General features: G+C 40.9%; 3 protein-coding genes and 2 non-coding genes across 5 annotated transcripts; 2 read left to right on the top strand and 3 right to left on the bottom strand.

Moving 5' to 3' along the window:
* Window positions 1-17,018: 17,018 nt before the first annotated feature.
* LOC125590839 lies at window positions 17,019-17,125 on the bottom strand. The gene has a single exon (XR_007326841.1). It is a non-coding gene; the product is annotated as a small nucleolar RNA R71 (small nucleolar RNA).
* Window positions 17,126-30,252: 13,127 nt separating this feature from the next.
* Window positions 30,253-31,411, bottom strand: LOC125590391. The gene is made up of 3 exons (XM_048763949.1): window positions 31,158-31,411; window positions 30,998-31,082; window positions 30,253-30,909 (listed from the first exon to the last, which is right to left on the bottom strand). Exons 1-3 carry the CDS (start codon window positions 31,409-31,411, stop codon window positions 30,253-30,255), a joined length of 996 nt encoding a protein of 331 aa, XP_048619906.1.
* Window positions 31,412-35,697: 4,286 nt separating this feature from the next.
* LOC106394546 (receptor-like protein 6) lies at window positions 35,698-39,429 on the top strand. The gene is made up of 2 exons (XM_013835116.3): window positions 35,698-39,065; window positions 39,156-39,429. The coding sequence occupies exon 1, from the start codon at window positions 35,815-35,817 to the stop codon at window positions 39,055-39,057; it is 3,243 nt and encodes a 1,080-aa protein (XP_013690570.2). The 5' UTR covers window positions 35,698-35,814; the 3' UTR covers window positions 39,058-39,065; window positions 39,156-39,429.
* Window positions 39,430-63,820: 24,391 nt separating this feature from the next.
* Window positions 63,821-64,319, bottom strand: LOC125590392. Its single transcript, XM_048763950.1, has 2 exons — window positions 63,933-64,319; window positions 63,821-63,832 (listed from the first exon to the last, which is right to left on the bottom strand). The coding sequence occupies exons 1-2, from the start codon at window positions 64,317-64,319 to the stop codon at window positions 63,821-63,823; spliced, it is 399 nt and encodes a 132-aa protein (XP_048619907.1).
* A 1,136-nt stretch (window positions 64,320-65,455) lies between these two features.
* On the top strand, window positions 65,456-65,562 carry LOC125590732. Its single transcript, XR_007326736.1, has one exon. It is a non-coding gene; the product is annotated as a small nucleolar RNA R71 (small nucleolar RNA).
* The last annotated feature ends 3,850 nt before the right edge of the window (window positions 65,563-69,412 follow it).

Here is a 69,412-nt window from a genome sequence, read left to right on the forward strand (position 1 = left end):
CCGGATACCTCCCATTGTTATTATCATCAAATTCTGGTTCTAGTTCTTATTCTCGTTACACCGGATTTGGACATCTATTTCATGATTTATTAATACAAGTTCATTTTACTATGAATTATGAAATTGTTACAAACAATTTTATAAGGAATGATTCTATTTTTAATGATGATTTACATATAGCCATTTTACTCGCCCTACATGAAACCTTGCATTATACTAAGTGCCTGATAAGTTGAAACGTAGGGTTGCGGGAGTGAGTGGTTGCAATTTCTAGTTTTATTAAACGATTTGTACGACTGGTACATTGGTTAGAAATTGGAGCGTTTGCGAAATATTTGTGATTGGTTGATTCTGAGATAATGCAGCGGTTTAAAAATAAATTACCAATATTACCGCATTATAAAATTATTAAAATATCAGAAAACATTCTTGTAAAATATAATAATAATTAATAAAATATAATTATTAATAGTAAAAGCATTTATTTATTTAATCTTTTAATTTAGATGAAAGTTATAATTTCATTAAAATTTATTTTAATTATAATATAATTATTAATAGTAAATTATTTTGCAGTATCTGAACCTGCAAAAATAAGTTATAATTATTTTCAATTTTTTTCAGAAATATTTGAATGTTTTAATCAATTATTTGATTTATTAAATAATTGAAATAAATTGATTAAAATTTATAAAAAAGGTGCACCTAATGTTTTATATGGTTTGGATAGAAGATTAATTATTGTGTTATTTTGAAAATAGATAGTAGTTAATATTGTTTCCATAATTATTTTGTAATAGAGGGGTGTATTTAAATTAAAATCTTACAAAAAAGGATGTATCCAAATGAATGTTTATGTTTTAAAAAGAGAGATATAAGTTTTAATGAAAATATAATTTATTTGATATAAGATTTAAATTAGAATCTTACAAAATAATCTTTTAATTTAATTGATTTATATATGAAAATATTAAGTTGGAATTGCAGAGGTCTTGGAAGTCATTGGACAATAAGTTATCTTCGGGAAACATGGCATAAACATAAACCAGAATTTTTGTTTTTATCAGAAACGAAACAGGATTTTGGATTTGTACAAGGGTTTCAATCACATTTTGGTTACGATAGTCTGGTTACGGTGGATCCAATTGGGAGAAGTGGTGGTTTAGCCCTTTTTTTATAATAATGAGTGCCAAGTTAAAATTTTATATTCTAGCAATAGAATGATAGATGTCGAGGCGGTGGCCAATGGGAAACAAGTATTCCTTACTTGTGTATATGGAGAGCCAGATCAAAGCTTAAGAGACCATGTATGGGAAAGATTAACCCGATATGGTTTAGCTAGATCGGAGCCCTGGTTTGTTATAGGAGATCTAAATGAGATTGCTGGGAACATGAAAAAGATGTGGGATCTCTAAGATGTGCGACTTCCTTTATTCCTTTCAACAATATGATAAGGAATAGTGGACTATTAGAATTTCCGGCTCGTGGTAATAAAATGTCCTGGCAAGGACGTAGAGGTAAAGGGAAAGGAGCTGTAATGGTCAGATGTAGACTGGATAGAGCCTTGGCTAATGAGGAATGACATACACTCTTCCCATTTTCGTATACAGAGTATTTGAGGATGGTGGGATCGGATCATCGACCTGTGATTGCTTTTCTGGAAGATAAATTATTAAGGAGAAAAAGAGGACAGTTCAGGTTTGATAAGCGATGGATAGGTCAGGAGGGGCTTTTGGAATCAATTTTGTCGGGGTGGACAGAAAATCAGGAGGGCCAATCAGGGGATTTTCTTACCAAAATTAATAATTGTCGACATGAAATATCTTCATGGCTGAAAGACAATCAACCTTATGGGAAGGAAAATATACAGAATCTTCAACAAGCTTTGGAAGATGTACAAACAGATAACAATAGAACCCAAGAGGATATTCTTGAGATTTCCAGGAAATTACAGGAGGCCTATAAGGATGAAGAGGAGTATTGGCATCAGAAGAGCCGAAATATGTGGTACTCATCCGGGGATCTGAATACCAAGTTTTATCATGCTCTGACAAAGCAAAGGCGGATTAGAAATAAAATAGTGGGCCTCCATGATGAAGCGGGTAATTGGATCACAGATGAAAACGGTGTTGAGAAGGTGGCGGTGGATTATTTTGATGGTTTGTTTAATTCTACTAATCCTACGGAATTTGATAGTTTCCTGGAGGAGATAGGATCATTAATTTCTCCTCAGATGAATCAAAGGCTATTGAGGGTAGCTACGGAGGAAGAGGTGAGACAAGCATTATTTATGATGCATCCAGAGAAAGCGCCAGGACCGGACGGAATGACAGCTCTCTTTTTTCAGCATTCCTGGCATGTCATTAAAAAGGATGTGGTTGAGCTGGTGAATAATTTTTTGGTAACAGGCGAATTGGATCCAAGGTTGAATATAACTAATATTTGTATGATACCAAAAGTAGAGAGAACGATAAGGATGACGGAACTGAGACCGATAAGTCTTTGTAATGTGGGCTATAAAATAATTTCGAAGGTTTTGTGTCAAAGGCTGAAAGGTTGTCTTCCCAGACTAATTTCAGAGACACAATCGGCTTTTGTGGCAAGAAGGTTAATTTCGGATAATATTCTTATCGCGCAGGAAATGTTTCATGGTTTGATAGCTAATAAGTCTTGTCAAAATAAGTTTATGGCAATAAAAACAGATATGAGTAAGGCATATGATCGGATAGAGTGGAATTTTATCGAGGCTCTCCTTCACAAAATGGGTTTTGATCCTCATTGGATCAAATTAATGCGAGAGTGTGTCTCTTCGGTTCAATATAGAGTACGTCAAGGGGATCATTTGTCCCCTTATTTATTTATCATGTGTACGGAGGCGTTAATTTCAAATATCAAAAAGGCGGAGCGTATGAAACAATTAACTGGTATGAAAGTGGCAAGAGCTTGCCCTGCAATCTCTCATTTGCTATTTGCAGATGATAGCTTGTTTTTCTGTAAGGCAAACAAGGAAGAGTGTCAAACTATACTTAGGATTCTAAAGGAATATGAGACAGTCTCTGGACAACAGATTAATTTCCAAAAATCCTCAATTCAATTTGGACACAAGATCGTTGAAGATAGTCGTCAACAATTGAGGGATCTTTTGGGAATTCAGAATTTAGGTGGAATGAGATCTTATTTAGGCCTCCCAGAAAGCCTAGGAGGTTCTAAGATACAAGTGTTTGGCTTTGTACAAGATCGGTTAAATAATAGGGTTAATGGATGGACTTTTAGATTTTTTACTAAGGGTGGCAAGGAGGTGATTATTAAATCGGTGGTTACGGCTCTGCCAAACCATGTGATGTCTGTGTATCGGTTACCGAAAACGACTGTGAAGAAGCTAACGGGTGCTGTTGCGCAGTTTTGGTGGAGTCCTGGAGGCAGTACAAGAGGTATGCATTGGAAATCATGGGATAAAGTGTGTGTCCATAAGGATAATGGTGGGTTAGGTTTTAAGGATTTGACTGATTTTAATACGGCAATGCTTGGGAAGCAATTGTGGCGGCTGATCGAGAAGCCAAATTCTCTTTTTTCGAGTTTTTAAAGGACGGTATTACAGGAATGCTTCACCCCTGGATCCGATTCGCTCATATTCCCCGTCATATGGCTGGAGGAATATTACTTCTGCTAGATCTCTGGTTTGTAAAGGACTAATTAAAAGGGTTGGAACATGATCATCTATTTCAGTATGGGATGATCTCTGGCTCCCATCCACTCGCCCGAGACCAGCTAACAAAAATCTTCATAATAGTTACCCGGAACTCACAGTGGATTCTCTCATTAATCCGGAATCCCGAACATGGAATTTACAGGCAATTAGGGACTTGGTGGATCCACACGATGCAAAAATAATTGAAAGTATACCATTTAATAGAAATCGGATGGAGGATAGGAATGGATGGCATTTCACCAAGAATGGGAAATACACGGTACAATCAGGGTATCAAGTGGAAAGGATTTATCCTGACAAGGAACAACCACCAGAATTCTATGGGCCCAATGTTAATATACTCAAAGCTTTTTGTTGGAAAGTGAAGTGTCCTCCAAAATTAAAGCATTTTTTATGGCAATTGATATCAGGTTGTATAGCGGTAACGAAAAATCTAAGGGCAAGAGGAATACAAGGAGATACTTGCTGTGCACGGTGTGGCGATACAAATGAATCAATAAACCATGTGTTTTTTGAATGTTCCCCAGCGCGTCAAGTCTGGGCACTATCTAAAATCCCATCAAACCCGAACTTTTTCCCTATTGGCTCTCTTTTTGCTAATATGGACCATCTTTTTGCATGAATATTATGGTACATTTGGAAGGGTCGGAATAAGAAAGTATTCAGTAATCTTGATATTGATCACATGGAAATACTTCGACTAGCAGAAGTAGAATCCACACTTTGGGCTGAGGCACATGTTAGTAACAACAGGTGTGCTCAGGAAGTACAAGTCAGGCCTAACTTAGGAACCACAGGAAGATGGTGCTTCACTGATGGTTCATGGAAAGATAATGATCTATTTTCAGGGCAAGGTTGGCTCAGTACATTACCAGGGTGTGATGGTTTACTAGGGGCAAGGAATGTAAGAGCATGTCTTTCACCGCTCCATTCGGAGATGGAGGCATTGATTTGGGCAATGAAATGCATGAAAAATTTAAGACAGTTTCAGGTTACGTTTGCAACGGATTGTTCTCAATTGGTAAAGATGGTTTCGGAACCAGAGGAATGACCAGCATTTGAAAGCTACCTGGAAGATATTAAGCTTTTGAGAAGAAGTTTCGGCAACTCAGATATTGTTCATGTACCTAGGACGGAGAACACTAGGGCAAATAGTTTGGCACGTAGTGCTCGGCAACAAGCGTCTTTCGTCGTACACATGGATTCAGAGTTACCACCTTGGTTTACAGAGTCTATATGAGTCTATGAATGTTGTTTGCTATCAAAAAAAATAAATTAATTGACTTAATATTGATTGAAATTATTTTGTAGTATCTAAACCTGAAAAATAAGATAATTATTCTCCAGGTTTCATAAATTATTTGAATGTTTTAGTTAATTATTTGATTTATCAAATAATTTGAAAGAAAATTGATAAAAGAATTATTAAAAAGATGAGACCTAATCTTTTTAGAGGAAATTTCAAGTTTACCACTTTGTTGGTAGCATTATTCATGGTTACTTTCATTAAATAGACATTTTCACAAATACTTTTTTCATTAGAAAAACAAAAGACTCTGCTACCCTTGTTTTATGGAGATCTAAATATACATAATTATTTAAATAATTTTTATTTTTATTATTTATATTTTTTTAATTAATCATTTACATTTATATATCTATAATGAAGTGTCTTTTGCCTCTTTAATGAAGAAGACATTTGAGAAAAAAAATTGCCCCCTTTAAAGAAGGTAAACATGAATAATGGTACCAACAATATGGTAAACTTGAAACTTCCCCTTGTTTAATACTGTTTCTATAATTACTTTATAACTAAAGTATTTTATCCGTATATTCATACATAATTTTTTACGAATATTTATTAGTTTATCTCGTATTAATTCATATGTTCTCCGAAAAGTTTAAATCAAACATCAAATTATTATATGTGACAAAGTTCATCAAAATATAAATGCTTACTACTGAGTCAATTTTTTTAAGAGAAAATGTGTATTTAAATACCAAACTATCTCAAATTCTCTAAAAAAGAAACAAACGTTTCATTAACCCAAATAAATCACAAACTTATATTGAATGGGTTATATTAGGTACACCTTTGGTCAACTTAATTTGTCGTTAAATCTCCATCTAATATTCCGTTTGTTGATATGACGTCATTTGAGAATAGACCAAAAAGCTAAAAATTCCAAATTGATACTCTTAATCCATTTTAGAACCATGTCTTCTTTGTCTTCTCTTTCTTTTTGCAAATAATCTTCCATCTAAACTAATTATCTCTTCTTTCTTTTCTCATTGGACATTGCTAGATATGAAATACATTTTTGTTTATAATTTTATTTCCTACAACAGTGTAAGGATTTTATATATGTTCGAGTGGTTTTACTGGTCACAACCCGAAAACCATACTTTGAGGAGACTTTGGACTACATAAGATAAGTGGACACCAAGGAATCTCTAGTAGAAGAGATGGATGAGGAAGCTCAAGAAGTGGTGTTTCCCGGCACGAGCGAAATGACTTTTATTTTCTTTTCAAACTTTTTCTGTCATTTTTGGACATGCGTAAACTGTTTTTGTTAATTTTAGTGTCATTTTTCTCGTAATGACAAACAGACATGCATTAACAGTAGCTTTCTGGTTTGTTTTTGTTCATGTTTAACAATTATGTTCTGAGAATAAGAAGAAGATGCAAAAGAAAATAAGAAACTCAAAAGTTGTTACGCACGCCAACCTTACAACTGATACAAAGAAAGACCATCACAAAGGGCAGTAACAAAAGCACACACGAATAGTTTTCATAAAACATAAGGAATCCAACTTTGACAAGATAAGTAACGATCTCTTGAAAAAAAGAATATCTAAGCAACACATGATAGTTTAAAACAGATAAAAACAACAACAAAAGAAACAACAAATGCATCACATGACCATCAATCTTGTGATCTAATTTGTGATCCACCTTGTGATCCTCCCTAATAGAACACATAAAAAATTGAGATTTTCTAGAATCGATATGATATAAAATCAGACAGACAATAAAAGTGCACCTGATCATTCTTTGGCCGACCCCTTGGACGTTTTGGTTCAGGTTGAACACTTGGTTTTGAGCATCTCGGCTTGGTATGTCCTTTCTTCTCTACAATTAGAGCATGTCATGACACGCTTCTCACGGCTTAACTTGGTTTTACTAGAGGAAGAGGATGATTCATTTGCGCTTTTCCGTCTGGAATAAGTGCTTGGTCTTCCTCTATTACTTAACCTATTTGGTGGAGGCAAGACTGGTAACATGTTCAGCATAGGCCATAAGTTTATCCCTTCTACATGCCTAATACTACACTCATAAGTTTTTCTCCATCTTATGGTAGTGTAATAATCAGAAACATAGTCATCTACTCTCTGTTTCTTTGCTGTTATCACACAAGCAGCATGGTTACAAGGAATTCCATTCAATTGCCACATCCCACAACCACATGTTTTCAGACCCATATCAACGCTATACGAGCAGTTATGATAGTTAATTTCATAGACATCACCCGTAGCCATGTATCTAATACAATCTTGAGACTTAGCTATGGCAGTTTCTATCGCAATGTGTGCCCTCTTTGTGTATCTAGTCTTCAATCTATTAACGATGATAAACCTTTTTGCTGTGCGTACCATTCATTGTCGCCTAATATCTTCTAACATGTCAAGTAATAGTTTTCTCCTAGCCTCGCGAATGGTTTTGTTAAAAGATCCATTCAGGTTGTTCAAATTATCATTGCAACAAGAACCAACCTTAAAGTAAGCTCGAGATCATGTATGTGGATTGGTGGCTTGTAGAGTTTGATGCGCTAGCTGATTGTAGCTCTTCAATGCATTCATATGCTCTGTAAAGTCTCCTAAGGTGTAGCTACGGGCTATTTTCCAGAACAGTCTCTCTAGTTGTGGGCCGTGGCTGTCTCTCTTCCAGTTTCCTAGAATGTGTCTCGCACACATACGATGTTCTGCATTGGGAAGTTCGAGGTGAACAGCTTTTCACCAAACCCTTTCAAACAAAAAGACATGTAAGATACGAGTTTACCAAAACAAACAAAGTATGCCAAGATCTTTACCTTTTGCTTATCGGATATGAATGCGAAGTTATTCCCATCACCGAGTTGTAAATCCACTTTTAGGTGATTCACAAACCATGCCCAATTAATGTCATTTTCAATCTCTACGACTACCAACGCAATCGGCACAATTCTGTTATTTCCATCTCTTCCCACAGCAGCAATCAGTTGGCCTTTCACATCCCATTTCAGAAATGCACCATCTAGTCCTATGATCGGTCTACAAGTCGACTTCCAAGCTGCACGTTGTGCTTCAAAACAAATGTAGATACGATCAAACCTTTGCTTGCTTCTTGGTGTTTGTCCAGGAATGGTCACTATCTCAGTTATGGTTCCCGGATTAGTCTTTCGAAGCTATGCGTCATAATCCCAGATTCGAGAAATGTGTTTTTCATGGCTTGCTCTTCTTTCTCTTGTGACTTTAGTCTTAGATTTTTGACAATGGTCTTCAGTAACAATCAAGTTGTATGTTCTCTTGATCTCTTCACCAATTTCCTTAGCTGTAAGCTTAGGATTCACCCTCAACCTTTCCGCAAACAGCTGCGCAATTGATGAATGCTTCAACATCTTAGAGTAACCAGAACGTATACAAGCGTGTTCATTAACATAAACCTTTATCTGCAGTTTATGGTTCCTCTTCTCATATGAACAATACACTCTCCAAGGACAATCATACTCAGTGTCAGAACAAACAGCGCCAAGCTTCATTTGTGTTGATATGTATAGCTTGATATCATATCTTGTTTTCAGAGAATACCTAAGAAGAGCTTGCTTGAACTCTGATGCAGACGAAAATGTCTTCCTATAAAAGGAAGCCGAACCCACCTGTTAGGCGCTAGTGAAAGCCTTCACTCTGCCAATAGACAGAAAGTGAGTGCTTGATGTAGCATATCCTACATCCTCACAAGCTTCCCTTCGCGCATCTTCTTCCTCATCATCAGATGATACAGGATCAGGCGTTTTATCCTCATTCCAGCAATCATCATCTCCACTCTCATCGTTTTCGTCTCCATCATTACTTGCAACATCTCCAAAGTGGGATGAGAAAACTTCACAAGCTTCTTCTTCAGTGTGTATGCCACATCCTTCTTCTTCTGAAACCTCATTCTCATATTCTTCGATCTCATCACCAGGATCATCAACAATAGCCTCGCAATAATCACCGGGTACAGGTTCACACTCATCTCTGTCATAGCCTATAAATACAGCCGGCCTTATTTCATCACCTGCAGCAACAGGTTGAGGTTCGGGTTCTCTGCATCCGCCTCGACGTACTGGAAGCTTTTTCCTTATCACCATGTTAGTGAAAAACGATTTACAGTTTTAAACAAAGGAGAAGAAAAAGAAGAGATGATAACGATTTGGAGAAGAGATGATATGGAGTTTTAGTATGATTGAAAAGAGAAAGACGAGATGAGTTAGGGTTCTACAATGAGCAGAGAAAGAAGAGAAGAGTACGTGTAGATTAGAAGTATAGTTTTTTATTCTTTAGGTTTTTGTTCTATTCTTAAACGACACCACATCATTAACCGTTAATATAAAACGGAGGTTAGATGATAAATTAAATTGAGAAAACTTGTACTCAGTATGGCTCAATAATTATAAGTTTGTGATTTATTTGGGTTAATGAAAAGTTTGTATTTGTTTTGGAGAATTTGAGATAGTTTGGTATTTAATTACACATTTTTTCTCATTTTTTAAAAACATTTAAATATTAAAATTATTTTCAAAAATATCTTTATACAAATATTTTTTCTTAATTAATATTTAATAATAAATATGTTATCTTAATTAATATTTAATAATAAATATGTTATCTTAATTTTTAGCTTTTATAATAAAAAATATTATTTCCAAATAAGAACACAATATATATAAGAATTATTTTATTTTTAAAATAATTTTTACATTAAAGAAATAAATCTACCAAAATTTTAAAAATGTTTAGGAAATAAGCAAACTAACTAATATTATTAAAAAGATTTATTTATTAAAATCATTGACTCACCTAAGAATTTTTTTTATAATAATAAATAACATAATATCAAATCTTTGTATAGATGAAATATTGTAACTATCATGTTTAAATGTTAAAATATATAAATAAAATATTTATGAAAACTATTGATTATGCCTAAAATTATGGAGAAAACGACAAATAAGCAATATCATTTCTTAAATAATAGTATAGAACCTAAAATTATGAAAATATGACAAATAAGGAAATTCCCTAATATTATTAAAATTATTTATGTATTAAAATCATTGACTCACCTAAGAATTTTTTCCTTATATAATAATAAATAACATAATACGAGATCTTTGTATAGATAAAATATTGTAATTATTATGTTTAAATATTAAAATATATAAAAAAATATTTATAAAAACTATTGACTAAGCCTAAAATTATGGAAAAAGTAACAAATAAGCAATATCACTTCTAAAATTTTAGTATATAGATAGATGAATATATTTAATTAAAAACTAATAAAAAAGGTTGGGTACAAAGAATGTTTCTTTTAACAAGATCGTAAAATAAAAGATGATAAACCCGTTTCGTTGGGATTTACCAATGTAAAAACATCAATTAATCTTTAAACAATCGAAGAGGTTTCCACCAAGTCGCTTGTGACAGAGGGTCACTTCAATTTTTTAATTGGCTAAGTGGGTCGCTGGAAGTTTTAATTGTCGAAACGGGCCGCTAGGGTGGAGAGAAATAAACCGGTGACGAATTTGGCCTTATGACCCGTAATGTTCTAGGCCGTGACCCATGAAACTCTTGAAAGTGACCCAGACGAAATGACCCTAAGACTTAGCGACCCAAGCGGCCCAGAAGTTTCCGCACGTGTGAGTTCGAGAATTTTTTTTTTTTTTTTTTTTTTGGGTGACCGGTAGCAAAGGTTAAAGGTAATATTAACCATTCATTTTCCCGCCGTTCACTGTTTTCTGATATTTGTGGTAATATTAATTAAACTAATATGTTATAAAACACTAACTGGGTAATGGTGAGAAGCAGCTAAGAACTGGTGTACAACTAAAAGAAGCAACCCTACGATAAGAAGATATTCCCATCCTCTGAGGCCGTCGATGCTTATCCACCGTAACTGAAAAGGATGGAAATAATTAGCGGTAGTCGGAACGTCGGGTCAAGTAGTGGTGGCACAGGTAGTAAGGAAATCAGGACCAACACCGGCGAAGGTACAGAGTTTGAGCTCTAAGTTTCTGTATTTGTTTTTACAATTGTGTGCTTCCTCTATTTGGCAAATGACACTAACGGGTGCTCATGCTTGGACCGTAAGTCTGTGTAATTCTTGCATTGTGGTTATGGCTGGGAGGTGGATAATGTTTGACAATGGAGCTTGGGATTTCAAGATAGACAATGATAGAATGGGTAGAGCCGTCGATACTTCCAGAATTAGAGGTGCTGAGGAGTTAAAAACGTGTATTGTAGCTGCGTATGGGCTTTTGGGAAAGGAAGTGTTAGTCGAGATGTCGTATTGGCTGAATGATGGAGAGAGTGAAATGGTGGGCCTACTGGCTTCTCCCGTCGAGATAGCAACGGACAAAGATTTCAGGATTTTCAAGGCGCTTCACCGGGCAGACAAATCCGTCAATCTCTTCGTAACATTAAGCGAAAGTGTTGGAGGAGAAATGATATTTCTAAGGTCGGAACGAGTAATACGGGTCCAAATGAATGCACCCGTTCGACCTCCTGATGAAGATGTTGCTTTTTTGATGGAAGTTCAGCAAATCGAAGAATGCTATAAACGCAACTCTCAGTCTGGCGGCATGGTTGCGACGTCAAAGGACCAAGACAAAAGCGGAGAAACTCTTGACGACAGGAGTGGGGCTAATTCAGAGAATTGCGAGCAAGAAAAGGGGATTGTTTGTGGAGATGACTTGGCAGTGGATAATAGAGAGAATAAAGGAAGGCAAAGTCGAAGAAGGAGGCGCAGTAAAAACGGCGCCAGATAATCTGCCTCAACAAATCTGTCTCATAGAAGATACGAGAACGCTAAGTGTTGAACAGGTCTCAGTGGAGAATGGAAATAATGGAGGAGCTCACGAAGATGTTGCTGCAGAAGATGAAGGCGATGATATCGATTACGACTACAATGGCTGGCATGATTATTGTAGAAACGATTGCGTGACGGACGACGACGACAATTTTGTAGAAGGTCCAGGCAAAGGAAGAAGTGATGGACAGTCCGGTGGGAAGGGTATTCGGCGTCCTGGTGGCACAGGGGCTGCAAAATCGGCGTGTGGTAAGAAGCAACGATCACGTGGAGGTGGATATATATCCAAAAATAACGATTCTTCTGTGGAAATCACCGATCTAGCAAGAGATCTTAGATCACCCTCCAGATTGGACACAGAAGTAACAGAGACCGAGGTAGGTGTTGATGTTGTTCTTGTGACGCCCCCTCAATCTAAAAACAAACACACCCGGGTGACTGAAGATAATGATGATGATGCTGTTGTTGACACTCCTATTCCCCAGCCGGCCGCATTTCAGGGTGAAGAAGTATTGACGAAAGCCGGAGATAATGTGAGTGGTACTCCTACAGACGTTGGTTGTGCGCCCAATCAAGCAACAGAGGCCGTTGAAAGTGGTGACATATGTCTCGAAACTCCCCCAAAACAATATAACACGCACAACCGTGAGCTCGAAGATGAGGACGATGTTGATCCTCCTGTCACCGCAACTATACAAGTTCAGGGTGGAGAAGCATTCATGAAATGCATACAAGTACCAGATATGTATGGATATAATGATGTAGATGGTGTGTATAATGAAATGGATGGAAGCAGCTGCAACCCTCTTGACATTGACTTCAGCAAGGAGGACTCTGACATATACGTGGGAAGGACGTTCAAGCACAAAGCGGAGTGCAAGTTGACGTTGGCTATCTACGCAATTGCTAAGGTGTGCACGTTTAAGCTCAGGCATTGCAAACGCCGACTGACGGCGAAATGCTACGAAAAAGAATGCAAGTGGAGAGTAGTGGCTGTTCAACTCGGTGATTCTCCAACTTATCTGGTTAAAAAGGCAATTCTGAATCATGTATGCGTAGCCAACGTTAGAGGGAAGTATAAAAAACATGGTACAACCAAAGTGCTTGCAGCTCTATTGCGTTCAAAATACAAGAGGCTCTACTCTGGGCCGCGTGCTATGGAACTTCCGGAAATGTTGCGAACGGAATTCAACTATACATGCTCATACTGGAAAGCTTGGAAAGCGAAAGAACTAGCGATTGCATCTGCGCAAGGAATAGAAGAGGATTCATACAAGATGCTACCACAGTACTTCCATGTACTCAAGCTAGCAAATCATGGAACAATCACCGATATTAAAACAGAAAAAGACAAAGAAGAAAAAACAAGGTTTAAGTATGCGTTCATGTCCCTGAAAGCATGCATCGATGGATGGAAGTACCTGAGGAAGGTGCTAGTGGTGGACGGCACCCACATGTTTGGAAAGTACAAAGGTGTTTTGCTAAGTGCCAGCGGACAAGATGCTAACAGCCGCGTATTCCCGATTGCTTTCGCAGTAGTGGAAAGCGAGAACACAGAATCTTGGACATGGTTTTTCGAGAGGTTATCTACTATTGTAGAGAATGGTTCTGATTTAAGTATAATATCAGATAGATGCGCAGCAATTTTCGCAGCGAAAGATAAATGGTACCCACGTGCACACCATGGTATTTGTCTCGTACACCTCCAGCGTAACGTTAATGATAAGTTTAAGGGGCTGCAACAGAAAGCAATGGTTGGCAGAGCTGGGGATGCGTTCAGAGTTTTGGAGTTTAAGGAGATAATGGAGCTTATTAAACTGACGGATTGGAGATGCTGGGATTATTTGGAGAAGATCGAGAAGAAGCTATGGACACGTTCACATTTCGAAGGGGAGAGATTTAACGTGATGACTTCTAACGCTGCTGAATCCTTGAATAATGCTCTTCTGCCCGCTCGTGATAGTCCTATAATGGCATTGTTCGAGTTTATTTGCCGGAAGCTGTGTACATGGTATGTGAGCAGACGCACCGAGATCAGTAAGATGAAGGGAAATGTTCCAGATAATATTCCAAAGATACTGGTCGAACAGCTGGTGCTGTCAAAGGGCCTTCTAGTTATGCCATGTTCGACTTGGTTATTCGAAGTTACGCACAGGCCAACTAATTTTGGTTTCACGGTTGATCTGGATAAACGAACTTGCACTTGCCTCGAATTCCAAAAGCTTGGTTTGCCATGCCGACATGCAATTGCTGCTGCTTCTTGCCGAAATATGCAGTACACCATGTTTGTTTGCAAACACCATCTCAAAGAGACATGGGCTGAAACAGTTAGGGGTATCATACTTCCGGTTCCGGATCCAAAGGATGTTGAAGTGCCAGCCGGAATACTAACGGTTGATCTTTATCCACCAACGACCAAACGAACGAAGGGAAGACCAGGAATCAAACGTAAACTGTCTGCAGGAGAGATACCGGTAAGACTGTGGTGTTGACTTTGAAAAATAATTTCAGTAATGTATAGTAAATTCTCCAATTATACCAACTTTATTGTTTACATCAGGGGGGGGGGAGCAAAAAATATAAGCCGAACAAGTGCTCAAACTGTTTTAAGGAAGGTCACAAGAAGACCACTTGCAAGGAAGTTAAGCCCTGAATAGAGGATGTAGAAAGTCTGTATTTTGATAAAAACGACCAACCTCATTTTGGAATGTATTTTTATTGTAGATCACCAATGAACCTGTGTTTGTTTGGATACGGTGTACGGAACTAGTGTTGAGGTGTACGGGCTTTTCGTACTAAATATATTATGGTTGTAGCACATATTTGTTGTACACCTATAGTTGATCAATAGATGCATAACATTAATAACAAAAGTAGATATTATATCCGAATAAAGTAACAACACAGAGGGAAAAAAAGTACTAAGTGTACTAGCCGAAAACAGAACTTGGAGTAGCATAGAGTTTGTCAAAAAACTGCAGACAGAAACCGAAGCTATTACATGTAATTATAGTTATCAATCATCGGAATGGATACGACCTCTTCTCCCCCTACGTAGTGAAAGATCCGCCTCGAGTCCGCTAACATTTTGCGGCTGACCAATTAGGGGTTCATGATATCTTGCATATTTGCATTGTTTTATCCATTCATTCATAAACATTTTCATCATAGAGATTAGGATTTAGACATGTTTAGGCTGCATTTTGCATACATGAGTCTCTATTAGGTACTGGAGTGCCACATGGAGTTCTTGGGGACATTTGGATGCATTTGGAGCTCAAAGGAGGTGAAATAGGTGATCATTAAACGAGCCAAGCATGGGAGCGACCTCCCGGAGCGACATCACGAAGTCGCTGTGTCCCACCTCTCAGAGCGACCTTCCTAAAGCGACGCCATGAAGTCGCTCGCGTTCTCGTTACTCCGAACCGTCTTAGATGACCCTGGAGCGACCTCTCAGAGCGACCTACCAAGGTCGCTCCCGATCCAGAGCGACCCGTTGGAGCGACACACCAAAGTCGCTCGCGACCTCTCACCCGGAGACACCAAAAATCGGCCTTGGAGCGACTTCCCGGAGCAACACCTGCAAGTCGCTCCGCGTTACTTTGCTGCCGAAAATCATGATTTCCCGAGGACCTTTTTGCAATTTATTTTGGACGTTTTGCACTTGGAAAAACCTATGTTTTAAACACCTTTTGTAGCCACCAGGCAGATTATCTTTTGATCTATTGAGAAATACACAAAAACTCTCTTGAGAAGTTCATCTCTTGGATTTTGATTGTTATGTTCTTGTGTTATTGTTGATTTCTTATCTATTTCTCTACATGATTAATCTGAAATCCAATATGGGTTTAAGAGGAATCATGGAGATTAGTGAGTAATCACCTTTTGAATTCATGGGTTTGGGAGATTAAGGGTGATTAGGTTAGTTCTAAGATGTTTTAGTGTAGATCATTCTTGTTCCTTGCTAGTAGAGTATTCATAATGCATCTTCTGAGTTGGCCACTCAAAAGTTGATCAATAGACATTTTCCACCCAAAAGGTGTTTGATGAAATGCCTGAGACAACTCTCCTAGGCTTTTAGTATACTTTGCCAAAGACATTTGTTGTTAAAGATGCTAAGATAGCTAATAGACTTGTTAGTAATGATTGCTTTCATATTATTCAACCAGAGACATTTGATGTTTGAGATATGTTAGCAAATGAGCATTCATCTAGACATAGAGTTTGCTTAGAATTGTGTCTAGGGTTAAGGTTGATAGTTTGATTGATCAATTGCCATCCTTAGTTCGATACTTGATCACCCAAGGTCTAATCCATATGCCCATGAGTTCTCTTTTCCCTTAGTCAAGAAAGTATCATTCTGTTATTGCTTTCTAGTTTTAGTCATAGCTTAAAACCCATCTAAATCATTGGTTGCACTTAGATTAAGTGAGTACTTGCATTCTCAGTGCTTTGATATCCCTCAGAACTGGTTCGACAATCACTATACTACAACATTTGTCTTAGGAGCCTTGAAAACTCCTAACATCAAATTGGCGCCGTTGCCAAATTCTGAGTAGATTTGAACATTGAGATTTAGTCACTTTCTTGAGACTAAGTCATTTTTATTTTCTTTTGTTACTGATTCTTCTTCTTCACCTACCTTTAACTTTCAGGTGTATGAACTTGAGGAGCAGGGGTCCAACAAACCTAGTTCCAATAGTAGCAGACATCAGAGCTTTAGAGAGGGAGTGTGTTCGAGCTAGAAGAGAAGAAGAACAACAAGCCCACTTGCAGCGATTGGATATTGATATGGCAGATCCACCGCAAGGGGCAGAACACCAACCGCGGGCAGCTCGACCCATTGGTACTTATGACCGGCCCAACATTCTTGGTCATAGACTAGGAATCCGAGCACCGGCTGTGGCAGCCAACAACTTTGAGGTCAAGTCAGGACTCCTCAACGTGATCGAGAACAACAAGTATCATGGCTTAGCTCTAGAGGACCCATTTGACCACTTGGACAGGTTCGACAGCTACTGTGGGTTGTCAAAAACCAATGGTGTGTCAGAGGATGCCTTAAAGCTGAAGTTATTCCCTTTCTCTTTGGGGGATAAGGCACGTCAGTGGGAGAAGTCTCTACCCAGCGATTCTATCACCACTTGGGATGACTGCAAGAGAGCATTCTTGGAGAAATTCTTCTCATCCTCAAGAACTACTAAGCTGAGAAATGAGATCTCCAGTTTCCAACAGAAGAACTTGGAAGGATTCAGTGAAGCCTGGAAGAAATTCAAGGGCTACCAAGCTCAATGCCCACACCATGGTTTCTCTAAGGAGAGCTTGCTGAGCACATTCTACCGTGGCGCTCTTCCTAAGTACAGGGCCAGACTGGATACAGCTAGCAATGGGTTCTTCTTGGGGAGAACTGAGGAAGATGCAGAGGAGCTGGTTGACAACATGGTAAAGAGTGATGCAGTCTACAGTGGAGACCACGACAGAAGCAGTCGAACAGATGATAAGCAGACGAGGAAGGAGTTGAAAGCTCTACAGGATAAGATAGACATCCTCCTTGCTGATAAAGCCACACAAGAGCAGCTGAAGTTTGTTGGTAACTCCAAGCAGGACGATCCACCTGTTGTCCATGAGGTTGAGGGTTTGGAAGGTCAGGAAGAGCTGTGTTTCATCAACAACAATGGTAGCTGGTACAAAAAAGAGCCCAACTTTCAGTACAACAACTACCAACAGAAATCCTATCCCAACAACCAACAGAGTGGTTATCCGCCTCGACACAACCAGCAAGGCAGCTATCAACCTCCGCAAAACCCCTCATCTGGTTCCTCTGCTCCTCAAGAGAGCAGCACTGACACCCTGCTGAAACAAATCTTGGAGTCTCAGACTAGAAGTGAGAAGCATGTTGGTTATGAGTTGAAGAACCTTCATTCCAAGATTGATGGGAGCTACAATGAGCTCAACAACAAGTTCTCACATCTTGCTTCTACAGTCAAGAATTTAGAGAATCAGTTTGCTTCCATGAACACTCACCAGACTCGCCAGCAAGGATCCCTACCTGGAAAATCTGACCAAAACCCCAAGGAGGCCAAAGCTATCACCCTCAGGAGTGGTAAGCAGTTACCTCCTACAACCCTCACCAAGGATGCTGAGAAAGTAGGTGAGGAGGTGGCCATCAACTTAGATGATGAAGTGGTGATTGTTGATGAGAAAATCAATGATGAAATCTTGGAGAAGATTGTGGAAGCCAAGGGTAAAGGAAAGGTTGGGGAAGAGAAGAAAACAGTGAAAGATGGTGAAGTTCTTGCTCCAGCAAGTGAGAATTCTTTTGTTCCTCCTCCCTATGAACCCAAACTACCATTCCCTGGTAGATTCAAGAGGCAGCTGCTAGAGAAGTACAAGGCTTTGTTTGACAAGCAAATGAGTGAAGCTCAGGTTGCAATGCCCATCATCGATGCTTTCATGTTGATTCCTCAATACAACAAGTTCCTGAAAGATGTTGTAGCTGCAAAGAAAAAGGAAATGGAAAGCATGATGATTCTTACCCATGAGTGCAGTGCCATCATCCAAAGGCTTGATGTTCCAGAGAAGTTAGAGGATCCAGGATGCTTCACACTACCTTGTGCTCTTGGACCTATGATATTTGAGAAATGTCTCTGCGATTTGGGAGCTAGTGTCAGCGTGATGCCTTTGTCTGTTGCAAAGAAGCTTGGATTCACTCAGTACAAGAAGTGTAAACTCTCTTGGTGTTAGCTGATCGTTCAGTGAAGTACCCTGTGGGCATCTTAGAGGACCTACCTGTGAAGATTGGAAAATATGAGATACCTACAGATTTTGTGGTGCTTGAGATGGGTGAGGAGGCTCAAGACCCATTGATTCTTGGAAGGCCATTCTTAGCTACAGCAGGAGAAATTGTTAAGGTGAAAGAGGGCACGATTGATCTCCATTTGGGTAAAGGGCATGTTCTACACTTTGACATCAAGGAGAAAATGAAGAAACCAACTGTGTTCGGGCAAGCCTTCTACATTGAAGAGATGGGCACTCTTACTGATGAGCACCTTGAAGAGTTACCACCTGAGGACGACGAGGAGGGGGCATCTCCCTCTACTCATTCTCCATAGAAGGTAACCCACTACTTTCCCTTGTATATACCATTTCATTTTTGCATATTAGCTTTCTCTTTTGGGTATCTCTCTCTACTTGACAACACAGAGACTGTGTCATTTAAGTTTGGGGGAGGTACCAAGTATTTGATCATGTTTGCTTTGATGTTGTTTCATTGAGTCATGCATTGCATACCTATTTGCATATATAAAAAAAAAAAATTCATTTAGTTAGCATCATTTGCATTTCTAGGAGAGTCTAGAGCATATAGGTTGCATTCACTTGTATTGGGAGCGATGATTTTAAACGCCTTGTAAAGAACACTACGTTGCACCTGAGTAGCTTTTGAACCTCTCAAAAAGACTTGTATGTTTCGATCCTTGAAAACTCTTTCTGAAACTTGTTGATTGCTGAAACTCAGTCTTTGAAGCCAACTACAAACCCTATTTGAACTGAATGAACTTAATGCTTCTTGCTCATGGTCCCTTGTGTACTGAGTCATGGCTATACACACTTGAGTTGTCACATCCTTTATGCCAATCTTATTTTGACAAACTCTAGTGGTAGACCACTCCTGAAACCCTTCCCTCCTTTTAAGCTTTCATTGTTTGATGAGTGAGGACTTCTCCAGAAAGTCTTACATGTGCATAATGTTGAGAGTATCGGGAACGACAATGCTTGATCTTCATTCTTGCTAGATTGGGCATTCTATTGTCTAGCTATAGGTGGGGGGTGAGTGTTGTGATTATGATTTGGGAGCAATGAAAAAGGAAAAGAAATGACTCTTTGTGTTTAAGTGAATTGTCTTATTGGGATAGGTAGAAAAACCTCTAGCTCAAGTTATGAAAAGTCTTGGCCCCAATCTAAAAAAAAAAAAAAAAAAAATTAAAAAAAAAAAATATATATATATATTTAAAAAAAAAAAAAAAAAAAAAAGGGACCTAGCAAAGTTGTTAGGAGCTAAGAAATGTTTTGAGGTTGTGAAAAATCCCTTGTAGATTTCAAAGAGAAAGAGTTGATGTTCTTAGGATCTTTTGGTGAGAGGTGTGAGTTGGTTTTGACATTGGGAAATGATTGTGTGATTTGTATGTTTGGGAAAAGGGTAGAACAATGGAGATTGAGCATTGTATGCATGAGTTGGTCCCTTTCTTAGATATATTATGTGCAATGTCAAGGCTACTTGTTTCGAGAGTAAACCACCTTAAAGATCATATATCTTGAACCTCTTGACTCTCTTAAATAAAAGTCTTCCCCTACCCAACCAAATGATTTAGACCAATTGACCATTTGCAAGAATCCACCTGATGTTTTGTGCTTAATGAATGTGAGAGTTGGTTGATTTGAATGTGTGGATGCTTGATGATGAATGTAAGGGCAAAAAGAGTTGAGATAGGCCTAGAGAAGCTAGAGTGTAATAAGAGAGTGTGCTCATGTTGGATTAGATGTTGAATTGAGTGCTAGTTGTGTTTCTTTTGGCTAAGAGCTCCCATCTTCAAACCTTTCTCCCTGTGAGTTCTAGAAAGTTCACTTGTGGACAAGTAAAAGAACAAGTTTGGGGGAGTTGATATCTTGCATATTTTCATTGTTTTATCCATTCATTCATAAACATTTTCATCATAGAGATTAGGATTTAGACATGTTTAGGTTGCATTTTGCATACATGAGTCTCTATTAGGTACTGGAGTGCCACATGGAGTTCTTGGGGACATTTGGATGCATTTGGAGCTCAAAGGAGGTGAAATAGGTGATCATTAAACGAGCAGAGCATGGGAGCGACCTCCCGGAGTGACATCACGAAGTCGCTGTGTCCCACCTCTCAGAGCGATCTTCCTAAAGCGACGCCATGAAGTCGCTCGCGTTCTCGTTACTCCGAACCGTCTTAGATGACCCTGGAGCGACCTCTCAGAGCGACCTACCAAGGTCGCTCCCGATCCAGAGCGACCCGATGGAGCGACACACTAAAGTCGCTCGCGACCTCTCACCCGGAGACACCAAAAATCGGCCTTGGAGCGACTTTCCGGAGCGACACCTGCAAGTCGCTCCGCGTTACTTTGCTGCCAAAAATCATGATTTCCCAAGGACCTTTTTGCAATTTATTTTGGACGTTTTGCACTTGGAAAAACCTATGTTTTAAACACCTTTTGTAGCCACCAGACAGATTATCTTTTGATCTATTGAGAAATACACAAAAACTCTCTTGAGAAGTTCATCTCTTGGATTTTGATTGTTATGTTCTTGTGTTATTGTTGATTTCTTATCTATTTCTCTACATGATTAGTCTGAAATCCAATATGGGTTTAAGAGGAATCATGGAGATTAGTGAGTAATCACCTTTTGAATTCATGGGTTTGGGAGATTAAGGGTGATTAGGTTAGTTCTAGGATGTTTTAGTGTAGATCATTCTTGTTCCTTGCTAGTAGAGTATTCATAATGCATCTTCTGAGTTGGCCACTCAAAAGTTGATCAATAGACATTTTCCACCCAAAAGGTGTTTGATGAAATGCCTGAGACAACTCTCCTAGGCTTTTAGTATACTTTGCCAAAGACATTTGTTGTTAAAGATGCTAAGATAGCTAATAGACTTGTTAGTAATGATTGCTTTCATATTATTCAACCAGAGACATTTGATGTTTGAGATATGTTAGCAAATGAGCATTCATCTAGACATAGAGTTTGCTTAGAATTGTGTCTAGGCTTAAGGTTGATAGTTTGATTGATCATTTGCCATCCTTAGTTCGATACTTGATCACCCAAGGTCTAATCCCTATGCCCATGAGTTCTCTTTTCCCTTAGTCAAAAGAGTATCATTATGTTATTGTCTTCTAGTATTAGTAGTAGTTTAAAACCCATCTAAATCATTGGTTGCACTTAGATTAAGTGAGTACTTGCATTCTCAGTGCTTTGATATCCCTCAGAACTGGTTCGGCAATCTTTTATGCTACATCATTTGTCTTAGGAGCCTTGAAAACTCTTAATATCAGTTCATCACCTGGAAGAGCCAAAATGTCCCTTTGAAGATTGAGAGTCTGGTAGATCAAGTTGGGGAGAACAATTTTCTTGTCCGCATCAGACTGACGAGACATTTCGATGATCTGGTCATAAGCCAGTCGACCAAAGTCTATCGGCTTTTCTCTAACAAACGCAAAGAGAAAACGAAGACGCTTTTTTAGCATTGCATCTACATGGAATCCAGGTAGCCAGTTTAACTCACACAGTTTGTAGAGGCAAAGATACTGTGGGAGGAGCTGTGTTAGGGAGAAAGGCTCCCAGTGAGTACAGCGACCACCGGTTAGGAACGCAATTGCCTGCGACAGATCACCATCCTCCCATGTGTGAGGTTGTTCCACAATTGGAGTCATAAATAGTTGATTAATCACAACGGGGTCGAAATCGAAACGGCATCCCCTGATATAAACGCCCGCGTCCGAACCGTATAGGTTAGAGATGCATTCTCTATCCACCCTTGGACAGAAAGGCCGCACATGCAAAACAATGTACATCCACCCAACATTTTATACTACTGAGCGAGCCTCAGGAAATCCCGGATCATCTAACACTAACATCCCCTGGACTAAAAACCCTCGTAAGCAAAGTTGTTGATACTTACGGAAGCTTACTTCAGTTAAATGACGATTAGACCATGGGTTTGGCATGGGTGGGCCGGCGATAAAGAACATCCGACTGGCTTGTAGCCGCGCTTCAAATGTCATGAAACGAGGTTCTTCCTCGGCCGGCTCAGGTGAGGAACTTGAGCGGTAATCTGAACTTGTGGTGCTCTATTCACGACGGCTGCGATGGGTGGAGGCAGATAACGAAGTCGACATTTTTAGGGTTTCAATTTTTTTTCTCAAATTGGATCTAGAAGATGAGTAGGAAGGAGAAACAAATACAGTTTCCGAGAGGATATAGTGGATTTCGAGCAGCGCACCCGTCAAGTCGGTCTGTCTTCCTCATTAATGAAAAAGGTGGATGAAGGGACCACCAACGCAACGAAAACATAATCTTTGGGCCATACGTGTTTAACTCCCAAATTAAGTTAGGCCCAAAACTTAATTCAGCAACCGGGGTTGATTAAAGCACCGGTGCACAATGATAAATGGAAAGTAAGATTTTTAGAGTATATAATGATTAAATGTATTTTCATTGGAAAGATTGCGTTGTAACTAAATTGTAAAAGTCAATATACTTGTCAATATAGCCGTTGTTAGTCATTTTAAACGAATATAGCCGTTGTATACGGGTTGGAACAGATTATAATGGTTAGAATTAATTCCTATTTAAGGAGCTGTGCCTCCCTCGCACTCTACTCGCAACTTTCTCAAAATATTTTAAATATCCACAAACTAAATGACCGATTGGTAAAATGACGGATATGGCAGATCCTTACTATGCGGAGATGAAGCAACAGAAACGGGATGCTGACTGGCTCTTTCCTTGCATGTATGCCAACTGCTGCATTCCTAAGAAATGTACGTGCGGTGGTACTATAACGGTCGAAACTGACGAGAGAGGAAGAAACTACTATGTATGCAAAGTTTTTGAGGTTAGAATGGTTGTTACGTTAATCAATAGTTCGAAATTATTAAATGGTAATCAATCACATAAATATTATTTTCTTTCTAGGACGATAGTTTGCACATCCGACGTGCCTGCCATGACGCAATCGAGGAAGAGGTTGATGTGATGAAAAGTAAATTTCGCGAGGAGGTCTCGCTCCACCGTAGGCTGCAATTTGAGGTTGAGGAAACGCGTAAGGATATCCAAGAGCTTAAGAATTTACTGATGAGGGGTCGCTGATCGAATCTTATCTTCAATTTGATGTAATGTTATATAATATCTTTTGTAATGTATGTGGGGTCGTTTACCGGAACAATTGTGTCATTTACGGTGGGTGATTTGTAATGTATGTGGGATCCAATATACAACGGTTGTATAACACGAAACGGTGCCTAACTATGTTTAACTTATTTCCCACAAACATATAAATAGAACGAATGGTTCAGTTGTTTATGAACACACAACCTTAAAATGAAGCAAGGAGATTCTACAGTTAGAGAATACAATACATTGTTCCTAAAATCCGGACTCCTTGAAATACACCAACAGGAGACCTTGGTAATGATGTATCGAGATGGTTTACGCGAGGAGATACGGGCAGAGCTTGGGGTTCACGTGTTCTCAACCATTGACGACATAATGCAGGCAGCTTTAGATGTTGAAGAGGGTGATGAATCTGATGAATCAGGGAACCGGTCGAAAGAGAAATCCCGAAGCGGAGAATGTGAGACGTCGGGTGATACTGATTTCTCTACAACCGAATCTGACGAATCGGGGAACCGGACGAAGAAGAAAGCCCGAACCGGAGAAGATTTCCTTCAGAACTTAGACGGAGAGGAAGAAGATCCCGGCCAGGCGGATGACAATGATGCTTTTAACGACAGTGACGGGTCTGTTCCGCAGGGGGTCGGAGGGAGCGATGAGGAATCCGATAGTAAGGTTGATCTTGAAGACTATAAGGAGTACCTTGAGGAACATCACAGGAGCGAGTCCGAGTCAAGTCGAGAATCCAAGTGATCAGAAATATGGCAATAAATTTATATGTATTAGATTTATATCAACTTAATTTATATATTAGATTTATATGTGTGCTACAATATGTTCTACACTTTAACAACAAAAAAATGTACACCTATGATAATATGAACTAAATTTATGTATTACATATTACCGAGATGGGTATGCCTGCATAGATTTTATAAGAAAACATAATTAACTAAAGATTTTAAAATCAATCATAATTAAGCATATTACCGAGATGGGTATACCTGCATAGATTTCAATCATAAACCCGTACACCTGCCGCCAATATCCGATCATAACGTACCTCTATCAAAATTAACCATATACTGGAATAAATATAATATATAAACAAAAAAACATAGTGTCTGCAATTTAGCTACACAATGAGTTGTACACCCTTTAGAATAAGTTGTACACGTTTAGTTATTTATAGTACGTGGTATACATGGATAGAATTTAATACGAAAGTCAAACGGAACACAGTTTTAGTCCATAATAATGTATCTGTACTTTTCTGTTGTAAGACCGATGCATCATTCGGCCCAATGTAAGTGGTATCGAAGAACGAAAGTTGGTGTAAACAATTGTCATACCCGTTAAACGGTTAACTGTCCTCATACCCGTTAAACGGTTAAGTATTTTTATCTTGCATCATTTCGTTTCGTCCCTATGATACTCCTTCGCTAGTCACATCATTTCATCTCTGTTTGTTATGCAAACCTCGCTTATAAATTGGGTTGACCCTATTCGATTTTTGGAACCGGTGACACATTCTTGTCGTGACGTATAAACTGAAATCTCCTAAAAATGGATCAATTCCCTATACTCAGCCTCCCCCCTGAGGTCCAGGGGTTAGTCGTTAAACTCGTGGCACATAACTCCTTCGAAGATCTTTTCAGACTCCGCGCTACTTGCAAGGCTATGCGTTCGTTGGCAGACGATGAAGACGTTTACGCTTCGTTCGATTTGTTTAAATACCCGTGGAGACTTAACGGGTTTAGGCTCCGTTACCTATTGAGAAGATGCTATGCCCAGGGAAACCCAAGTACACTTTACATCAAGGGCGTTGAGTATTTTTACAGGCGAAATATGTACGTTGAGGGTCTTGATTTGATGAAGAGAGCAGCCGATGCTGGATTCGAGCGAGCCTCGTATACCTACGCCATGACAAGCAAATTATGGGATGATGATGGCGACCACTTCAGGGGATTTTCAAGAGACTACGTCGCTAAGATCGGACTGCTGGTAAGATCCTCGGCTGGATTGTGGAATTGGGACCATAACGACTACTTCCACATAAGGAGGCACGTCTTTATATCAACAGTCGCACCGATATTTTACAGCTGTCCTTGTTCTCCTCTGTTGGAGGGACATTGGGCATTATGGGACATCGACAATAGGAAGGCTGAAGACATGTGTAACCGGTGCTTCTGGATAAAAGAGGTTGGTCTTTTTCTACGCGACTTCAAGGCATCCACCGGTCATCCAAACTTTGAAACGTGGCGTTAAGACTTGTTGGATGGTGGTAATCTTCATGCACACTACTCTATCCTACGTACACCGTTGTTAAATTGTTGCACACCAACAAATATTTCTAATCTTTCGAAGAGAATACTATTTTGTCAATTGAAATGTAGGATACTATTATGTCAATTGAAACGTTGGATACAATTACGTCAATAAAAAACTTGCACACCATATATAAAAGTTGCACACCATATGTCTGCCGGAATAGATACTACAAAATAGATGCAACAATATATTATATTAAAGTTTCTCAATAATTTCCTTGAGTAATGCAATCTCCTCAGTGTTTTTCTTCAAGACTTTCTCCATCTCGTGGAACTGATAACCAAGGTTTGCAATCTCACCGTTGGTTTTTTGGGCATCTTCGTCAATTCGATCGATCCGATATTCAACACGACCTAAGCTACGTATCCTGGATTCGTGGTCGTCAACTGTTTTCTTCAAACGTCGGGTTTCGTCTTCGATAGCGGTGGTCCATTCTTGCTTTCTGTACAACCCGTCATTCTGGGGAATAGGATTACAACTTACCTTTAAATCTTTGGAAGCAAAGCCAACAATTACATAAAAGATTGCAACTCACCTTGAAATCTTTGCATACAAAGTATTTCTTCGGAATGGCTGCCGCTTCTGTAGAGATCTGAATGATAATTGCGCTTCCGCAAGGACAACGATCCGGGATTCCAAAGTTGGAGTCGTTCATAGCGTAAAGCATGTCCACATACGAGGCACCATCGGAGCTGCTGGAAGTCGACATCAAGGGAATTTTGCTGGTAAAGGAGAAAGGGAGATGTTATTAGGTCGAAGTTGGAGAAAGGAGAAAGGGGGATATTATTAGGTCGAACTTGGAGAAAGTGCTTGTTACTGTGCACTTTGTTTCAAAATTTAAATTAAAGTAAATTCAAATTTCGGTCCGGGTTGCCCAAAAGTCCGGCCCAGTCCAAACCCTAAACCCGACCCATTTACATTTTTTCCCAAAATTCTTTTCTCCAATTCGATTTCAGTCCTTTTTTGGTGTTCATTATTGTTCTCCAACTGGGAAGAGATATGGAATTCGGTGGCAGATCGAGCTATAAGGGAAAGGGAAAGGGTAATGAAACCGATGTGCGTTGTTTCTGTGCGTTGTCGGCGAAGAAATGTAAATCTTGGACAGACAAAAATCCTGGTCGGAGGTTCTACGGGTGTGAACGCTGGAAGGTAGAATAGTAGTATTGTGTTGTTATTTATCGAAGGGGTTTTCATTTCGTTTATCTTGTAGAGTCCACTTGATTGTGGGTTCTTCCAATGGATCGATGAGGAAGAACCTTTCGGATGGCAAAAGCAAGCTCTGATTGAAGCTAGAGACGAAATTTCTGAACAAAAGCGGACTATCATGGAATTGAAGAAGACCATCTCGCACCTCCAGAGTGATTTGGGCAAAAATGCAGAAATAGAGGAAGACATCATTAACGGGTTTCTAAATATGTGAAGAGATGTTTAATTTGTCCTGCAAGCTTGTATTTTGGTATCTCAACATCTGCTGTAAACGTGTTATAACCTATGAATTAGTTATGAATTAGTTTTTTAAATTTGCAAAGGTATTGTTCCAACAGAAATTATATGTAGTATTGGGATCGAGGAACTACATTTGGGAGGAAACAGCAGATGTTAAAACATAAATGACATAGGAGAAAACCAGAGAGATTTCCCTGTCAATAATATTTAAAGGATGTTTGCAATGTTGACGCAAATCCAAAATAGCCTGCAGTTTTTGCAATCACCTTCTAAGTTGTCTGCGTAATCATGGCCATACACGCACCTGGGTGTCTTGATAACGCCATCATCCGGGAACTTGAAAGATTCCCCATATTTGTTGCAGTTCAGGTCTTCCGCTCCAAAGGCTTTCAATTGGTTCTCTATGGATTCTCCCATTTCACAAGTATCATCCGATCGAAGGTCATGGTGATATGCTGCGAACAGCTGAAACACTTTGCTCGCTTCCTTGTCGTTGCCAAGACAAACATTGAATATGGCGACAGCTAGGGTTGAGAATCCATGCATTGGGACATTTGGTTCTAATATTTTAATACTCTCCTTAAGTCCTATGCTCGGTGCTGTAAGGAGACCTTCATAGTAGATTGCCTTTCTGTTGCCAGCACTGACACATTTGAGATGAAACTCCCGGAACTGACAATCTTGGCGTATTTGACATGTGACGAACCCGTCCTCCATTTCACTAACATCGCACTTCTTCAAGACTGAGGGCTCGTGTGCGAGGGCGTAACCGCGTTTTCCAGCCCGCAGAAAAGGGCCAAGATTGTAAAATGATTCCTCTCCGACAAGCTCAATGATTTTGCACACAATTTCCTTGGGAAGATTTGGGAGTACGTGAGCTTCCATACTGTTGGGGTCACTTGTTGGAGTGTTTTTCTGGTATGTTTTATGGTTGGTATGAGAGGGATTATAGTAATTTAATAGACAGGTTTGTAGAGAAAACGTGTGAGGTTAATACGAGAATTTATTGTCCCACCTACATTTGAAACCTAACACTGTCAAATCATTTTTAAAGGGTCAATAAAAAATCCATTATTTCGTTTATCTCGGTATAGGTTCAATGCGTCTCCTCGATATAATAACTTAAACGGGCGTGACCATCGTAAATAGACAACCCTTCGCTTGCCGCCGTCCGCTCACTATAATTACTGAATTTTGGACATCATTTGCACACCGCTGAAAACACAATCTGGCTATAATGGTAGAGATGACTTTTCTAGATCTCCCTTCAGAAATCCAACAATTGATTGTCTCCTGCGTTGCAAAAAATTCCTTTCAAGCTCTGTATAGACTCAAGCTCTGTATAGATTCAGATCTACTTGTAAGTCAATGCGTGCGCTGGCAGACACACCTGACGTCTATTCTTCGTTTGATCTGTATAAATACCCTTGGTGGACAGGCTTGCGTGATACGTTGTTGAGAAGATGCTACGATGTCGGAAACCCAAGTACTCTTTACATCAAGGGTGTTGAGTATTTCTACTCCCTACAACACCACGAAGAAGGTCTTGCTTTGATGAAGAGAGCAGCGGATGCTGGATACGAACGAGCGTTGTATACCTATGCAATGACTCGCAAACTCTACTGGGATGATGAGGAATACTTCGCTAGTTTTACTAGAGAAGCAGTTGGTACAATTGGATGGCTTGTTAGAATGGATGATGCCCCGTGGGTGCCGGTCGTTAACGAGGGGTTCTTAGCAAAGAAGTTCATGTTCATGTCAACAGATCGACCTTTGTTTTATAATTGCCCCTGTGCACCTACGTTGGATTTCGATTGGGATCTGTGGCAGATGGAGTTAAGCAAGACTGAAGACATGTGTAACCGATGCTTCTGGATAAAAGAGGTTGGTCTTTTCCTCCGGGATTTTCGTTGCGCCATGAGTTTTCCGCCCTTCGACAGTTGGCAGTAATTATTATTTGTTGTAATGCATTTACCACATTAAGCATTGTTCTAATTCCGTTGTCGAGTATAACATTAGCTGTTATTTTGGAAAGTGACGTATACCATCAAAGCTAGGAGACAAACTCCAACATCGGTTTATCGTTTCTTTACTCATACAATTATCATGAAAAGATAAGACTCGGTGTACAACATTAAAACAACGGTGTAGACGATTTATAAACCAAAAAATGCGTTTTACATAATATAATACAACAACCGTTACAAGGTCTAAGAAAATCAATACATATGGTTGATGTGAAATGTCAGATTTGGTGTGCATCATTACGCCAATGCTGTACGATTTTTAAAGACCAAACAAAACGTTTCATTTTATATTGTACACCAAACGTTACAAGGTCTACCACCGGCAATACATGTAGTTAATTTTGTTCAATGATGTGACTTTATATAATACAATCAAACATCACAAATAGTTCTAATTATAACACAATAACATTCGCAATCATGTTGTTCAATGATGTATACCTTCACGTAGTTACAACAACATTACAACAACGGTGTACGAGGGTTACAAGGTCTACCAAAGTCAACACATGTAGTTGGTGTGCAGCGTTTTAACTCAGGTGTACATATCTAGAAATACCAAAGTCAATACCGATAAACATTTTTGTTTCTCGATGATCATAAACGCATAATCACACAAACACACCATAAATATACCATTAAGTTCCATTTTGTTCACACAAACATAAGTACCATTGGGTTCGAACAACATTCTGACAAAGAAAACAACTTCAAGTTTACTCATTGTTTACTTTAGCATCGCCCACGAATTCTTCATAGCAGTCCATTGCATACTGCTCTCGAAATCTGTCAACATCTTTGTCGGTAATCCGACTCATTTCCTCCGTTAAGCCGGCAGCATGCATCTCTATGAACTTGGCAGCACATGGCCCACAGTCGCCACCCCTTTTGTTGTGATAAATGCCTTCTGCGCGGCTCCAAGAGTAAATTCGAAGACCTTCCTTCACCTTATAGCATTTATGCCCCGCATATTTTTCTAATATATAAGGCAACGACTGTACAACCGAACACATATGTCCTTCCGCAACCTCGATCTCAGTATGAGGAACATAGGAATCAAATACCGTCACATGACCTTCAGTCAGCTTAATGCAGAGACCAACCCAGTGATCTCCACCCCAATTCATCGGGGTGTACACGGTGTCGACATCGCGGCCAAGTCCCAACTTCATTTTCTGCCCCTTGCTCTTTCCTGTCACATACTGTGCTACGTTTTTCCCCCATTCGAACTGCAGCTTATCATTGTCTGCGCTAAAGGCACTCCAGTTTGACTGAATGGTTTTTATAAAGTACTGATCCAAGATCACCATCCTCTCCTTCTGTAGATAAATCCCGCGACGCCTCCACAACATGTTCATAATCACATGCATGTGCTGTCCCAAAAAAATATGTAACAAATATTAGTTACATAAGGTGACTGTCAAAGGTATAATGTGACGACGATGCAGAGCTTAATAGTACCTCGTCAGACATCCATTTCCCCGGTTCAGCAATTTCAAGGAAGAAGTGATTACACACAGAGTGACCGGTAGCGATATCCCACATCCTGCAAATTTAACCAACAATCAGGAACTTATGCACGAGTGTATGTATATAACCTTAAAAAGAGTTAGAAACTTACTGCTCGGGGTTTTCCCTCAAAATTTTGGCAAACTTCTTAAACTGTGTTCGATTCGTTTTGGCAATGGGCTTATACTCAACCTTCTCCTCGCTCTTAAACAACTTTTTCACCCTTTGGTCAGGCGTGTACACTCCAGAAATCTTGCTGGATCTCATGTGATGCCGTTTACCACCACTTCCCACATCTTCAGAGTCCGCATCCGTTTCACCACACAGATCATGTGGGTTCTCTTGTATCTGGCTATCAGTGGACATGTCATCTTTACAACTGCCCCGTCCCCTGTAATTCAGCGTTGATCTCCTTAACACTTGCCTCACCACCCACCTTGGGAGGAGCAACTTTTCCAACCGCCTCCACAGGCTTTGGAAACTCCATATTAGATGTTTCAACGGAGTCAACAGATTGGGGCTGTTTGTCTGCCGTCCTCGCTTCTTCACCACCGTCAGGATCCTCCTCAACGAACTCACCATCGTTGTCGCCACCCGTTTTCTAGATGGAGTCAGTAACCTATGTCAACAGGTGTACACCAAAAATAAAATGTACATGTGTACACCAATAATAAAATGCACACGACCTGCGCAAAGCCAATCCCCGCCGTTGGTGTCATGCGGGCAGCCACAGACTTGTTTTCTTTTGGCTGTGCACCCTCCCCACCCCTCGTTGCCCTTATTTCCTGAAATTTCAAATCAGTTAATTACGCTCTCTGAGAATTGTCGAACAACAACAGACCTAAACCATTGCCTAAGATATAACTACCTCGTCCGCCCCCGGGATTTCAGAGTTGATCTCCTTCACAAGTGCCTCAACAAACCCCATAGGAGCAGAGACTTGTTCAAGCCTCTCTCCATCATTCTGATTTGATGTTTGACCGGACTCACCACCGTTGTCGGCACCCGTTTTCTAGATGGAGTCAGTAACCTATGTCAACAGGTGTACACCCAAAATAAAATGTGAATGTGTACACCAATAATAAAATGCACATCACCTGCGCAAAGTCAATCCCGGCCGTTGGTGTCATGCGGGCAGCTACCGACTCGTTTTCTTTTGGCTGTGCACCCTCCCCACCCCTCGTTGCCCTTATTTCCTGCAATTTCAAATCAGTTAATTACGCGGTAATTGAGAATTGTCGAACAACAACAGACCTAAACCATTGCCTAAGATATAACTACCTCGTCCGCCCAGGGATTTCAGAGTTGATCTCCTTCACAAGTGCCTCAACAAACCCCATAGGAGCAGAGACTTGTTCAAGCCCCTCTCCATCATTCTGATTTGATGTTTGACCGGACTCATAGCCCACCGGTAGAGCACCTACCAATTTTTGATGGCCCTCCCCACCTTCTGGAGCACTTCTTTCCTGCATCAGATCCGTTAATAACGCTCTTCAAGTAATGTACAACAATAACAGACCAAACTTAATGTGACAGATATAACTACTGTCTATGATATAATCAGTAGCGGACACGTTTCAATTCCGGTGGATGCAACCTTAGATTTCGAGGAGGGGTTTCCATCCCATGAAGGATGAAAGGAGCGTACACTACCAACCGAACTGTAACAGTTCGGCTTTGTTTTCTCCCATGCGATTGGGGAGCCTTGCTCATACCGGTACGTTGGGTTTCTTTTCTGCCAAGCCCCCGGGGAGGTTACTGCATGCTGGAAGGTAGAAGGAATCCGTAAATATTCACAACTATTGTTATTACCACTACTTAGCCAAACACTACACAACTAATTAAGATGCAAACGAACCTCTGCTGGTAACATATAGGACTCAGGCTCAACATCTAATACATCTCCAAACAGGACGAGGGCATTCGATTGTGTTTCTTGCTGCTGACCATCCCCCCCAGCGTTGGGTTAGAACTCTAAGCAATAACACAACAATAAAACTATCTATCACATTACCTGATCACCTTTGTTTCCGCCGGATGGTAGAAAACGTGCATTGTCAGACTCGTTTTCTTTTGCATGATCATCATCATTCTGGTGACCACTTTCTCTCTCTGATGAGGGTGGGTTCTTCCTGCTCACTTCCTGGAAAACGGCAAAGGTGTCAGGACAGTAAATGACCACGAATTTGTATATTATGCGAAAAAATAACTTCGGCGTACAACCTTTGTCACCTCCTTTCCACCTCCAGATCGACGCCGAGGCAACGTTTTTTTCCCAACATGCCGAGTGCCAACCGTTTTCCTTTTTTTCCCCTTCCTGTTTCGCCCCTCGGTTTCACCCACAATACTATCATCAGGAGACGGAGTGCGTCGCACCTGCGGATCATCCATCGCTTTCCTCTTCCTAGCGTTGCGTTTGCTCCCCTCGGGCAGACCCAAACTCTTGCAAATCAGTGTCCGCAACTCTTCAATATTGTTCTCCATCCCCTCAAACCGCTGGGATATCCAATGTTTTAAATTTTCATGCGTACACCTCTCTGAGCATTGACGATTCTCTTCTCCGCTGTTTCCAGAAGAAGAAATATCTTCAACTTCAATGGGCGCTGTATTACGCGGTCGCAAATTTATCTGGCGAACGGGAGTGGGACAAGCTCCCTCCCCCTGGGCAGCGTCTGGAACCTTAAACTTGGGGGAAAACGACTGGTCACCACCTGGAAAGTCCTCAGGTTTGAATGTTTCCCCACAAAGCAACTTCTGCACCAAAGAAGTAACTTGCCTATCTTCATTCTGGTCCACCAACAGCAGCCGTTCCTCATCAGAAATCACGGTGAAGTGGACAGAGAGCTGCAGCCAGGCAAAAAGCAATGGAAGACACGTTAACCACAAAAGCCGTAACCGTTTAACTTCACTGTATTTTTGCATCCGCTGTATTAAAAACAAAGGGAAAACTAACTTAAGTCTGGGTCTTCCTCGACAGCAACTATTTCGTTGACTGTGAGAATAGTGGACGGCGAAGAGCAAGCTCCGGGGGAATCAATGAAAGTGGCGGTGTTCCCTGCGTCAGGAATTTTCTCCATGAGCAGAGGCACAACATCAAATACGAACAACTGCAGAGCAAGTGGAAACCCATAGCAAACTGTTGTCTTTTGCGATAGCCGATCACGCATCACTTGCAGTGGGTTCTCACCTGGTGCGACAACAAGGGGAGGCAGGAAACGCGGGACGGTCGTCGAGAACGACTCTCGACCCCACGGATACGCTAAAAAGCTCTCAACGTCTGACAGCATCTCAACGTACCTGGGCGTTAGTTTAAGATCTTTGTTACTGGGGCAGAGAACACCATCAACCAACGCGATCAAAGCCAAAGGGAGCCGTTTCTCCACAGCTAGATATTCATTTCCCAACATGCGCAGTACACTCAGGACTGTTAACTAACCGACAGCCGTATCAAAGAGTTCCACATCGTCGGAGGAACAGATTCAGATGCTTCCGAATCCTGAACATCGAAAGCTCCGCAGTTCAAACCTGTAACATCTCGGAATTCATCCAGCGAGAAACGTAGTGGATCGGGCCCGAAGGTGAACCAGAACTCGTGTCTGTGAGCCGTAACGAGCTGTCGGCTGAGGAGGCAGCCGATGAGCTTCGTAGAGTTATGGCAGCGTAAAACGGGAAGATGAAACAGCCCTCGAAACTGGGAAGCCATCAAAGTGTCCATCGCATCCGTCCCCTTTAGAGCAGCAGCAACAGAACCGATGACGTGTGATTTTGAGTAGATGTTTACTCGCAACTTTGTCGGGTACGCACCATATGCGAACAGTCTACGGGGCAACACAGATGAGGGCACCCCATCAGAGAATTGTCCCCCTGAGGAATCACCACCACCGGGGCCGTCCTCAGATCCAGAATCTACAAATAGAAGAAAAATGGATAACTCAAATAAATGGCTTCGATAACTCAAATAAATTGCTTCGAACACAAAACGGTGTCGACTAATCATTACTAAAGAATCTGTCCGATGACATGCAAAGACGGAATCCACATGAACAGAGGTGGACGAAACACATACCCGGATAGCGTTGCTGTTTCGCAGGAGGGCGCTCCGGGAGCTCCTCGCCAGAGGATCTGGCCCGACGACGAACGGTTGTCTGACTTAGCTTGGACTTCTTCATCACTGCAGGCGTCGTCTGGGGTCTAATTATCGCCGGGGAAGATTCTCCAATGGCTGCGACAGGCTAGGGAACACTGGTGGATCTAGGTCGAAAGACGAATAGTCCTCTCAGACTTTCACAGTAAATGAATTTACCAGAAGGTCGTTTACCGCCCAGTGCAGGTAAGACGACGAAGTTAATGACCCGGGTTTTTCGGGAACCGGGAAAGTCGCCGAAATTCTCACGTGCGAGAGAGCTGCGGCATCTCCGATATTCTGCAGCTGGAGCAAGGATCGTTTCGTCTTTTGCTCTCAAGTCGCATAGGGTCACAAATACACGCGACCCATTTGCCGAAATAAAACTCCGCGCGGCCCAAAGCCCGAATTATAAACTCGAAAGTGACCCACTTTGCCAATATTTTCGGTTTCCACCATTGTTTTAAATAGTTTAGGTTAGATATTCAATCCTTCTGATCAAGAGTGCTGACTGCTGTCTTTTTTCCAATTATAGACAGTGCTCACGTTTGTTTTGGGTTAGAATTTAATAGGATGGACTTTTCGTTTCATTGACTTTACAAACTTTCTTGTAAATAGAAAAACAACAAGTGGAAGAAAAAAAACTATGTCGGTAGAGAAAGACAATTTCGTGGGAAGTAATAAACGTTTTATCCACGGCAACACGAAAGCACTTACGTGTATAAGTTATATATACACTACACTAGATTATTTACTTGAATACTTTGCCTTCAAAACTATACAGAGAATGGGCTTTCTTCCTTGTTTAATCTGTTTTCTTGTCTTCGTTTTAATTTTTCTAAACACGTTTGCCTCTTCTAAACGGCAGTTACTGTGTCCTCCTGAGCAGAGGAATGCCCTTCTGAAATTCAAGAGCGAATTTACCAGCTCGTGTAATTTTTCTACTTCTTATCCAAGAACCGAGTCATGGGCTATCCAGAGTGACTGCTGTTATTGGGATGGTATCACATGTGAGGCCACGTCTGGCGAAGTGATCGAGCTAGATCTTAGTTGCAGCTGCTTTCAGGGACAACTGAGTTCCGAAAGCAGTCTTTTTAAGCTGCAAAAGCTTCGTGTCATCAATCTTGCTTACAACGATTTTAGCTCTTCTGTGATACCGACTCAGTTCGGTATACTTTTTGAGTTAAGACGACTCAATCTCTCTAACTCTTGGTTGTCCGGTCAGATTCCGACAGAGCTTCTTCATTTGACCAAGTTGATGTCTCTTGATCTTTCTTACAATTCTTTATCATCGGAAGAGTCATTTCTTAACAAACTTGTCCAGAATTTGACAAACCTCCATGAACTTAACTTAGGTCTTGTTGACATTTCTTCAGAAATTCCCCAAAATATCTCAAACCTATCCTCTCTCAAATCACTCTCACTTGATAACTGCAACTTTTTTGGTAAATTTCCAAGCAATCTTCTTTTGATTCCTACTATACAATCCATTAACTTGTACAACAATCAAGGTATGGAAGGCTCTCTTCCAGAGTTTGATGGAAACAACTCTCTTGTCTTGTTGGACCTCTCTTTCACATCCTTTTCAGGTAACTTACCTGACTCCATCAACAACCTCAAACATCTAAATGATTTGAGACTTGAGAGTAGCGCTTTCTCTGGAAAAATTCCATCTTCACTTGGTAACCTTTCTAAACTATTGGTTCTCGAACTTTCAAATAATTTTTTCAGTGGGCAGATCCCTTCTTCTATTGGAAACCTTTTTCATCTCACTCATCTCGACCTTTCCTCCAATAGACTTGATGGCCAAATTCCATCTTCGTTTGTCAATCTTAAGCAACTGACTAGCTTGCGTTTAGATTCCAATATGATTGGTGGTAATTTTCCCCTTCCACCACTCAATCTTACGAGGTTGAAATTTTTATCACTTACCGACAATCATTTCAAAGGTACACTTCCTCCAAACATAAGTGTTCTTTCCAATTTGAAGACTTTTGAGGCAAGTCACAACACTTTCACCGGAACTCTCTCTTCTGCCCTCTTCAACATTCCTTCTCTGACTCTTATTGATTTGAAAGACAATGAACTCACTCATGTTTTAGAATTTGGGAATAGCTCTTCACCCTCTAGACTAGAAAGGTTATTGCTTGGCCATAATCATTTCAGAGGACCAATCCCAATATCCATATCAAAACTGGTCAGAGTTAGGGAACTTGATCTCTCCTATTTCAACACGGGGATGTCAGTGGATTTTGGTATCTTCTCGCAACTCAAGGAGCTCATGGATCTGGATCTAAGCTATCTGAACACCACCGGTACTGTTGATCTGAGTATCCTCTTCTCACATCTCAAGTCCCTATCTAAACTGGATCTATCGGGCCAGCACGTCTCAACTTCAAAGATGGGCTCAAATTCCAGTCTACCACCACACTTGGATCGGTTGCAATTGTCGGGCTGTGGTATCACGGAGTTTCCAGAGTTCGTACAAAACCTACAACATTTGTCTGACTTAGACCTCTCCAACAACAATATCAAAGGTCGAGTACCAAAATGGATTTGGAAACTCCCAAGGTTGATGAACCTAAATCTTTCCAGCAACTCTTTTACTAGGCTCGAACGATCCTCAAATGATGTCCCAGTACAGGAGATACTTATGCTAGATCTGAGTTCAAACGCGTTCCAAGGACCGTTAGTAATCCCGCCAGTCACTACGGAAGCCATGCTTGTCAGCAAGAACAACTTTACAGGAAAGATTCCTCGATCCATATGTAGGCATAGGTTTCTAAACGTCCTTGATTTATCCAACAACAACTTCACCGGCTCAATTCCTAGGTGTTTAAGGAATCTGAATGAATACCTTTCTGTGCTTAACCTCCGTTACAATCAACTCAGCGGAAATATTCCAGAAATATTTACCAATGCTACCGAGTTAACTTCACTTGACCTCAGTCACAACGGATTTGTGGGGACACTTCCAAGGTCTTTGAAGGACTGTCCGGTCCTAGAAGTGCTCAATGTGGGAAGTAACAAAATCGACGACGCTTTTCCATTCTGGTTGAGTTCTTTGCCTAAACTAAAAGTTATGGTCCTCCGCAATAATAGATTCAAAGGACTCTTATACCGTCCTCGTCATTCTTTTGGGTATCCCAATCTGCAAATCATTGACATAGCCAACAATCACTTCACCGGGAACTTGCCTTCATATTACTTTGCAGAATGGAACATGACAACAAGTAAAGATTTCAAAGGATTTCGTTACATTGGCGACGGTGGAAGCTATTACCATGATTCAATGGTTTTGATAAGTAAAGGAGTAGAGATGAAACTTGAACGGATATTTACACTCCTAACAGCCATTGATTTCTCTGGAAATAAACTTCAGGGAATGATCCCTGAATCCGTTGGTCTACTGAAGGATCTTATTGTGCTCAATCTGTCAAGTAATGTTTTCACTGGAAACATTCCTTCATCTTTGGCGAATCTGACTGAGCTTGAGTCACTAGACTTATCACATAACAAGCTTTCAGGCCATATTCCACCTGCCCTCGGAGGCCTCACCAGTATCTCCAACATCACGGTTTCCCACAACCAGCTCGTGGGACCGATACCGCAAAGCACACAGTTTCAAACGCAATCTGCTTCATCTTTTGAAGGAAACCTTGGACTTTGTGGTCTTCCTCTCAGTGAAAAATGCGGAGATAACGTGGGAAAAGAGCAATCACAAGTACTAGGATCAGAGGAAGAAGAAGATGAAGGAATACTGAGCTGGACTGCAGCTGCAATAGGCTTAGCACCTGGAATCATCCTAGGACTGACCATCGAGTACATTTTGAATATACCAAAGGCTCGATGGTTCATGAACACAGCAGAACGCTTTAGGTCATTTTGACTTGTGAGGTACGTTAGGTCGAACACGATTATGTTCTGCATACATACAGAGATTCAGATATTGTTGCAATTAATTCACATTTTCCCTTCAATTTACAGTTGAGAAGTTATGCAATACAACCCTTAAGTGAGAAAAAGGGCGACGAAGAGGATGAAGAGGGTCAAACGGCAAATGGGATTGCGAGTTTCGAGCTTCTGTCTAATTCAAGTTAGGCCCAACCAAACAAAATAGTGGTATTGTTTGTTACTTGTTACTGTTTTATATTAAGATGTGATATTTTGTTTCAAAGCTGTATAAATGTTGTTGAAAATATAGATGTTGCACTATGGAACTAAATTATATATATTGATTGAGAGAGAAGTTTCGACTGAACACTTGAACCATGGCGTTCATCCTTAACTAAATATATGCAAGAAACGATTCGGGGGTCAATGAAACCTTTAACAGAATTGAAAAGCACCTTGGCATTCATCTATATACACTTTTATTTACGAAATGATTTCTTTCTGTTTCTAAGCTCTCACATTAAAAATTAACGTGATTAAAATTGTCACTACAAGAAAACATATTTTTTTACGAGGGCAATATTCGTTGTAAAACGTCCGACGGAGATTTCGTCGTAAACGACTTGTTATGTTTACGACAAAAAAAAACTTGTTATGTTTACGACAAAAAAAGTTCCTCGTAAAGCGCAGGGCAAGGTTTCGTCGTAAACGAGACGTAACTTTTCGTGGTAAACTCCACGTAACTCTTTCGATGTAAAGCAGACGTAAATATTTTCGTTGTAAAGAACACGTAAACCTTTCGATGTAAAACCCTCGTAAATCTTTCGACGTTAATCACTCGTAAAAATTTACATGAAGTTTACATCGATTCTTATTATTAATATATATATTGAATTTATTTTGAATTTATTTAATATTCAGAATTTAAAATAATTTAAATTTTAAAACGAAATATGAAAATGAAAAACATATTTAAAAAAAAAGCATTTAAAAGTCATACAATAATATTTAAATTCATAATACAAATAGAAATATATAAAAAACTACATATTCTCGAAGTAGTCGGTGGGGTTGCTCGGCTGTTGACGGGTTAGATCGGACTCTTGGGGATCTCATACTGGCAACCCAAGAGCGGCTCGTCTCTCACTCAACATTCTCTGCATAACCGGGTTTTCCACGGTCATCACGTCTAGCAAATCCTCAAGAGAGTCTAAACGAACCTGCTGGCTATCCATTCGAGCTTTCATCTAAGCAGTCTCTTCATCCCGTCTCGAAGTGTATGACGAAGTTGCCCTTGCAACTTCGTTAACAGATCCTATACCGACTATCCGTCCCTTCTTTTTAGGAGCCACCTATAAAATCAAAACATATATTAATATAGTTAATTATGTTCAAATATTAAAAATAATGTAAACAAAAATTTTAAGTTGTACATCTTCGAAGATTCTGTCAGCCTCATCGGTGGACAATGTGACGGGTAATCCATCGGGAGACTCCTGGGTTATTTGCGTCTCCCGTTCTTCAATCCGAGCAGCCACTGCTTGGAAGAGTTTCTCAGATGAACGATCCACAAAAACTCCGTCGGATGTGGCGTGAGTCATCTTGAATAGGTCAGACAGAGATGGTAAGACTCCCATCTTGTCGAACTACAAAAAAAAGATAAATTAAATATTAAAAATTATATTAATTGAATATTTGAAAATATATATTTAAAACAAAACTTACAGCTTCAAGACGGACTCCTGCATGAGGTTTTTGTCCGGTTCTGTGAAGCATTGGCAAATGACCATCTTTATCCTTCGTCCTTCGAGAAGCCGAGCACGAATTGGCCTTTTTGATCGAAGAGGGGTGCTCCCAATAGGCGATGAGGCCATCCCACACATCCTTCGTGAGCTCAGTGGGCTTTCCCTCATGCCCGTAGATCTCCCACTTGTCCTTCCAATCGGAGACTGTGTTGCAGAGGCGGATCTTTGCCTTTGCAACGAATTCCGCCTTCACCCTCTCGGTGATTCCCAAAGACCAATGCCACTTTTGCTGAAACACCAAAATTTTGAAAAAATTACAATTAATAATAAATATTAAAAATATATATATATATTTAAAAGTGAAAATTAAATTAAATTTTAAAATCTTACCGCAAAACATTTAAACCACTTGATCTTAACGTGATTTGGTGTCTTGCTCCAGTTTGGATATGCCCCGTCGTAGTAACCCTTAATCATCGCCGAAACGTTCCGACTAACACGGTTGTTAGCCCCAAACCTGAAAAAAAATAATTTAACCTTTAGAAAATAAAAATAATTTAAATTTTAATGTAATAAAAATTGATAACTTACCAATAAGTTTCTCGGGGTCTATCGGGGTCTAGAACACCCAAACCCTCCTGTCCAGGCTGGGCAAGCAAATCCTCCACCGTATATCTCGCGAATGGAGCATATGAAGGCACACGCAAATCCGGATGAATTGCACCTTCTGGGACAGGCTGAGGTGCAGCCGCTGGAGGAGGAGGTGGAGGCATCTGCGGTGGAAGAGGAGGACACGAAAAAACTCTCTGAGAAGTCTGAGAGTCTGGAACTGCATCGGAAGACGATGGACCGGAAGAAGATGTACCGGAACCATCGCCAAACAACTGGGCATAAGTAGGTGCTGCTGGTTTCCTTCTAGGAGCCATCTAAAAAAAATTAAAATAAATTTAATCAATTACGACGACATAATTAAAAAATTATTCCGTTACCTAACTAATCACCTAAACTATAGTATTCCGTAATCTAACTAATCACCTAAACTAATTACCTAACTAATCACCTAAACTAATTACCTAACTAATTAATCACCTAAAATAACTTAAAAAAAAAATAGTAGAGGAAAGGGAGTGTACCTTAGAGGGAGAGCGAAGGAGTTTGGGAGGAATGAACGAGGCAGCCTCGTTCTCGGCGTCTCAATATATAGAAAACGTTTCATCGTAAACGCGACGTAATATTACGACGAAGTTACCAGGCCCGTGTTTTTCCATTTACGACGAAGTTACCAGGCCCGCGTTTTTCGGTTTACGACGAAATTACGTCGAAACGATTTACCAGGCTTTTCCGTTTACGAAGAAGTTACCAGGCCCACGTTTTTCCATTTACGACGAAGTTACCATGCCCGTCTTTTTTTATTTACGGCGAAATTACGTGGAATAGAGTTAACCATTTACGACGATTTTACAACGCTTAACCCTAAACACCGATAATGAAATCCCTAAACCCCAAAGTCACATATCATCTAACATCATATCTTCTTCTCTACTACTTCTTGCTCTTTCTCCAACTTAAACTCTAAAACCCTAAAACTCCAAATAAATTTTTAAAAACTAAAGAAATACATATTATATAAAACAACATTTGTTACACATACATTAAGATGGTAAAAAAACAATATTTCTTTGAAAATACGTTACAATAGAGAAATACAACATTTGTTACATATATTACGTCACTCTAAATCGTTTTCGTTCTCATCAATATTACATCACTCTAAATCTTTTTCGTTCTCATCACTATCATTACAATCATCATCGTCGCTTCTCTCGAACTCGTCTTCACGTGCTTCATTTGTCGTATCTTTGGGAATATCTTCATATTGAAAGTTTTGCGGGTCGATCAAAAGGATTTCATCAGTTGGTTGTTCTGGTACCTCAACTTCATTGATAGCGTCTTCTTCTTCCAAGGGCGGTTCTTCTCTAGCGACAATGCGTCCACGAGGTGTAATTTTGATAGCAGCTAACCAGTTTATCCCGGAAGTTCGAAGCCGAGGATATGGAAGGAAGCTAACTTGCTTGGCTTGTGAAGCTAAAATTAAAGGCTCAAATTTGTTGTATCTTCTTCCAAAATTGACATCCACGACACCAAATTTGTTATACCGAATTCCTCGGTTCACAACAGGATCGAACCATTCACATTTGAAGAGGATGCATTTTAGCTTCAATAACCCCGGAAATTCCACTTCAATAATCTCCTGCAAGATCCCGTAAAAGTCTGTTTCACCTTTCACACATATTCCGTAGTTAGTCGTTGCCCGATGTCTCCCATACTCGTATGTGTGAAAGGTAAATCCTCGTGTGAAATACATAGGTGATGTGGTGATCTTTGCAACTGGCCCTTGAACCAATTCGTTAAACCATACGGGATAATAAGGATCGTCATAATCAACCTGCAAAAAGCAGATATTCTTAATTAATATTGAAGTATCAAAACACTTACTTAATTAATCAATGTATGAGATATATTACGTACCTGTGATTTTAACCACTTGACAAAGTGCTTATCTTTACGTGCGTCCAAATCAGTTGCAGATATTCCTGGTATTGCTTCTTCAACTTGAGATACAAACATGCTGCAAATTAAATAAATAATCAAGTCATACATAATTAACTTCAATTCATATAATTAACATTCACATATATTTACCTTTCAAAGTAACGGCTCACTGCATCCACACAGTTGAGCGGAATATAAGTGTGGGCATTATGTTTATCCTCTTCACATGACCACCATACTTCTTTCGTTTTCCCACCAAACCGTCCAATTTCGCAAAAAATGTCAGGAACACTATCAATTGGATATGATGTCGGTACTCCACCATCATCATATCTTCTAGGAACTCTTTTTCTCGTACGAACAGTTGGAGCAAAGTAGTATGATGTGAAGTTAGATGTTTCCGCTGACAAACTCCCCGCAACTATTGAACCTTCCACCTTTGCAAGATTTCTTGCTTTTCCCTTCAAATGTTTCATCTGTCGCTCATACGGATACATCCATCCGTTGTGAAAGGTCCACGAAGCAATGCTTCATACGGTAGGTGGACAACTAGATGCTCCATGACGTCAAAAAATGAAGGAGGAAATATCTTCTCCAGGTTGCACAATATGATCGGAATGTTCTGATGAAGTTGTTCGATGACTTCTTCCTTGAACGTACGTGTGCTAAGATCTCTGAAAAATGCTCCGATGGCTGTATATTGCAAAAGTAATCAAATTAATAACATTTCATAACATATATATGTATGTATATATATATTATAAAATTATAATTACCTGCAAGTGCTTGATGGACATTTGCTGGAAGGAGCTCGGCAAAAGCAAATGGAAGTAGTCGTTGCATAAACACATGACAATCATGACTCTTCATTCCGGAGAACTTTTGACCCCGTTCAACACATCTTGACAGATTAGACACATAACCATCAGGAAACATAACTTCTGATGCAACCCAGTCAAACAAGGTTGTTTTGGCTTCTGATGACAACCGGAAGATGGGAACAGGAACATTTCCATTGCTCTTGATATGTAACTCACTTCTTGAGCAAATATCAGATAAGTCCATCCTTGACTTTTTGTTATCTTTTGTCTTCCCAGGGACGTTAAGTAATGTATTCATGATGTTCTCAAAAAAGTTCTTCTCAATATGCATGACATCCAGATTGTGGCGTAAGAGAAGATCCTTCCAATAGGGTAGCTCCCAAAATATACTCTTCTTATGCCAATTGTGAGAGACACCATACCCATCAGGCATATTTCCAGGAACATGCCAATTTCCTCCAACCTTAACTGTTTCCTGAGCTCCGTAATAATCAATGTCTGCTTCGATCTGCTGGCCGGTGAGATATGGAGGAGGACTGTCTCTGACAATTTTTTTGTGCCGAAACAATGTCTTATTTCTTCTGTACGGATGGGCAAGTGGAAGAAAGCGACGATGACAATCAAACCAACAACTCTTCCTACCATTCTTCAGTTGAAAAGCATCCGTCGATCCAAGACAATATGGACAAGATAATCTTCCATGTGTTGTCCAGCCAGACAACATCCCATAAGCAGGAAATCACTTATCGTCCACAGCAGAACTGCTCGCATCGTAAAATTGTTTTTCAAGGAACAATCGTACGTCCTCACCCCTTCTGACCACAATTGCTTTAGCTCTTCTATCAACGGTTGAAGAAAAACATCAAGAGACCGTTTTGGATGCTTCGGCCCAGGGATTAATATGGTCAAAAATAGAAATTCTTGTTCCATGCACATATCCGGCGGTAAATTGTACGGCGTAAGAATGACTGGCCACAAAGAATATTGTCTACCAGACATTCCAAATGGACTAAATCCATCGGTGCATAACCCAAGATAGACATTCCGAATATTTGTAGCAAAATCTGCGTGTACCTTGTTGAAATGTTTCCACGCTCTTGCGTCTGATGGATGTGCAACCTCACCATCTCTCTGGACATGTTCCGCATGCCACCTCATCGACGCAGCAGTCCTCTCAGATTGATATAATCTTTTCAATCTGTCTGTAATTGGTAGGTACCACATCCTTTGGTACGGTACCCTATTCCTCCCACGGCCTTGCGGTTTGAATCGTGGTTTTTTGCAGAATCGACACTCTTCTAACTTGTCATCTTCTTTCCAGTAGATCATGCAGTTGTCGATGCAAACATCAATCATCTCCGAAGGCAACCCAAGACTATAAACCAATTTCTGAATCTCATAATAAGATTCAGCAGACACGTTGTCTTCTGGCAAATACTCTTTAAACAACTCCGCCCATGCATCCATGCAATTCTCAGGTAAATTATGATCCGTTTTAATATTCATCATCCTAGCTGCTAGAGACAATTTAGAGAGACCTTCTCTACAACCAGTGTAGATTGGTTGATTTGCAGCATCTAGCATTTCATAAAACCTTTTTGCATCCAAATTAGGTTCTTCTACATTTCCAGTTCCATCAGCTATTGTTGTAGTTGTTTCTAAAAATGCATCACTAATCATATCTTGAACCCTATCATGATCTACCATCTGCTCCTGATCTTGATGATAATTATATTCATTATGCAAATGATTCGGTTCTTCACTATGATGAGCATCCTCAAAATTATTATTACTACTACTAGCTTCATTTCCCCCATAACCCTCTCCATGTTGATACCAAATGTAGTACTGTGGTGTAAATCCTCTGTTTACTAAATGCTTCCATACAGTTTCAGTACGTGCAAATTTTGAATTCTTGCATTTCCGACAGGGGCAGAACATCTTACCGCTTTCCTGCGTGATCGGTGTGCAGCCCGCCTGGTGCATGAATGTCTCTAGCCCGCTCAGAAATGCGTTCGTCACCCTCCCGTCGGAATTTTTGTGCAAATACATCCAACTCCGTAACTCGTAAATACTACCGCCACCGGCCATTTTTTTCTTAGATTTTTTTTTGAAATCTATTTTTTTCTGAATTTTTTTTTGGATTTTTTTTTCCGTTTGTGTGTTGTGAGGAAGAGAGTTGTGGGAAATAACATATATATAGAGAAATTTTCGAGTTGGGTAGTTGAAATATAACAACGATTTTACAAGGAATCTTTTACATGAATTTTACATGGTTTTAACATAATATTTACAACGACTTTACGACGAAATTAGGTAAGTTAAAGCACATTGAATACACGTTTTCACCTAAATATAACGGTAACATGTTTCGTTGTAATGTCGATGTAACGATTACGACGTATTTCTCATTCCACGTACTTTCGTCGTAAACTTACATGGATTTTACGACGAAACTGTTTCCTCTTAAATTTACATGGGGTGTACGACGAAATTTGGTCTCCTCGTAACTGCGTTGTAAACACCATGTAAATTTACGAGGAAAGAGTTTCGTCGTAAATGGTCGTTGTTATGGAAACGTTTTCTTGTAGTGTGTTGTTACACTTGAATAATTAAATCCATCGTTATATGATGAATTATTATCATAGAAATTTAATAAAAATGATTATAAATTAACATAATAAAACTGGCCAAAAATAATAATGTATCTTATAAATAAAAAGATGGTTACTACCTATATATATAATGTGTTGTTCACATCACATACGTGGAACTCACAGCTCATTAGATCTTTGGTGAAACCGGAGGATACCTAGCTTATTGAGAGTATTTAAGTTGAGTCGGTTTCATTAAGAAGATAGAGATGGATGGTTTTTTATTCAGTCAGGATGGTACATGTTTAAATTAGATTATGACACTGAAGTTCGTTTTCCACACTCAGGAATACCGGTTCCAGTTTTTGGCCCGGATACAAAGAGTTTGAAGGCTTCTTCATGGAAGATTGAATGTCCTCTAAAGTTGAAACTCTTTCTTTGGCAAATCATCTCAGGATGTCTGCCGGTACGGAATAATCAACAGGGCATAAAGTGTGATACATAATGTGCAAGGTGTGGGCAGAAGAAGAAACAATAAATCATATTTTGTTTGAATTTCCGCCGGCTATTCAGGTATGGGTTCTATTTGGGATTTCCACTAATCAAGGATATTTTTATACGCAGTCAGTCTTTGCAAATATAGATTATTTATTTTAGAGAATTGATCATATATTGTAGATCAGTATTTTGCTTGGATTCTTTAATTGGTATATTTGGAAAGGTGAAATGATAAAATATTTAATGGTTTTGACAGAGACCCTAGAGATACTTTACAGGTGGTGGAAACAGAAACAACTCTTTGGAGGGACGCACAATTGGATAAAGGGATCATAGGAACTCAGAATTCAACTCATAAGAACGAAGAAACTTATGTTATTACGCGTAGGATTGGGTGATGGTGCTACAAAAATGTTTCCTAGAAAAATAAAGACTTGTTCTCAGGACAAGTTTGGTACAACACTTTAGAAGGTTTTGATGGTTTGATGGATACCATAAATACTAGAGGTTCTCTTTCACCCCTGCAGGCAGAAATGGAAGCCTTAATTTAGGCGATGAAGTGTATGAATTTTTTTCGAAAATTCAGTATCAAGTTTGCAACAGATTTTTCTTAGTTGGTGAAGATGATTTCGGAAAATCATATTTTTTCACCAAAACTGCAAAATATTTTTTTCCCAAAATCACAAAATCATTTTTCCTGTTAAAACCACAAAATCATTTTCTTTCCAAAACTACAAAATCATATTTCCTTAAAAATCCTCCAATCACTTTTTTCCACAAAAATCGCAAAATATTTTTTTCTCGCAAAAAGATCTTGAAAACACATTTTCCCACAAAAAAACACTTTATGCCAAAATTGTGAAATCACATTTTCCCGCCATAGTCGTAAAATCACTTTTTCGCAAAAATAACGAAATCACATTTCCCCGCAAAATCAATTTTCCACCAAAATCGTGAAAACACTTTTTTTTTGCCAAAACCGCAAAATAAAATTTTCTCGCCATCGTGGAATAACATTCCCCCCTCCCCAAAACTGCAAAATCATTTTCTCACCAAAACCTCAAAATCACTTTTCCCACCAAAACCGAAAATTATTTTCCCTACCAAAATCGTGAAATCATACTTTCCACCAAAACCGAAGAATCGTCTTTTCAAACTAAAACTCTAAAACTATTTTTCCCGCAAAATTCCTGTTGGGGTCAAAATCGGTCAGGACGGAATCAATGTCTGAAAGTCCGTAAAAATCGGTATAAACGTTTTTACGAAAAATAAATCTTCGGAAAAGATTTATTCTTACGAAGAGCCCTGCGGAAGAAACACGAGACATCGGAGAAAAGCCTGAAAAAGGTCGCACGGTCGCTACGTAGCGACCGAGATCGAGCCAAGCTCGGTCACTACGTAGCGACCGAGCGTCCGTCCCGCCCGGTCGCTAAGTAGCGACCGAGCTCGAGCCAAGCTCGGTCGCTACGTAGCGACCGAGCACACATCCCACTCGGTCGCTACGTAGCGACCGAGCGTCCGTCCCGCTCGGTCGCTACGTAGCGAACGAGCGTGCGTTCCGTTCGGTCGCTACGTAGCGACCGAGCTCTTCCGAAACGTCGATACGACACGAATTCATTCATTCTCGTCTACCCTTCGATGCTGTCTCCCGAAGACCGTAGCGAACCCATTTCATGTTTTCCGCCATTCGAAGTCATCAATCAAACTTTACGATAAAAACCATAGAAAGTTCGTTTTTATCGAAAGAAGTCGTAATGAACGCTTCAAGTCGAAAGACGGCCCAAAGAGACCTATGGCATGACTCGAAGCCCACCTTACGATTTCTTAACCAGCAGCCCGTAAACCGTGGGACGGTTTACGCTTGGTTTGCAAGGAAAGATAAATGTCAAGTTTCCGCAGATAAATACGAAATTTTGAAGATAATTACGAAGAACGGGAAAATGGAATATCTCCATTTTTAGGCTATGAAGGCTTAAGGGCAGAAGGGGAAAAGCGTAAACCGACCTAGGAGTGAGTATATAAGGAGTCCTAGGCGAGAGGCGTGAGGGACAACTTTTTAGACTTAGAACTCTCGGCACTTAGAAACTCTGAGGCATTATTCTCGACATGCTCTGTTTCTATGACTGGCACCCGATTACCAGACGAACGTGCACAAGCAGTTCGATCTCTTGTTTCACCCTTGAACTACGTTCGGCTTAATCCTTGAAAGGGGTACGTAGGCAGCCTTTCATAAGGTTCAGTCTGAAATCAATCAAAAACCTTTTCTGTATTTTCTTCGTCTTTTCTTATCGAGCTGCGAGTCAACTAGGTTTGAGCTTTTAGGCCGCTAGAACTAGGTAACTCGCTGACAGCCTTTGCGGCTAAAGCTTTTATGATCTCTTGTAATGATTGCAACGCTCTCACGCGGATTCGAAATGAGATCTACTGTTTTCTCTAAACTCGTTTGTTATTTTTTCATGATTTTCCGCATATATTTGGTCACTTGCCGTTGGCTCTCGCAGAGATCCGGGACCTCTGAAAAATTAGGGTTTTCCTAGTTTCCTAATTTAAACGTAAATCGACAGTGCGAATTTTGGTTCCCATAGTTTGGCGCTAGAAGGAGGGGAGGTACGGATTACTCTAACTCATAGCCGCAAAATGCTTGATCAAAACAATGTCTGGAAATACGAAAGAGAAAATCGCAGTTCGCAACAACGCTGGTATGAAAACTCCAGCCGCCACTGCGCCTATGGCCAGTGCCTATGCAAACGCCACAGTTCTTGAGAAAATCGAAACCTTGCTACGACTTTTCGCCACAGGAAGTGCAATGAAACGAGCTCGCGATTTCTCTTTTTAAACATAAATGGAAACGATAAATCTTATCAAACCCCGTAAGTTTGGCTCATTACCGAACAAAAGAAATCTCAATGCGTAAGGGTTTTACCAAAACACGTTTTCCGAAAACATTTCGGAAGGGTAAAACTTGTTCTCCCAAAAACCGCAGAAAACCCCTAGGTTAATTGCGGAAAAAGGAAGCGCAACAAATCAATTACACAGCTCGGTCGCTACGTAGCGAACGAGCAAGCACACGGCTCGGTCGCTACGTAGCGACCAAGCTCAAGCCAAGCTCGGTCGCTACGTAGCGACCGAGCACGCACACAGCTCGGTCGTGACGTAGCGACCGAGCTCCAGCCAAGCTCGGTCGCTACGTAGCGACCGAGCACGCACACAGCTCGGTCGCTACGTAGCGATCGAGCACGCACACAGCTCGGTCGCTAAGTAGTGACTGGGCATGCACACAGCTAGGTCGCTACGTAGCGACCGAGCACGCACACAGCTCGGTCGCTACGTAGCGACCGAGCACGCACACAGCTCGGTCGCTAAGTAGCGACCGAGCAGCGACCGAGCTCAAGACAACTCTTCACTCGCTACGTAGCGACCTGTCAGGCCTAAAAATGGTCCTCCTTTGCGTTCTCTTTTGAATCCTCATCGTAACGCTTTTCGTTTCGTCTCAATCGGAGTTTTCGTTGAGATTTTACGACGAAAACAAGTAGGACTTTCTTGGTTGCTTCCACTCGCTACGTAGTGACCTGTCAGACCTCCACTCGCTACATAGCGACTTTTCAGGCCTCAGAAAAGTCCTCCTTTGCGTTCTCTTTTGAATCCTCATCGAAACGCTTTTCGTTTCGTCTCAATCGGAGTTTCCGTTGAGATTTTATGTCGAAAACAAGTAGGACTCTTATTGGCTTACTTCTGCTCGCTACATAGCGACCTGTCAGACCTCCAGCTCGCTACATAGCGACCTGTGAGGCCTCAAAAAGCTCCTCCTTTGTGTTCTCTTTTGAATCCCGATCGAAACGCTTTTCGTTTCGTCTCAATCGGAGTTTCCGTTGAGATTTTACGACGAAAACAAGTAAGACTCGTCTAAACTCCTTCGCTTGCTTCTACTCGCCCTTACCTCCATCTTTGTGTTCTCCTTCAAATCTCGATCGAAACATCTCTTGTTTCTTCTCGATTGGAGTTACCATTGAAACTTTACGATAAAAAAAACCCCCCGCAAAGACTAGTTTTCTCACGTGGATTCAGATTAATCGTATAATACGGCAACGGTTAACTTAACACCTTAGCCGCCTCAACTATACGATTACGTTGAAGCTTTTTATTGACTTCGTATCAGTCAAGTTCGGAAAATAAATGTCAAGTTTCAAAGGATAAACACCAATATCGAAAAAGGCGAACATACACAAGAAGAGGAAGGGGAAATGAGCAAGCAAAACTGAGAAGAGACAAAACTGCATCTTCGAGAGAACTAAGGTATTTGCGACTTGAAATTTTTGAAATCAGACTTGGAGTTTTCGTAGGAAATTACTAAGAAATAAAAACGCCATTGAGACTGCCATAGAACTTTAGGGAACGTAAAACCTAGGTGGATAGTCTAGCGAACTAAGTCTTAGGTGATTTTTCCTGTCTCGATATATTGTCTCATAACTATTCGTCCAGATCTTGCAAACCGATCTAAACTCTCTGAAAATCGAGAAACGATCGCCACGCATATCAAGCTCGCTTCCTAAGGAGAGAAAAAACTAGAGACATGAACGTCGTCTTAAAGCCGATTCGTTTCTGGAAATTCTCTCGGAACCGACATATTCCAAGTCTTCAACCTGGAAACAACCAAATCACAGTCCAAGCGTCGTCTTCAAACCGACTCGGACTGTCGATCATTCTATTCCTCGAGAAAAAAGGGACGGAGTAGGTGCGTATACTATACTCGTATACTCCCATACTTCAAAAACATATTCAAACAATGCGATGTCTCGTCAAGATCAAGAAAACGCTTTCAACAAAGCAAACTCTCGTAGAAATATGCGAAAAAATATTCATACAATGCGATGTCTCGTCAAGATCATCCTAAAAGCAAACGACAATCTGAGATTCGTCTAAACGCTAGGAACTGATCCAAACCATGTTGGAAAAATTCTCAAAGACTATACAGCATCTATCATCGTAATCATTCGTTTAGAAAACCTCTGCCAAACTTCAGAATGAAAGTCGATGATTTGCTGAAATCATAAAGATCTTTTCCGATTTGATAAAACGAGTTTCGTATAACAATCATTATACGAGAAATCTTCAGGTATCAAAGCATCACTCTCATTTTCCGTTGAACCAACCGACTCACGGAAAAAAATCAAAAACATTTGCGACAAAGCAAAATCAAGAACAAAAGTAACAGAAAATACGACAAAGAGAACACGTCCTCCCCGCTCGTCGACTAAGTCTATCGCTGTTTAACTGATTCATTCAAGAAACCTGTAAAAACGTTTCGCGACTAGATCTCGATGAAATAACCTTTGGTAAAACTCCATGAGTGACTCAAAGAAACTTTCACCGAAGAATAAAAACAAAAGCGAAAACGTTTCTCAAAAATCTGCGGAAACATCGTTATTTTGACATCTCCATATGTCGCGTCAATTTAATAAATTCATAAAAACCGGTCGCCCGTTACTTACGCACAAAATCCTTCGTATAATCAGATCATGTCATACGAAGTAACTTTCGAAAGTAAATATAACAGGTTTTACGAAAAAGTATTTTCCTTATAGCAAAAAACCAAGTTGTATGATCCGACATTGGACGACCAATATAAACTTTACTTCCTCGCACCACGATCTGAAAGGTCTCATTCTTTAGCCCCGCGACTCACTAGCATCCGCTCTCACTCTGCTTGGTCACGTCCGAGCAGGAAATCAACCCGCAACTGACTCCGCACGGGCTCTGTATCGAGCTTCTTAGGCTTTATCTCCCTCGGAAACAAAGGAAACAACTTCCATACGAATAAAAGAAACATTATACGAAACTTTCATCGTATAAATTAACCCTAAAGTGGAAAAATGTTTTCTACCACCATGGGCATACTCGGCCTATCAATCTCGATAAACGCCATTCGGCACTCGCCGAACTAGGTTACAGCATTCCCTTTAAGGACGGTTCTAACCAACTTGACCTTATTGACAGCACGAAAGTGTCATGGTCTAATCCTTTGGCAACAACGTCCGTGGCTATAAAGCTGAGCACAGCCTTCATGCAAAGCCAAAACAATTGAGCGACCACCGCTCCAATAACTTGACGGCTAAACGGTAATCCAGAATTTGTCTTGAAACGCCAAGTAACGATTACACAAACAATTATCGTACCACCCAAAAATGGAAATCATACGGTAAATTTGTCATAAACCAAAAAACCAAACAGTTAACGGAAAGGTTCCACTTGTCAAAAATCGACCAAGTTCCATATACTACAATTCACTTTAAGGCCGCTGTGTTTTACTCGTAAAATGCGGCATGTAAGGAAAACTCGTAACAAAGCTACTATAGCTATACAGAACATCCTCAAATAGACACGAAAGAAATCTCGGAAGGCCAACACCACACAAAGCACGGTATAGGAGGATGCCTCTTTCCGAGGACAAATTTACGCGACCCCTTGGTCCTAACTCCTCGATCGCAAATCAAATCCAAACAGGAACAACAATTCTGGTTGCGAACATCCGCAGTCAAACCAGAATGTTTCCCAAACGCAGGGCTAAGACTAATCCCTTGCAACATCGCGAAACATCTTTAAGCCCGCGAACATTTCAAGCACGAAACGCGGCATACGAAAGAATAACAAATCTTCAGCATCGCGAGACGTCGCAGACGCCTGAAGATTCGTTCTTCGACGAAATTTCCTTCCTCGATAAAAACACTTTCTTGGAAGACCAGACAGTCATACGCACTAACATCTTCTTAAAACATATCCTTCGCGAAGACTCGAAACAGTAATTTTAACCATTAAGTTTGTTGCTGATCACAACAAACTCTTAACGTCCTAAACAGACTTAGCCATCTCGTAGAGATGACTCTCGTACATCCGACACAAGGATAATAGCGCAATAAAAGAAGCCCAATTTTTTTAGTCAGCACTTCCCAGAGGCTTAAAAATTGTCTTTGGAGAGATGCTCGGTTCCAACCATACAAGTCGTATAAGACGAGAACCTATCGCAGACTTTAAATCGGTATAGAATCAGGATGAAACTGAAACGGGATACGTAAGTCGAATTAGTTATCGCAACCTCTAAAACCAGGAGTAAACCTAGGTCTTGCCCTAAACCCAGCGCACTGGTCTCTAACATCTCTAGGCATAGTATCAAAAACCTTGATACGAGATCCCAAAATTTGTCTCTTTGCCAATATTCGAGCGTCTTCAGAAATTCCGCAAGTTTACACATTGCGGAAAACTCTTGAAATAGATCACAGATATAACAGTTCACACATAGTTAGTGATACATGACTTTTCAAGGGTCTAAGATCAAATCAATGTAGTATAAAAGATTGTCGAACCAATCCTAGGTGATTATGATGCAAAGGGAATGCAAGACCATGCTTAATCTAAGTGCTACCAGTTTTTGAGATGATTTGAAACTAATTTACTACCTAAAATGCAATAAAGGCACAAGCTTTCTTTCTTATAAGAAGTGAGAACTCATGGGCTATGGGAACTGATCTTGTGTGATCAAGATTCAACCTAAAGGTGTCAACTTTTAACCAATTTATATTTTTCTTAGGCCTAGACACAATCCTAAGCAAACTCTATCCCTAGATGAATGCTCATTTACCTAGATAACTGAAGCATCAAATTCCTTTGGTTGAATGTTACATAAGTAATCATTAATCTCAAGTCTACTAGCCATCTTAACACCTTTAACAACAAATCCCTTTGGCAAAGGATGTTAAAAGCTTAGGAGAGTTGGTTCAGGCATTTCATCAAACACCTTCCGGGTATGAAATGCCTAGAGCTCAACTTTGGAGAGGCCAACTCTAAAATTGCATTAAAAGCCCTCTACTAGCAAGGAATAAGATTGATCTATACCTAAACACCTTAGATCTAGCTTAATCACCCTTAATCTCCCTAACCCATGAATCCAAAGATGACTACTCACTTCTCTCCATGATGAGCCCAAGAATCAAAGATGATTTGGTGCTAAACATGATAAGAGATCAAGAAAATCCAGCAATCACAAGAGAGAAATGATCAAGATATAATCTTTCACCTCAAAGTACTTTTGTGATTTGATAGAAAACAAGATAAGATCCTACAATTAGGTCTGAAGGACCTTTATAGTACCTTAAAGTCGAACCTGGTTTAACCCAACAAACCTGGGTTAACCAAAACACAAATTGGTAATTATCTGGTCAAACCCGGAAAATGTTGACTTTCTTGACTCGCAGCGGCCACGTGAAACCGCTCCGCCTAGCCGCTGGGACACTCACAGCGGCTTACTTGCTTCGTCATCACACCGCTGCGACAAGTACGAACGCGGCAGGGAATGAGGTATTTTGCCAGCGGTCTCGTCACACCGCTGCGTCAGGCCGCTCCCGCACTTGGTCTTCATTTCTTGAGTCTTCATCTCTCGAGCGTCTACAGCGGCTTCGGTACACCGCTGCGTAAGGCCGCTCCCATACTTCTCCGTTTCACAGCGCTGGCAGCGGCTTCTTGAGGGGCCAAAAGGCCGCTGGGACTTCCTTATGCCACTGGGACACTTGATCAATGCGTCTCTTTCTCGAGAATCACCCCTTTTTTGCCTCCAAACCATCTCTAAATGCTCCAAAGTCACCAATTGAAATCTCCATCACCTGATAAGGACATATGTAATGCAATGCAATCCTAAACATATCTAAATGCTATCCTAAATGGTCAGCATATGCTAGAATGAATGGTTAAAATAATGCAAATTGAGAAGATATCAACTCCCCCAAACTTGTATCTTACTTGTCCTCAAGTGACCTTGTAAGAACTCATAAGAGAGAGAGGTTTGAAGGTGGGAACTCATAGCCAAAAGTAACACTTCCTAGCACTCAACTTAACATCCTAAAGAAACATAGCAAATAGCATGAGCATTCTCCTTAATATACTCTAGCTTCTCTAGGCCTATCCATACTCTTTTTTTCTCTACTCAAGTTGCAATACTTTCTACCAACAAGTCCCTTCAATCAGCTCTCACATTGATTCACACACACACACACAAGGTGAAGTCTCACAAATGGGCACATGATCTCAATCATTTGGCTAGGTATGCAATGGTCTAATATGAATGAAGAGATGGGTTCAAATGTCTTTTATTTAAGGGTGGTTATCACTCAAAACAAGGAGCTTGATCATTATGCAAAATTTATCTAAGATTAGAAGCAACTCATGCATACATAGATTCATTCTCATCATTCTACCCCATTTTGTTATAAATGATCACAAGTTCTACCCTCTTTATCATCATCTCAAAAAATCAATCTAAAACCCCTCACATCACTCACCCAATGTACAGCTCTCTTTTTTTTTTTTTATGACCCACTCACTAGGGATTTTAATCCACTTTCCACAAGCTCTAACCCCTTTTTTCATTTCCTTCCCCAACTTCTTTTTGATCTTCTTTTTTTTTTTTAGGGGAAAGGTTCTTTGTTGCATAATCAAGAGCTTCTTATTATCATTTTTTTTTTTTTTTTTATATATATCCCTAGGAGCTTTATTTTCATATCTCTCATCTTTCTCACTCTCCAAACCCAAGATATTGAAATTTAAAAACACAAACCCCTCTCACCATCCCCAAATGCTAACTCATTGTGCTAGCAAGAGATGAGAATAAACCTATGTCGCCTCCAATACTCTCAAGATTTTGCACATGACAAGCTATCAAAAGAGGCCTCACTCATGCAATTCAATGTTTGGTCTCAAAGAATGGTTAGGGTTTTAGGGTAAGGAGTGCCATTTGGGTTAACAAAGATAGGTATGAAGGAATAAGATAACCCAAATGTGTATGAGATCCATGATCAAGTATGCAAATGCCCATATGCAAGAGAGATTAAGTTCATTCAAGCCAAGTTTAGATTGGAGCTGATCTTAAGAACAATGCTAACATCAAGCAAGCAAACAAGTTTCAAGATGAGTTTTCAAGGCTCGAAGCGTACAAGGTTTTCAAGAGATGCTTAAGCTACTTGATATGTTTAACTAGGGTGTCATTTTGAGTTCTAGACAAGGGTTCTTTGCAAGGCATTTTAAATCATTATTCCCAATGCAAGTGAATGCAACCTATATGCTCTAGACTCAATCTTAAAAGTGCAAGTGATGCAACTACATGTTTCTTTTTGTGTTTTTCAAATTTTTATATTTTTTTGGTTTTTTCTATGCATATATGTATGTACAATGCGATGCATGAGACTCAATTCATCAAAGAAAACATGATCAAATACTTGATACCTCCCCCAAACTTTGTTCACACAGTCTCTGTGTTAGAAAGTAGGAGGAGATACCGAAAAGAGAAATAAATGCAAAGAAAAACTGATATATACAAAGGAAGGGTGATGATGAAACCTGGCTAAGCAAAGGAGGATGCTCCCTCCGTGTCGTCGTCGTCGGTAGCGACTGAAGGAGACTCGTTGGAGGAGGCTCGGGGTGGAGGAGCTGTGTTCCTGCGTCTACGACGGAGTCGGTACTCCGGGGAACGAGGAGGTCCATAGAAGACGGGGTATGGGAGAGTAGATGGACCAGCAGCTGCCAACACGTCATCCCGTTGACAACCAGAACCGATAGACACTTGAGAGAGAAGTGCAGTGACCTTTTTCATCTGTCTCTTAAGCGCTTTCACTGAGTTCTTCAGCTTGTGGATGGTGGAATCTTGCATCTTGTTCCACCGAAGCAACTTGGCATTTTGAGAGAGAGCTTGGCGCAATGCAAAGTTCGGTGTAACTCCACCATAAGGCTGAAAGTGGTATCTCTCTGTCCCATACACCGAGGCTGGTGTGGTCGGTCCTTCGTCATCAGCATCACTAGGACGAGCTGCCCGAGAAGAACTGGCCTTGGTCTTCTTTTTGCGCGCTTTGGTGATGGTCTCGAGTACACCAAAATCTGCGGGAATGAGCTCATGAGCAGCTGGAGCGAAAAGTACATGCCGAGGATCAGATAGCGTCGTCAATCTCTCACAAGGTAGGAATATCTGTAGCTGCTCAGGTTCGAGATCAGTGGACCAAAAGGGGTAACCATACCGATCGCCAGATTGGCCGGTAAGGAAATGGGTTTTCTTCAAGTAAGCGAGATCAATGGAGGCTGGAGCATGATCCTGAGGTCCCAAATCTATCCCAAATGCTTCCAAGATCGGAGTAATGAAGCTCCCGATAAACAGCGTCGGTTTTTCATTCGGAGTTGTCCAAGCCCAATCTCGGTAGTACTCAAACCGCTTCATCAACAATCCCACAAGTCCCAAATCCTCAAAATCTTCCGGATCGGTGTGGAGTAGCGTTCCTTCCTCGAGAATAGGGAGAAGTCCAAGAGCTAGAAGTTTGAGCTCATCATCGTTTGCTCCGCCCGGTTCCCTCCGTGAGTAAAAGGTGTGAGTAAGGACCTTGTGGGCATATCTCACTCCCGGGTTAGAGATGTCATTGCTCTTGTCCTCTCCCGCTGTACGCGACCACCCCGTAATCACTGTCCATATGTCATCCACAATTGCCGACCTAGCAGGTAGAAACGACCCACAGTTGTCCGAGAAACCGAGAATGGAGCTTAGCTTCTTGAAACCCACTTTATAGGTTTTCTCATTGATCTTAAAACTGATGCGCCCAAACCCCTCGGTCCTATGTTCGTTGCAATGGTATTGCACGAAGAATGTAGACAAAAACTCACAAGAGGCCTCCTTGTGAATCCCGTAGCTCATGCCAAGTAGTGACTCCATGCCCATGTTCCGGAGAATCATCCTTACATCTTCATAGATCCCAAGCGCATGAAGAGCTTCAGCATCCGGAAATCTCATGGGGTTCCATTTGACATCATCATAAAGGCGCTCATAGAGTTGTGCTGAAGTCGGTTTGCTGGTTGGGGGCACTCTCTTCCGCTTCTTAGCTGGCTTGGGAGCAGGTGTTTCTTCCTCCTCATCTTCAGTATCAGCTCTAAGACCCTCTTCTATCATCTCTTCGATCTCTGCCTCTAATGTCGCTCTGTCAGCTGGCGACTTTTCTCTTTGCTGTGGAGCTCTGCGCCGGGAAACTTGAGCTGGTGGATTTGGCCTTGATCGGCCTGCTCGTGGTGGGTTGGTTCTTGTCCCAGCTCGAGACGAAGTGCCTACATCCACAATGCGATCAGTTCCGGGACCGCGATCTTTCCCCATGTCCTGCTATCAACAAGCTCGAAATTGTATAAGTGACATGATCAATAAGAAACAAATTAAGCTTGGAAAGAGTTAATGAGTTCAAAAACAGCAATGGCATTCATACTCATCTTCTATGACTCAATAAACTCAATTTTAACATCAAACAATCACTCCATTTCAAATTTCGAAAATCCCCAATATGAACCCTAACTTTTTCAAATTCGAATTCAGGTCAATTAAACACGTTTTTCATCTACCCAACTCATCAATCAAGCTTAAAAGGACATAATTAACGAGTATTGAACAAGAAATCAACCATGCAACCACTTTTTAAAAAAATGGAAATTTTAAATCCGAAAATAAGATGACGATTTCTCTATACCTTAGCTTGTTTCAGATAAACAAGAGTAGGGAAATGAAAAGTCTAAGTGAAATCACGGAGATAGCAACTTGAATCAACGAATTTGGTGAAGAATTGAGAGATTTATGAGTTTTTATGTTGGAGAGAATGAAAGTATGGAGTTTTTGATCAGGGAGAGAGAGAGAGATACGATTGTAGAGAGGAAGAAGGAGTGTCTCGCGTCGGGTTTTGGTGATTTCGATCTGGTTCAGTTGAATTGAACCGGAAATCGACGCCGGTACGCGCAATTGAGTGTCGCAGCGGTCGCCGTAAACCGCTCCGCCAGACCGCTGCGCCTCTCACAGCGGCTTATTGCCTCAAAATCTCACAGACCGCTGCGACAAGTACGAATCGGGCAGGGGGTAGAGTATTTTCACAGCGGTTTGATGAGACCGCTCCATGATACCGCTGTGAGACTTTGAGCATATTTCTCATTTAGTCGCAGCGGTATGTGTAGACCGCTGTGGTTGGCCGCTGTGAGCGTTTTGAACCTCACCACACCTCGTTTAATGCCATAATCTCTCCTCTTGGACCTGAAGGTCTGATAGACACAGAAAAATAGCCAAAGACATACTAGAAATAGAAAAAAAAATAAAAATATGTACAAGGATAGACATGGGACTTCCTCCCAAGTGAGCTTGTTTTAAGTCTCTAGCTTGACTTCCTTTATTCTTGGCTAGGCGAGAATGGGATCGGAGAGAGGAACCGAGGTTCTCTCATCCTCTGTTGTTGCTCCCATGTAGAGCTTAACCCTCTGTCCATTGACTGTAAAGTCTCAACCATCCTTATTCCATAACACAATTGCCCCATATGGCCTAACTTCCTTGATCTTGAAAGGACCGGACCATCTTGACTTGAGCTTCCCGGGGAACAACTTCAGTCTAGAGTTGTAGAGAAGCACTTGATCTCCAGCATTGAATTCTCTCTTCAAGATCTTCTTGTCATGAAAAGCTTTGGTTTTCTCCTTGTAAATCCTTGAGTTCTCAAAAGCATCAAGTCGGATCTCCTCCAGTTCATTGAGTTGGAGAAGTCTCTTCTCCTTTGCACTCTTGATGTCAAAGTTCAGCAACTTAACAGCCCACAATGCTTTGTACTCAAGTTCAACCGGTAGATGACAAGCCTTCCCATACACAAGGTTGAAAGGCGTGGTTCCTAAAGGAGTCTTGTAAGCAGTCCTATAAGCCCATAGTGCATCATCTAGCTTGATGGACCAATCCTTCCTTGTAGTCCCCACTGTTTTCTCCAAGATAGACTTGATTTCTCTGTTGGAGATCTCAACTTGTCCACTTGTCTGAGGATGGTATGGTGTTGCAACCTTATGCTTCACACCATTCTTCTTGAGAAGACTTTCAAACAGCTTGTTGATGAAGTGAGAACCCCCATCACTGATGACAGCTCTTGGAACTCCAAACCTTGGAAAGATGGTACTTTTGAACATCTTTATCACCACCCTAGAATCATTGGTGGGACTTGCCACAGCTTCTACCCACTTGGAGACGTAGTCAACAGCTACAAGGATGTATTTGTTGCCAAAAGATGATGGGAATGGTCCCATGAAGTCAATACCCCACACATCAAACACCTCCACTTCTAGAATTGGGTTTTGAGGCATCTCATTTCTTTTGGTGATGTTTCCTCTCCTTTGGCATGAATCACACCTAGAGACAAAGTCTTGAGTGTCTTTGAACATATGAGGCCACCAAAACCCAGCTTGTAACACCTTTGAGACAGTCTTGAAAGTAGCAAAGTGCCCTCCATAGGATGATCCATGACAGTGTGTGAGGATCCCTTCAATTTCTTCATCAGCTACTGCTCTTCTATAGAGTTGATCTCTACAAAGGATGTAGAGGTAAGGTTCATCCCAATAGTATCGCTTCACATCTTTGTAGAACTTCTTCTTGGCATATCCCTCAAGATCAAGTGGCTCTCTCCCACAAGCTAAGTAGTTCACCAAATCAGCATACCAAGGCCCTTTCTCTTCAGTTGCCTTCACTTCTTCAAGTTTCTTTCCAGTTTCACAAACTGCTACCACCGCTCCAATGGCCATGATTTGCTCTTCTGGAAGCCCTTCATCAATAGGGATCCCACTCTCAATCTTCAGTCTAGACAAGTGATCTGCTACACTATTCTCAACTCCTGGCTTGTCTCTAATCTCAAGGTCAAACTCTTGTAACAGCAAGATCCACCTCAACAGCCTTGGCTTAGCATCCTTCTTGGCCATGAGGTGTCTCAATGCAGCATGATCAGTGTAGACTATGACCTTCGACCCAACTAAGTAGCTTCTGAACTTTTCAAAGGCGTAGACAATGGCTAGCAACTCCTTCTCAGTTGTGGCATACTTCATTTGGGCTTCATCAAGAGTTTTACTCGCATAGTAGATCACATGAGTCTTCTTGTCTTTCTTTTGACCAAGAACAGCTCCCACAGCATAGTCACTAGCATCACACATGATCTCAAAGGGGAGATCCCAATCTGGTGGCTGCACAATTGGGGCGCTAACCAGCTTCTCCTTCAACTTCTTGAAGGCTTGTAGACATTCCCAATCAAAGACGAATGCAGCCTCCTTGCATAGAAGCTTAGTCATTGGCCTTGCTATCATCGAGAAGTCTTGGATGAATCTTCTATAGAATCCAGCATGACCGAGGAAGCTTCTAATGTCTTTAACCGTCTTTGGTGCAGCTAACCCAACCATCACTTCAATCTTGGCCTTGTCTACCTCAATCCCCCTCTCTGAAATCTTGTGTCCAAGCACAATCCCTTCCTTAACCATGAAGTGACACTTCTCCCAGTTCAGCACAAGGTTGGTCTCTTCACATCTCTTGAGGACCCTGCTAAGATTTGACAAACAAGCAGAAAACGAAGATCCGTAGACAGAGAAATCATCCATAAACACCTCCACAACATCCTCTATAAGATCAGAGAAAATAGACATCATGCATCTTTGGAAAGTGGCTGGAGCATTACATAGCCCAAATGGCATCCTTCGATAAGCAAAGGTACCATAGGGGCATGTGAAAGTCGTTTTCTCTTGATCATTTGGATGTATGGGGATTTGGAAGAACCCTGAATACCCATCAAGAAAACAATAATATGGATGATTTGCAAGTCTCTCAAGCATTTGATCAATGAATGGCAATGGAAAATGATCCTTTCTAGATGCTTTGTTAAGTTTTCGATAATCTATGCACATCCTATGTCCTGTTATTGTTCTTGTTGGTATTAGTTCATCCTTATCATTTTTAACCACAGTCATTCCTCCTTTCTTTGGAACAACATGCACAGGAGACACCCATTTGCTATCCGAAATAGGATAGATGACTCCTGCATCTAAGAGTTTTAGAATCTCTTTCTTAACAACATCCTTCAAGTTGGGGTTCAACCTTCTTTGATGTTCTATAGAAGTCATAGATTCATCCTCTAGATGTATCCTATGCATGCATAAAGAAGGTGATAGCCCTTTAATATCATCTAGTGAGTAGCCTATTGCCTTTCTATACTTTTTAAGTTCATTCAAAAGTTTAGACAATTCATCTTCACTAAGCTCACTACTCACTATGACAGGGTAAGTCTCATTAGGGCCAAGGAAAGCATACCTTACACCATGGGGAAGAGGTTTAAGCTCCACTTTTGGTGCTTTGAGTTCACTCCAATCATCCTCTTGGAGATTCTCTTGTTGAGAAGTTGGGGAAGCATGGTGATCCTCATATGAAATCTCCTCATTCTGTTCTTCATCACTAATCTCTCTGTGAGAGTCCAGCATCTTCACATAAGCATCACTTTCCTTGTTCTCAACCATTTGGACCTCTCTCTCAATTGTTAAGGCATGTTGTAGAGAGTCTTCAAGTGCCAACTCCTCTAGAAGTTCATCAGCTAACACCTCCATCTCCTCAATGTAGAATGCTTGGCTTTGAGTAATAGGCTTCTTCATCACCTCCTTGATGTCAAAGTGAAGAATGTTTCCCTTTCCAAGGTGAAGATCAATCTTCCCTTCCTTAACATTCACAACTGCTCCTGCTGTAGCCAAGAAAGGTCTCCCCAATATTAAAGGATCTGTTGGTTCTTCATCCATCTCTAACACCACAAAATCTGTAGGGATCTCACAATTTCCAACCATGACAGGGAGATCTTCTAGGATACCAATGGGAATCTTCACTGAGCGATCAGCTAGCACAAGAGAGAGTCTACACTTCTTGTATTGTGTAAAGCCAAGCCTTTTAGCAATGGAGAGAGGCATAAGGCTCACACTTGCTCCCAAATCGCATAGACACCTCTCAAAAGTAAATTGCCCAATGGCACAAGGTAAAGTAAAGCTTCCTGGATCTTCAAGCTTCTTAGGGATGGTTAGCCTTTGGATAATAGCACTACACTCATGAGTAAGAACCACCATGCCTTCCATCTCCTTCTTCTTCTTAGTTACAGCATCCTTGAGGAACTTGCTGTATTGAGGCACTAGCATGAAGGCATCAATTATGGGCATAGTAATCTGAACTTCACTCATTTGTTTCTCAAATAAAGCCTTGTATTGCTCCAAAAGCTGTCTCTTGAATCTACCGGGAAGAAGAAGTTTTGGTTCATAGGGAGGAGGATTGAATAGAGCTTTTTTTTGATGAAGTAGCAACTTCATTCTTGTTCTCCCCCTTCTTTTCTTCTCCAATTTTATCCTTTCCTTTTGCTTCAACTATTTTCTCCAAGATCTCTTCATTGGTCTTCTCATCCATAATAACTACATCATCATCCACATTGATGACCACCTCCCCATCTTGCTTCTCATTATCCCTAATGAGAGTTCTTGGTGGTAGCTGTTTTCCACTCCTAAGGGTGATGGCTTTCATTGTCTCCTTGGGATTTTGCTCTGGCTTTCCAGGTAATGCCCCTTGTTGGCGACTTGGCTGAGAGTTCATTGAAGCAAACTGATTCTCCAAATGGCGGATCTTGTTGTTGAGCTCATTGTAACTTCCATCAATCTTGGAGTGAATTTTCGTGAACTCATAACCCATTGTCTTCTCATTCTTGGCCTGAAAATCCAAAAGTTTCTTGAACATTGCATCCACACTTGTATCTGAAGCTGGAGCCTGTGAAGAACTTCCTTGAGCTTGAGTAGACTGATTGTTGTTATTGTTGAAACCAGGAGGGGTGTTTTGCCTAGGCTGATAGCTCCCTTGCTGAGTGTTTTGCCTCTGCTGGTATCCTCCTTGCTGGTTGTTTGAGTAGGACTTTTGCTGGTAGTTGTTGTACTGAAAGTTAGGTTCCTTCCTGTACCAAGAACCATTGTTGTTGATGAAGCACAGCTCTTCTTGTCCTTCCAAACCATCAACCTCATTAATCTTGGGAGGAATCTCTTGAATAGGACCACCCACAAAGTTGACCTGCTCTTGTTTAGCTTGGTTAGAAAGAAGCAAGTCCATCTTCTCCTGCAGGGACTTGATCTCTCTCTTTGTCTGTTGATCATCATTTCTGTTGACCCTATCATGCTCCTCGCTGTAGACTGAGTCGCTCTTAGCCATGTTCTCCACCAGTTCCTCTGCTTCTTCTTCAGTTCTCCCCAAGAAGAAACCATTGCTGGCAGTATCAAGCCTGTTTCTGCACTGTGGTAAGGCTCCTCTATAGAAGGTGCTAAGCAAGCTCTCCTTGCTGAAACCATGATGAGGGCACTGAGACCAATAACCCTTGAACCTTTCCCATGCTTCACTGAAGCTCTCTAGACCTTTTTGTTGAAATCCGGAGATTTCGTTCCTGATCTTAGCTGTCCTTGAAGTAGAGAAAAACTTTTCTAGGAAAGCTCTCTTGCAATCTTCCCAAGTAGTGACAGTGTCACTTGGAAGAGTCTTCTCCCATTGGTGTGCCTTGTCTCCCAAAGAGAAAGGAAATAGCTTCAGCTTGAAAGCATCTTCAGAAACACCATTTGTCTTGGACAAGCCACAGTACTGATCAAACTTGTACAAGTGATCAAAGGGTCTTCAGCAGCAAGACCATGATACTTGTTGTTCTCTATAGTGTTGAGCAGCCCTGACTTGATCTCGAAGTTGTTGTTCTCCACAGCTGGTGCTCTGATTCCCAACCTATGACCATGAATGTGAGGTTGATCATAGGCTCCAATGGCACGAGCTTGGCGCTGTGGATGTTGTGGCTGGCGCTGTGGTCTAAAATGATTAGCTCCTGGACCATTGCCTCCTTGGGCTTCACCATCTTGAGGCAGATTCTCCATATCAAACCCCAACCCTTGCAAGTGAGCCTGTTGCTCTACTTCTCTTCTTTGTCTTGCTATCTCCCTCTCAAGTGCTCTAATGTCTTCAACTCTTGGAACTAGGTTTGTTGGACCTCTGCTCCTTGTGTTCATACACCTGAAATGCAAAGAGAGAAGAACAAAGAGAAGCAATAACACGATTAAATAAAAATTGACTTAGTCTCAAGCAAATGACTAAATCCCAATGTCACAATCAACTTAGAATTTGGCAACGGCGCCAATTTGATACATGACTTTTCAAGGGTCTAAGATCAAATCAATGTAGTATAAAAGATTGTCGAACCAATCCTAGGTGATTATGATGCAAAGGGAATGCAAGACCATGCTTAATCTAAGTGCTACCAGTTTTTGAGATGATTTGAAACTAACTTACTACCTAAAATGCAATAAAGGCACAAGCTTTCTTTCTTATAAGAAGTGAGAACTCATGGGCTATGGGAACTGATCTTGGGTGATCAAGAGTCAACCTAAAGGTGTCAACTTTTAACCAATTTATATTTTCCTTAGGCCTAGACACAATCCTAAGCAAACTCTATCCCTAGATGAATGCTCATTTACCTAGATAACTCAAGTATCAAATTCCTTTGGTTGAATGTTACCTAAGTAATCATTAATCTCAAGTCTACTAGCCATCTTAACACCTTTAACAACAAATCCCTTTGGCAAAGGATGTTAAAAGCTTAGGAGAGTTGGTTCAGGCATTTCATCAAACACCTTCCGGGTATGAAATGCCTAGAGCTCAACTTTGGAGAGGCCAATTCTAAAATTGCATTAAAAGCCCTCTACTAGCAAGGAATAAGATTGATCTATACCTAAACACCTTAGATCTAGCTTAATCACCCTTAATCTCCCTAACCCATGAATCCAAAGATGACTACTCACTACTCTCCATTATGAGCCCAAGAATCAAAGATGATTTGGTGCTAAACATGATAAGAGATCAAGAAAATCCAGCAATCACAAGAGAGAAATGATCAAGATATAATCTTTCACCTCAAAGTACTTTTGTGATTTGATAGAAAACAAGATAAGATCCTATAATTAGGTCTGAAGGACCTTTATAGTAGCTTAAAGTCGAACCTGGTTTAACCCAACAAACCTGGGTTAACCAAAACACAAATTGGTAATTATCTGGTCAAACCCGGAAAATGTTGACTTTCTTGACTCGCAGCGGCCACATGAAACCGCTCCGCCTAGCCGCTGGGACACTCGCAACGGCTTACTTGCTTCGTCATCACACCGCTGCGACAAGTACGAACGCGGCAGGGAAGGAGGTATTTTGCCAGCGGTCTCGTCACACCGCTGCGTCAGGCCGCTCCCGCACTTGGTCTTCATTTCACAGCGCTGGCAGCGGCTTCTTGAGGGGCCAAAAGGCCGCTGGGACTTCCTTATGCCGCTGGGACACTTGATCAATGCGTCTCTTTCTCGAGAATCACCCCTTTTTTGCCTCCAAACCATCTCTAAATGCTCCAAAGTCACCAATTGAAATCTCCATCACCTGATAAGGACATATGTAATGCAATGCAATCCTAAACATATCTAAATGCTATCCTAAATGGTCAGCATATGCTAGAATGAATGGTTAAAACAATGCAAATTGAGAAGATATCAGTTAGATTACGAGATGACAACTCGTAGTCTTCCTTTTACACCCATATAAAATGCCATCGGCAGCAACACGCCTGATAACCTCTACATAAAAACCAGACCGTATAGGTCTCGCTGGAAAACTAGTCATACAAACCTTAACTCCAAGAAGAACTACGAAAGGCTTGATCCCTTCAACAAGGGTACGTAGGCAGCCGTCATAAGGCGCAGCCCCAATCTTATCGCGTTATACTTTTAGAAGAGCGAGAAGACCACTTACCACGGACCTTTTCGACCATAAATTCTGCCTAACTCACCTAACTTGCCTAATTTGCCAAGCCACTCGCTAAAACCTCACGCTAGAAGCTCATGGTTCTAACAAGCTGGGGGGCTAACTGTTGGGGTCAAAATCGGTCAAGACGGAGAAAGTCCGTAAAAATCGGCATGAACGTTTTTACGAAAAATAAATCTTCGGAAAAGATTTATTCTTATGAAGAGCCCTGCGGAAGAAACACGAGACATCAGAGAAAAGCCCAAAAAAGGTCGCAAGCGACCGAGCTCGAGCCAAGCTCGGTCGCCACGTAGAGACCGAGCACACGTCCCACTCGGTCGCTACGTAGCGACTGAACGTCCATCCCGCCTGGTCGCTACGTAGCGACCGAGCTCGAGCCAAGCTTGGTCGCTACGTAGCGACCGAGCTCGAGCCAAGATCGGTCGCTACGTAGCGACCGAGCGTCCGTCCCGCTCGGTCACTATGTAGTGATCGAGCTCGAGCCAAGCTCGGTCACTACGTAGCGACCGAGCGTCCGTCCCGCTCGGTTGCTATGTAGTGTTCAAGCCAAGCTCGGTCACTACGTAGTGACCGAGCGTCCGTCTCGCTCGGTCGCTACGTAGGGACCGAGCGTCCGTCCCGCTCGGTTGCTACGTAGCGACCAAGCTTGAGCCAAGCTCGGTCGCTACGTAGCGTCCAAGCATCCGTCTCGCTTGGTCGCTATGTAGCGACCGAGCTCGAGCCAAGCTCTGTCGCTACGTAGCGACCGAGCGTCCGTCTCGCTCGGTCGCTACATAGCGACCGAGCTCTTCTGAAACGTCGATACGACACGAATCCATGCATTTTCGTCTACCCTTCGATGTTGTCTCCCGAAGACCGTAGCGAACCCATTTCATGTTTTCCGCCATTCGAAGTCATCAATCAAACTTTACGATAAAAACCGCGGAAAGTTCATTTTTATCGAAAGAAGTCGTAATAAACGCTTCAAGTCGAAAGACGGCCCAAAGGGACCTAAGGCATGACTCGAAGCCCACCTTACGATTTCTTAACCAGCAGCCCGTAAACCGTGGGACGGTTTACGCTTGGTTCGCATGGAAAGATAAATGTCAAGTTTCCGTAGATAAATACGAAATTTTGAAGATAATTACGAAGATCGGGAAAAATGGAATATCTCCATTTTTAGGCTATGACGGCTTAAGGGCAGAAGGGGAAAAGCGTAAACCGACCTAGGAGCGAGTATATAAGGAGTCCTAGGCGAGAGGCATGAGGGACAACTTTTTAGACTTAGAACTCTCGGCACTTAGAAACTCTGAGGCCTTATTCTCGACATGCTCTGTTTCCATGACTGGCACCCGATTACCAGACGAACGTGCACAAGCAGTTCGATCTCTTGGTTAACTCTTGAATTATTTTCGGCTTGATTCTCGAAAGGGGTACGTAGGCAGCCTTTCATAAGGTTCAGTCCGAAATCAATCAAAAATATTTTATG

This window comes from Brassica napus, chromosome C7 (assembly GCF_020379485.1).
Source record: "Brassica napus cultivar Da-Ae chromosome C7, Da-Ae, whole genome shotgun sequence".
In the NCBI taxonomy this organism is placed as follows: Eukaryota; Viridiplantae; Streptophyta; class Magnoliopsida; order Brassicales; family Brassicaceae; genus Brassica; species Brassica napus.

Excerpts from the sequence above, each read along its gene's own strand:
- LOC106394546 (XM_013835116.3), top strand. The coding sequence starts at position 35,815 with ATGTCGGTAGAGAAAGACAATTTCGTGGGAAGTAATAAACGTTTTATC.
- LOC125590392 (XM_048763950.1), bottom strand. The coding sequence starts at position 64,319 with ATGAGTGAAGTTCAGATTACTATGCCCATAATTGATGCCTTCATGCTA.
- LOC125590391 (XM_048763949.1), bottom strand. The coding sequence starts at position 31,411 with ATGTCCACTGATAGCCAGATACAAGAGAACCCACATGATCTGTGTGGT. Across the intron at positions 31,083-31,157 it reads TTGAGGGAAAACCCCGAGCA|GATGTGGGATATCGCTACCG; the intron begins GTAAGTTTCTAA and ends TTAAATTTGCAG. Across the intron at positions 30,910-30,997 it reads GGAAATGGATGTCTGACGAG|CACATGCATGTGATTATGAA; the intron begins GTACTATTAAGC and ends TTTTTGGGACAG.